This window comes from Dendronephthya gigantea, unplaced genomic scaffold, assembly GCF_004324835.1.
Source record: "Dendronephthya gigantea isolate DGI-Jeju-01 unplaced genomic scaffold, DenGig_1.0 000090F, whole genome shotgun sequence".
NCBI lineage: Eukaryota > Metazoa > Cnidaria > Anthozoa > Malacalcyonacea > Nephtheidae > Dendronephthya > Dendronephthya gigantea.
Genome location: NW_021163100.1, coordinates 224,643 through 283,466, shown reverse-complemented (window position 1 = coordinate 283,466; position 58,824 = coordinate 224,643). Strand labels below are relative to the sequence as shown.

At 35.2% G+C, this 58,824-nt stretch overlaps 6 protein-coding genes across 6 annotated transcripts; 3 read left to right on the top strand and 3 right to left on the bottom strand.

The window, feature by feature from the left end:
• Nucleotides 1-5,252: 5,252 nt before the first annotated feature.
• Nucleotides 5,253-6,221, bottom strand: LOC114533403 (5-hydroxytryptamine receptor 1B-like). The gene has a single exon (XM_028554916.1). It carries the CDS (start codon nt 6,219-6,221, stop codon nt 5,253-5,255), a length of 969 nt encoding a protein of 322 aa, XP_028410717.1.
• An 8,462-nt stretch (nt 6,222-14,683) lies between these two features.
• Nucleotides 14,684-15,562, bottom strand: LOC114533402 (histamine H2 receptor-like). Its single transcript, XM_028554915.1, has one exon. The coding sequence runs from the start codon at nt 15,560-15,562 to the stop codon at nt 14,684-14,686; it is 879 nt and encodes a 292-aa protein (XP_028410716.1).
• An 8,693-nt stretch (nt 15,563-24,255) lies between these two features.
• LOC114533401 (D(1)-like dopamine receptor) lies at nt 24,256-25,224 on the bottom strand. The gene has a single exon (XM_028554912.1). The coding sequence runs from the start codon at nt 25,222-25,224 to the stop codon at nt 24,256-24,258; it is 969 nt and encodes a 322-aa protein (XP_028410713.1).
• A 14,076-nt stretch (nt 25,225-39,300) lies between these two features.
• LOC114533400 lies at nt 39,301-41,193 on the top strand. The gene is made up of 3 exons (XM_028554911.1): nt 39,301-39,507; nt 40,303-40,555; nt 40,814-41,193. Exons 1-3 carry the CDS (start codon nt 39,301-39,303, stop codon nt 41,191-41,193), a joined length of 840 nt encoding a protein of 279 aa, XP_028410712.1.
• Nucleotides 41,194-44,330: 3,137 nt separating this feature from the next.
• LOC114533433 lies at nt 44,331-47,481 on the top strand. Its single transcript, XM_028554945.1, has 4 exons — nt 44,331-44,385; nt 44,803-45,029; nt 46,110-46,365; nt 47,082-47,481. The coding sequence occupies exons 1-4, from the start codon at nt 44,373-44,375 to the stop codon at nt 47,459-47,461; spliced, it is 876 nt and encodes a 291-aa protein (XP_028410746.1). The 5' UTR covers nt 44,331-44,372; the 3' UTR covers nt 47,462-47,481.
• Nucleotides 47,482-53,318: 5,837 nt separating this feature from the next.
• LOC114533457 (vegetative cell wall protein gp1-like) lies at nt 53,319-57,533 on the top strand. The gene is made up of 4 exons (XM_028554974.1): nt 53,319-53,461; nt 55,249-55,875; nt 56,089-56,316; nt 56,400-57,533. The coding sequence occupies exons 1-4, from the start codon at nt 53,380-53,382 to the stop codon at nt 56,555-56,557; spliced, it is 1,095 nt and encodes a 364-aa protein (XP_028410775.1). The 5' UTR covers nt 53,319-53,379; the 3' UTR covers nt 56,558-57,533.
• Nucleotides 57,534-58,824: the final 1,291 nt, after the last annotated feature.

The following is a 58,824-nucleotide window of genomic DNA, read 5'->3' as shown; positions in this document are numbered from 1 at the left end:
TTATCTAGTAAGCGTAATATATGTTGACTCAATCAAATTATTAATATTAATGTTTTTTTAAGTCATTTCCAAATTCTAGCATGTTAAATCAAACATATATCAACATATGTTTCGTTTCACACGATGAAACACCGTTGTGTCAACAGTAGCGTAGCCAGCCTGACGATTTGTCCCGCTATGCTAATATTCTGGTGATAATTGATTGTGAAAACAATAAATTTCTAAAGAAATGAATAATAATAATAATAAATCGAAATTTCCATTGCGGGACAAAATCGTCAGGCTGGCTACGCTAATGCGTGTCAATATTATGCTGCAGCGTTTCAGTAAATAATTTGCGACAAACAAGGATTACTCGAACAATCTATACTGTGCAAGCAAATCAAACTGAAAATTTATAAATGTTCAGCCGTGTAAAATATTACGGTCTGCCACTTTAATACATACGTAAAGTCCCGCACAGTTTTCCTTCACGGGCAAGTTTTCCTTCCCGATTTTTATTGCTCGTGCATGTGTACGCGAAAAAATTGACAAGTCATGTCAAACGCTTTTCAACAAAGAGAAATCCTCATGTGTACAGCCGTCAAGGAAAAGTTGACAAGGGGCAGTGGGGACAGCGGAATTAACAATCTTCGCGTCAATCGAGAGGGTTTTTCAAGCTCATCAATTTCTATTTGTTTTGATATTCTGTTGTATACTCGTTTTATCATGGCTCATGTTATCGTAAAACTTGTCAAATTTGTCAAATTTTTCGCGTACACACGAGCAAATAAAACTTGGCAACGAAAACTTGTTCGTCATACACACCAGCAAGTGGACTGGTCAAGAAAACTCGTGCATGAGGGAAAACTTGCCCATCCGTACGGGCTTAAAAGATACGCAAGAAATTAATTTAACAAAGAACTTACTGATATATTTCTTCTCTCGTCAAGTTTTCGTTTTCTGATAGAAGTTAATACAAGTATATTTAGAAGTACGATTTTCCAACAAATTATTTCACAGATCAATCCTAGAATAAGCAAGCTGCGGCTGTATAATTGTGTTGGTGAATGCAAATGAAAAATAACTGAGGATAAAGCGGAGCACGGCTATTTGTAGGGAAATAAAAACGACGCGTGTGTTATTGGCAGGCATTGTTTTTGCTTATTAAGTATACCTGTATATTCGGTGGCTTAGCCATACTGACGCTTCAGTCCCGCTATGCTAATATATTGGAGTTCATAAACCTTTAAAACAATCAATTTTTAAAGAAATTAATAGTTGTTATGATTTATGTGGCGAGATTAAATCGTCAGGCTGACTACCGCCACCGCATATGTCAATAGCGAATTCAAATTAATGAGGGTTAACTTATCTAAGATGGGAAACTCGTCTGATGTAATTCCGGCCAGTTTGTACACATATTTTATAAACGACTTTCTCTTTTGATGTGCAGGTTTTCCGTCCCTTATAATCAAGACAACCCGGGCAAGCAAGAATGTCGCATGGATGCATAATGTATAGAAACAGAAACTGGAAGTCATTGGCATCCAACAGATTTCAAGGCCTAACTTCTGTATTAATTACTTTAGATATTTTTTTTGTCAACTATGCAACCTTTAGAATTTTTTTCGATAGCATTAGATTTAAATAATTATTAACTCTGCGAAACCGGCTAAAATGCCTTAAAACTTAAATATAAAAAGAACCAAAAGCGTCACATTCTTTTTATTTCAACATTACTAAACACACCTCTGATTTACAACTTTTTTAAAAATTAAACATTAACAGAAATTTTGAGCATTTATTATTATATAATTATTCGATGAATTACTAATGGCCTGATCTAAACACGCGGGAATATTGCGAGAGGAAATTTACATTGCCGGATTGAGTCGTCAGGCTGTGTACGCCACCGCTGTCTAACTCCAAAAGACTCCCAAACCATTAAAATCGCCAATAACAATATGATAGCTAGGGTTTGAATGTCTAAAGTCCGTTTTTCACTTGGCGAAGCGATATTTGAAATCCAGTGCTGTGATTGGTTTGTAAAAAAAATTTCCACGAAAAGGTAGAATCGCTACTACGCACGAATATTCGCCTAGTGGAGCGAGATTAAACCGTCAGGCTGACTACCGCCACTGGAGGACGGGCTCAAGCACCCTAGGGGTAGGGATCCACAAGTGTATAAATGTTTGCGGCATAATCATTTTTTGCATGATGACAGTAAATTTTTTGTAACCACAAATAATTTTTATTGCCAATATTTACACTTTACACAGTCACGGGTTTCTTTATAAGTGTGCCTTAATTTCGGTACTTTAATACTTTTAACTGCAAAAATCAAACTGTGATCCGATATTCCAAGATGGATCACGCCAGAATTTATTATATTTTCAGATCTGTTTGTTAAAAAAAGGTCGATTAAAGTTGCCGATTCTGCGGTCACTCGTGTTGGTTCAGTGATTAATTGATCCAATTGGTATAAAGAACATGACAGTTGGAGTCTCCGCGTATGGGAGTCTAGAACTGCTTTAACAAGATCACAGTTCATATCTCCAACAATCATTAGTTCTTTATTTTCAAGATCGCATTTACACAGAAATAAATCGAGTTCATTAAAGGCGTCGTTATTGGAATTAGGCGGCCTATACCAAACACTTACTAAGAAAGCCACTCTATGTGGTCTACGTACTTCAATACATATCATTTCAAGCGTTTCTGGAAGGAGATCTTTCCTTTCAGAAAAGGATATATTTTCTCTAATGTAAAGGACTACGCCACCCCCAGATCTATTTCTATCATTGCGGATCATGTTATATCCAGCTATGTTAATTTCATTATCTGCTATTGAATCATCAATCTTTGATTCATTAATTGCAAGAATATCCAAGGAAGAATTAGTCAAAAGCACACGGAGCTCATCTATATGTTTTAGTAGGCTATTTATATTCAAACTTGCTATTTTAATACCTTTTAATTTGCTTATTGCATGCAATGGATGATCAAAAATACCTGATGCTGTGCCACACGTTAAATCAGTTAACGTTTCCCTCTGCGGATGTCCTTCTGTGGTTGTACGATTATTTTCAACAATTCTCCAAGTTTCTGAATCGTGGAACTCTGAAAATCCTGATAACGTTGTTTCTGGGATGAGGCTGGTCCACTGCTTCCCCTAAGAAAATTGATAAGATAAACGGCTAAGATGGCCGAGCTCGAGCCTTTCGCATTTAGATGAAGTTTGCCTCCATTTAGGCATGTGTCATCAATGGTTGAGTTGTCAATGAATGAGATATCCAGTTTCGTACAAATGAGCTCAAGTTCCTTGTTGACTTCGTCAATCTTTCTGGATAAAGCGAGGTCGTGTCGCACTGTTAGACCTGATAAACCAATTTTCGAATAGGGAAATTGCGATTTTACTTTTGTGGCAAGCTTTTCAATCTTTTGAGAGCATTCGGCAGCGGATTCCAAAGGGAGATTATTTGTCCCAGCATGCAAAATTACATGGGACGGGATTGCTTTTAATTTATCAAAGTTGATCTGCATTTCGATCTGATCTGCAGTTTTTCCTGGATAAGTAAACTTATGCACCTTCTTCTTTGAAAGCTTTCTTGGTTGGATATTTTTAATTATCGAGTCTCCTATAATTAAGATATCCGATCCAATTTCGTGTGTTTTAGGACTCTGTCCCTTCTTTTGGCGCACATTGGTAGATTCTTCTAGGTCATTTGTAGGATTTATTTCGTTACTCTTGGGATAATTGCCAGCCCTAATCTCTGTTTGCGTCTCGTTGTCCGATATATCGCTTGAAATCGATTATCTACATTGAGCGTGTGGGGAGTTGATGAGATTTCACTTGCTTGCTGCTTTCTGTTACAGTTTTTGTCCTTCTGTACAACTTGAAAGTTGTTAGACATTTCAGCTGAATTAGTATTCTTTTGATTTAAATTATTCAGGCAAGCTTGATAATCGTTTTGGTGAAGCGTCAGAGCGGTTACTAGATCGGTTTTCTCTTGCTCTAAATTAATAATTTTGGTGTTAAGGTCTTTTATTATACTGTTAGCTTTGTTGTTTCTCAGGTGAACCTTTTCGTTTTCACACGCGCTAATTTTGCATACTTGTGTATCTTCGTCTGCTCGATTTTTAAGTTGTAATATATCACTTTCGATACGCTTGAGTTGTAGCGCTAGGTCACAGCAATAACACTGAGAATTGTCGAATTTATGTCCACTTTTAGCATGAGGCGTTTCGATTGAAAGATTGTCCGCATTATTTAGGTTTTTGCGTTCATGCTCGTTGACATTGGTCGATGGATTTTGAACGATTTTGACCGGGTTTGAGTTTTCTTCGGCTTTGCTACACGATAGATGTTCGTCATGATAATCTTCGTCACGGATCTTGGCTTTATTTAACGAAGCGAATTTTACAAGTTTTTGTCGAAGGCTTTGATTCTCGTCGTCTTGGAATACCACAAGCTTTTGCTTCGTTTTACTATGCCACTTCAATACATAGTTTTTACTTGTGAATTTCTTTACTTCTCCGCCGGTAGATTTCCACTACCCTTCGAATCGATTCCCAAGTCGGATTGTATAAACAATTTCAGATTCTCATACGAACCATTCCAAACCAATTCGTCATTTATTTCGATAAGATTTGATTGTTTAGCAGGTGTTGATGTCACCATACTATGTTCATCAATTTCTTGATTAAAACTAAAATGATCTTCAATAATAACGGAGTTGTCAAATACACGTCCATACGCCATGATGTGTCGACTCACTCGCCATGATATTCGACTTATTCTTCCTATTATTTGTACTTATAGCTATACGTCAAGTTATCGTATATAATAAAGAGCTTATGTGCAATCGTATGCGTGCACCTCTTATGTGATATCCCTAACTTGTCAGTTCAAGCGAACAATATCTCGGCGACCGAGCTTTACACAATTAAAACAGCGAGAAAAAAACCCCGAAAATTGCGTGCCGGGAGTTACACTATAATATAATAATATATATTACACTAGAATAAAAATATGAGGAAGAGATTGATGGACGGAAACAAACAATGACAAATTGAAAAAAAACGACGTATCGTGCATCTCTATATAAATATATATAGCCTGCGGTATAGGGTATATAGATTTTACATGATGATTGATGGTAGTCTTGGTTATGAATTACTAAGGAGTATTAATTTTAGAACTTAAATCTACTAAAGAAATCCATATAAAGAAGCCTATTATTGTCAAGTAATTCACATAATTATTACAGTTAAATGCCATCAACACCTCGATATTTGATCTGTAGCAACTTAACAAAAGCACTTCTGAATCTGGCGGATCTTAAAGCATAGCAGAAAAAGTTAACGCTAGAATTCATCAGAGCAAACAAAATATGGATATCTCGGAACCAGTGGAGGGATGTACAACTGCAGCCTTGACAGAAATTTACCAAATACATCATCACAGTTGAGGGACCATAACAGCATAGAAGCGCTATTAGAACAATAAGGAACATTTGAGTGATTTTGGCCTCCAGCAGTTGTTTCTTTGTCTCGAAACCATCTTTACTGAGAGTTGACATGCCTTCATTTGGCGAAGTTTGTTTTGCGTCAGATGAAGTGGATGGAGTTACTGATATTCTTTTACTTCGGGATTTCAATTTTCTCTTCATTAAAGTGTATGTTATACAAATGATTATTACAGCAATGACGATAAAGGTGTTGCAAAATATGAATGCGTATGCAGTGAAACCAACAATAAGATAAATATTTGGTAAACCTAACGAAATCAACCAAATCATTGCGATTGTTAATAGAATTCGTTTATTGGTCACTTTATTTCGGTAGGTATTTGGCCTTCTCACAGCCAGATATCGTTCAAATGCCAAACTTGTAAGACTGAGGATCGAAGCAGTGCATGAGATGAAGTAAGTCATGTGACTTATGATTTTTTCTACCGGATCGTCTTTGTTAAGACCTTCTTTAATATGATAATACACGGAGAGAGGTTCAGTGATGATGCCAACAATAAAATCAGCCGCTGATAAATTAATGATTAACCAGTTAAATGGAGTTCGTAAGTTTTTGTTTGGATCAAGTACCACAGCAAAGAAAATAAGAATATTGCCCGGGATATTGGTAAGAATGAAAGCAGTTGCAATGCTGGCTGTCATAAATGATAACTCATTTGGTGGTGCAACATTCTGACATCTTTTCTCAAATGTACTTTCCATCACCATGGTAAAAATTCTACAAGAAGACAAGTTGAAAATTTCAGTGTGACTTTCCCATTATCCTGACGAAACAACAATTTTATAATATACTGTATAGATTCCCCTTTCTTAGTAGAGACATGTATATATACTATGTTTCTTACTACACGTGACGGCCAAGTAGGGATTTTACCATGTTGGAGATGTCCAAAAAACGTGACTCAAGAAAAAACACCTACAAGGCCCTCCGGAATAGGGTGACTATACCTATAAAACTATAGTAGAAATACATGCAGGCAGTAACCCCTCGTCTCGGTTAAGCGAAATGAGTTAGCTAAAAAACGTTATGCAACATATACGTAGTTTACTTATAGTTGTAAAACCTATTATGTCTCTTATGTTTATTATAAATTATTAGCTTACTGGAACGGGTTGATCTTTGGACTCTTTGGGCAGATACGGAAATTCTAGAGCTGAATTATCTAGCAGCAGCAAGACTAGACAATGGTTCTAGACAATGGAGTTATAGCTTGCATATTAATATAAGAAATTTATGGCTTTCTCTAAACATAGTTAAATTCATTCATGTATTGAATCTCAACAAAAAGCATTGTTCTTGAGTCTATCCAGGCAATGTACATTTTACAAAATTAAAACTCCATGTAAAAGGAAGGTTATGAAACATTGAGTTCATGTCATGTTATAGTTTCAGAGCACAAAAAATTTATTTTTTTCATTAAAAAATTCACATCCAAAAATGTATATAGTTCTGATTGGAAAATATAGCTCTCAATCTTCTCACAGAATTAAGCCACACAGTATTGCATAAATACTGTAATTTTAGATTAGATTGGAAATTGATTTGCATGTCCTTCATGAGTTATACAATCACATGTATGAAATATTAATGTCTGTTAGCATTTACCATTTGTGTGTGAAGTTGAATTTATACTCGTGTAAAAAGTATTGTATGTATATATATAGGTAAAAGTTGCATTTGTTTATTGTAAATCCTTTGAATTCGAGTTCAAGATTCGAATAAAAAACATGTAGTTTATGTAGTTTTTGCTAAATTTATGGCAAAACAAATAATTTTCAAAATAATTTTTTCGTGTGTTTCATCAATCATGCTTGTTTTTAAATCAGCTCAGATGTTTTCTGAAGGGAAAAATAACTGTCTAATTAAATCGGCAACGATGTTGGCAATCAGCTTGATATTTATAAAGAAACTGATCATTCCCGCTTGCATTTTTTACTTCTTTATCTATAACGCATAAATTATATTTTTTACAAAAAAAACAATCATCTACCGTTTATTTTTAAAGTTTGACGCACAAATGGGGATCAATAGAGCCAACTTTAAAATATTAACATTTGCGTCTTTCGAACACCTTTCCCCCATACATTATCGAAAGTCGAAATACTTTCCAGAGCAATTTGCGTGGCGCGTGAAATGGCGTAGACAGGGGGGGGGCAGCAACATCAAAGAAGAGAAGTGTATCCGTTTTTGTTCTCGAAAATGCAGTTCTACATCAGCCCGTAAAATGTGCCGGCCGTATCACGGAGAGCGCACGCGAAAGAGGCTAGCGAGCCTGTCTTCTGGATTGTCTATGGTTGAAACCGATGATCAGCAACGATTTTCCGATGATGACGTTTGTCGATCGAGTAAATTGCATCCCGCCTCTGTTTAACAAAATTTCGATAAAAATTTATTTTGATATTTCGATAAAAATTTCAAGCATTTCTAAGTTGTTTTCAAGTCTAAAAATGACAGATAAATTTATTAAATATATCCAAGGTTTTTTTTCATCTAGTTTTTTTGTCAAGAAACTAGGGTAATTTTTGTATTTCAAGAGATGGTATTAATGTATGCATTATATTTTTTGTCAGAGAGTTGCCAGCCTTACGATAATAAATAAAATTATTGTATACATAAGATAGTACTATACGGTGCCTGCATTGACCGGGCTGCCTATGGTATCATAGCAACGGCTAAAAGAAAATAATGGCGTTCAAAAATCACTCTAAGAAATGGATGAACTTCATCGCGTTGGGGAACACATTTACGCGCCTTTTTTAGCCTCTAAAATGCGATGTGCATAAAGCAAGAGTCTTTACGAAAAATCTTTGACGTGGAAATTTGCCGATGCCTTCCAACAAAAAGAAGAAATTGAAGCAGTAAAGTACCTAATATGTTCGAAGTATATACTTTCTTATACAATTTCAATCATGAAAATATTCTTTCTTGGAAACAAACTTGGACATCTCGAGTTCACCTCAAATTTTCGGTGGCTAAAGATCGATAAAATTGATATATGATGTTTTGGACGTGGACAAACATAAGTTCTCAATTGTCGGTTACATTAATACTGCAAAACTTTCGGTCCATTAACTTAGGCCTTCATGGCTTCATCAGTGCAACGTTATATCTTAAGCTTGAAAAAAAACTTACCTTTCTCAGTGATTATTCAAATTCAAAGATGACCTCTTTAGTGCAGAAGTATAGAGTAAGAAAAATTTCAAGCAAGTCTGTATAGCAGTCGGGAACCAAAGAATTACTTTTCAGACTTATTTTCAATTTAGGCAAACTAACAAGGCAAAGCCAAAGGGCAGCTGTCTTCACTCTACTGAAGTAAAATATTTGACTTGTGTCAATTTTATTAAAATTAACCAAAAGTTTTGTCAAGTGGTCATCGTGACGCGTATTGCTGACTGGCTGAAGTCATTTACCTGCATGAATATAAACGCGTCTTTAGTGGGCAAAGATGCAGATACAGAAAAAGTCTTTGCTTGCCCAATTCTTCCCCACCTTTATGCAATTATGCGTATTCGATCTCTCTCGATGACTGGGCCAGTTCGATTATTATTAAAGAAAGAAGAATTGCTGACGAATTGCAGCCGATAGTTGGCGGAGTATAATTATATTGACTCATTGATTAAAAACTTAAATTTGAGTTACCTACAGTATATTATAATCTATTATAATATAACATATATCGTACGCGCGTGCTGATTGGTCGAGAAGCGTGTTTCTATTTAACAATTAGACAACGAGTCCGAGTTGTCTATGAGCGAATAAACAACGACGGCGAAGCCTGAGTTGACTATTCGCTCATAGACAACGAAGGCGAGTTGTCTAATTGTTTTAGTATACACCCTGTACCTAGATATATTAATTTCGAGAAAATAATCGATACACCGCAAATACACCGAAAAATAATCCAATTTTATATGGTCGCGCGAGCGAAATTTTCCCAACCGTGCACCATCACGAATAGACAATGATTGAGTAACCAATCAGAATGTAGGATTTATAATAGACAATAGTTGGGTGTATACTAGAACTGTATAGAAATAGGGGAATTTTCCCGCCGAACTTGACAAGTGAAGTGATGTAACGAGCATTTGTAATTGAATCGAGTTATAACTTATAATAATTTATTTGTACAAAATCTTTTTATTGAGTTATATTATAAAAGAAATAGAAAACATTTTTTCCTGTGTTTCTATACAGTCAGAAACACTTGTGGGAGTTTGGGAGAACTCGAAGTAATGTGGAATTATTTCCACTGATTATTTCTCGTCCTCCCAAACTCTCATGCGTGTTTCTGTTAAATAAAAGTACACGATAATTTGATCGCGAAGCCCTTCTTTTTCAATTCATGCACCATTGCAATGTCACGGAGGCTGAGTTGGATAAAGCAACAAATTTTGAAGTTAATTTTAACACATTTCAAGTTTTAATATTAGGCAATAATAATTTTAACAAAATACATACGTAATATGTAAAATATATATATGTTATTTACCAGATTGGAAGTCCGTATAGGAAAATCTTTCCCAAGGTTTCAAAAACCTTTTTGAAACCGAGGGAAATATTTCCCTATATACGGATCGACCGACTAAACTGGTAAATCATGGATTTATTGTTTAATACCTGCCCCCCGTACGTGGTTTCAAATCTCGCTCGGTCCGTACAGCCTCATATACGGACCTCTCGCGTAGCCAATCAGATTGCAGGAAACGGAACATAGCCAGAAAATTCGGACAAAATTAACATTCTACTTCCGCCTAAATTTGCATATGGTGTCAAAATAAAGCTTTGTGAATTTATATTAAACTGTAATGTGCACACTACTAAACGCTATAAATACAGCGTTAGGTGGTCGATTATAATTTGCCTTAATTGTTCGTTGCAGAGAAAGTTAATCTTAATATTTTTAAATAGTATTTCAAAATGTTTTATCAGTATTCGTCTGCATTTTCAAAATAAAATTTTGGTCATTTATCACGTTGAATACCAGATAAAACGAAAACCGTAATAGCGTAGAAATAAAATAAAAATGCAGAGCCGACATAAACCTTTACCAGCAAAATATTACTTCAGGATCTTTAATATGACACGAATTACAAGAAACAACCAGGGCAAATTGCAATGATGCAATGATTTTCTAAAATTTTGCGAAATTTAAGAATGCGCAATATAATTTATAGTTCTGCAAACGAATAATATTTAAACAGATATGCAAATTTGCTACGGCAATCTGCATATTCCATGTCCGCAATTTCTGGCCATGAAATATGAATCATTCGGCCCGCAAGAAAAAAAAATACATGTACGTACAACGAAACTATATATTTCTCAACATCTATATTGGATTTGAGCCCCTAGCTAATAATTATATGATTTTTTGGGATGTGTTATATAATATCAAAGAACAAACCTATATATGGCCTTTCGATTTATTACTACCTCGTCGCGTAATTCCCTGTCCCCGTGTATATACTGATACTCGATTGTAAAATTAATGAAACAAGCTCAAAATAAGGATAAGTGATAGCTTTCCAGTCCAGCTGCTTATTGAATATATCTATATATATATTTAATTTATATATATTGTTTAATTCCATGTCATTTTAACAAAAATAACTAGCCGGCATTTTAAAAAATCGCGTGATTATCGCCTAATAATCTGAGATAGCTCCACCGATCACAGGCCAGAATGTTCAATAATCACGTTAGTAATAATACTGAATACAATTATCGATACCAAATATTATAATCATTTATAACATACGGTTATTGATCTTAGATTAACTTAAAACAAAATTTTGCAAGAGGACCTCATTGTCTATAATATTTATAGTTTCTATACTGGTATTAATTAAACGAACAAAGCACGGACATTGGCCAGGTACTTCCAAACATATATTTCACTTCCTTGCAGTCAGCTAGGCAGCATTTACCATGAACTTGTTTTTAACCTCTATTTTTTCGCAATCACCTTCAACATTAAAATCGTGTAGAAATGTATACATATAATTCGAGTTCGAGGTAACATCAATATCGTCTCAGCAGTATTTAGTTGTGGCATGAACTTTCTATGCTATGGCGTCACGTGGACGATTGATACGTAGCAATTTCACCAATGCACTTCTGAATCTGGTAGAACTTAAAGCCTATAGCTGAAAAGGTTGATGCTTGAATTAATCAGAATGAGTAGGACATGAAGATCTCGGAACAAATGAATGATTGTACAACTGCAGCCTTGGCAGAAATTTACTGAATATAACATCACAGTTGAGGGACCGTAACAATACAGGAGAGCAATAAGAATGACTATATAGGAACATATCAGTGATTTTGGTTTCTAGCAGTTGTTTTTTTGTCTCGATACAATGTGTACTGTCTGTAGACTGGCTTTCATTTTGTAAGATTGGATTTGCCTTGGCTGCATGGAGTGGAAAAAGTTATTTGAACTTTCAGAATGCGCCTGGATCTAATTTTTTTCTTCATTAAAGTGTAGGTTACACAAATGATTAGAACAGCAACTACGATAGAGGTGTTAGTAAACATGAATGCGTATGCCTCGAAACCAACATGAACATTTTGGAAGGCAAACTCAACGAAATCAACCAAATCATTGCTATTGTTAACAGAATTCGTTTCTTGGTCACTTTATTGCGACAGGTACTTGGTCTTCTCACCGCCAGATATCGTTAAAATGCCAAACTTGTAAGACTGAGGATCAAAGCGTGCATGATATAAAGTAAAAAATGTGGCTTATGTACTGTTCTTCACCAGGTATTTCTTTCTTCAGACCTTCTTTAATATGATAACTTACAAAGAAAGGTTCAGTGATTACGCCAACTGTGAAATCAGTTGCGGATAAATTAATAATCAACCAATTGAATGGAATTCGTAAGTTTTTTTCGGATCAAATACAACAGCAAAGAACATTAGAATATTGCCAGTGATATTGCTAAGAATGACAGCAAGTGATATGCTGGCTATAATTAAAAATAGTTGATTTGGCGGTCCAACAGTCTCACATCTTTTCTCAAATGTAGCTACTTTCAATCACCCAGGGCCGTAAATAGAACGATAATTGGATGGGTGTTTATTCATATATTCAGTTCTGCCCGACGGATTTCCATTGTGAGCTATTGCACTTACAAAAGAAATCCGTCGGGCATACACTGTATGAATATATGAATGAACTGAATATATGAATAAACACCCCCCAATTATCGTTCTAGTTACGGCCCTGCAATCACCATGATGAAAATGCTACAAGAAGACATGTGGAATTGTTTTACATGGAAGAAGAACTAACAATTAGAAAAATAAAAAAAAATCTATAATAGCAAAAAAAGATTATAGAAAAAAATCTCTTTAAGTCTCTAAAATAGCTACACCATGGATATACAATAAACCAAATTAAAACACAGTGAAACGGAAAACTTTAGGAAAGTTTCGTCGTAAGCTTGTCAGATTTACCGTCTTCGTTCATCATCTAAAACTTAACAGACGCTGAGAAACTAAGGAAGTTAAAATTTATTATAAAATTTCATATAATATAAGCGTCCATCCATAATATGTATAAATTTTAAACCATTTAGCTCTATGAATTTAAACCTCTATTTCGCAGGGTCGGGTTGTTCTAAAGGCGTTTTAAACAAATTATTTTTTTATTTGACAAGTGAGCTGAAATATTACAATGTATAAATAGCCTAATTTCTAATGGAAATGCATATTTAATGTTTAAGATGCAGGTGCAGTTATTCACAAGATATAGCATTTTTAAAATTGGCTTATCCACCGTTAAGGCTAAACACATTTTAAACAAACGGTCCCTGATAGTGATACTTATCGCTAAACGCCAAGGGGCGGATTATTTTTACTCCTGTAAATTGGTGTAACATTAAAGTTCTGCATTTATACGTTGCAGTTTTGTCACGAACATACATCACAGTACGTGCTTCTTGTGAAATATCAATTTTGTGCATCTTTTTAATGTTTACTAACTTTCAACTTTGGAATCGTTTGTCTCTTTAATGCTTTCTTTTTGGAATCTTTCTTTCTTTTTGAAAAAAATTAACTGATTCGGCTTTTGATTTAATTTCAGTCAAATTAAATTGTGAATTTAAATTTAATAAACAGCTGCTTTTGTCCGTTTTACTTACGCCAAATATAAAATTAAACTTCCCGCCATTCTGTTTTTGCTACTCATAATAATTATATTAGCTGATATACCATGAGTATCTCGACTAATCAGATTGCAGAATTGCTCATATACAGTGAGTAGCTATAATACAAAATTATATAAATATTGCGAAATAAAACGCATTTTTTTGAGAAAATTTTATACACACATTTTCAATTTTTTATTCACACTGACCGTGCATTATTGCATACAGAAACTCACCCGTACTCAAACTAATTTGTTTTCGAAATCACATTCTCAGTTAATTCATGCATCTGCATAGCGATTCCTTTTCGGTATTTCTACTCCAGTAAGAACCTTGATTTATTTTCTAGGTGTTACCTCAAATCTTTCCATGAATTAATCTCATTGATCAGTGATAACAACACAATTTCTATTTTACAATAAATGAGAGCGAGTGTGAGTAAGCTTTTTTTAATACAGACGTAAGTCGTAAAGCTGGCTTTGCTATATACTGTAGGTAATTTACCCCCAACAATATACCCCTGGTTATTCAAGTTTCTGACGGTTGCAAATTTGCTTTAACTAACTACACTGCTGTTTCTTTAACGTTTTACTTAGGGATTCCTATCCCCTTATAAGAATTATGTCCCAGGTCAAAAATCCGTTTGGGCTTGTCACCCTTTGGATAGACAGTCATCTTCCCACTAATCTCGTGAAATTGATGACTGATGGAGCGATAATTTAAAAACAACCATTGGGAGATACATTTTCACTTTCAATCAACAGCCAGAAAGAGAATTATTGTTAACTATTACCCCTTTTGTTAAAATATTAATAACTTCTGCTCTGCAGGACATGGGTAACTTAATGATTTTGTTCAGAAATTAAGAACTAAAAAGACTAATAATATTCGGACGAACAAAGCCAGATTTTTTGTTAAATTGACTGTTATAATGAATAATGCAAGATAGCTGAGCTAAATTGTCAGGCTGCTGCGCCATTGAGTGGAAAAACAGCTAATTCCTATGTTGCAATTAATTATATACCATCATCACGTCGATAATTCATCCGAAAGAATTTGACAAAAGCACTTCTGAATCTGGAAGATCTTAAAGCATAGCAGAAAAAGTTAACAGATGAATTCACCAGAGCAAACAAAATATGGATGTCACGGAACCAGTGAAGGGTTGTGCAACTACAATCTTCACAGAAATTTACTAAATATATCATAACTGTTGAAGGACCATAACAGCACAGGAGAGCGATAAGAACGATGAGAAACATTTCGGTGATTTTGGCTTCCAGCAGTTGCTTTTTTGTCACGATATAATTCACACTGACAGAAGACTGGTCTTCATTCGGTGACATTTGATAGTTTTCCTCTGTTGAATCACGGCATCTCAACTTTCTCTTCATTAAAACGTACGTTAAACAAATCATAATAACAGTAACGAAAATGGAGGTGTTTGCAAATATGAATGCGTATGCAGTGAAGCCAACATGAAAATAAATGCTGGGTAAACTTAACGAAATCAACCAAATTGTTACCATTGTTGTTAGGATTCGTCGATTAGTCACTTTATTTCGGTAGGTACTTGGTTTTCTCACAGCCAAATATCGTTCAACTGCCAAACTTGTGAGACTGAGGATCGAAGCAGTGCATGAAATAAAGTAAGCCATGTGAATTACAATCATTTCTTTAGAACCTTGGCTGTCAAGACCCTCTTTAATATGATAATACACCAAGAGAGGTTCAGTGATGATGCCAACAACAAAATCAGCCGCTGCTAGATTAATAATTAACCAGTTGAATGGAGTTCGTAGGTTTTTGTTCGGATCAAGTACAACAGCCAAGAAAATAAGAATATTGCCAGGGATATTGGTAAGCATGAAAACAGTTGAAATGCTGGCTGTCATAAATGATAACTCACTTGGTGGTTCAACATTCTGACATCTTTTCTCAAATGTACTTTCAATCACCATGATGAAAATTCTACAAGAAGAACATTTAAATGGTTTAATGCACGATTTTCTGTTTATACTAAATAAAGTTGTGGTATTGGTTTGAAATATAACATGATCATGCTATGCCCAATATACTAAAACAGATTTAAATTTATGTTCCCAGCAAAAATAATCTTTGGTAGGACTCGAAACAGCGGACGAAGGCACTAATTCCACCTAGAAATTTTCAACCGAGTATTGTGATGAAACCATGCGAAATCAAAGTTGTCCAAGTTTTTAGTTTCAAAATGTGGATGCGAAATGGAGTGGTAATTAACAAATTCCTGATTTCATACTAAATAAGAAGTAAAAAAATAAAATAAAGTGCTCAAAGAACGGTTTTCTGACCATATTATTTTATTTCTTACATTTCATTTTCTCTGAGAACCTATCAAAAACAACACGGATTTAGTTCAAGATTTGGCGCCGCAAGGAAGTGGTTCTAGTCTAGAAATTGTGAAATGTTTTACAAACAGGTCATGCAGGTTTGAATTTTAATGTAAAATGTTACTTCAGAACTTTTAGGGTGGAATGCAAAAAATATTTGATATTTGTAGTGCTTGTTCCTTTTTGTTCTTTCTTAATGTCTTTCTAAAACATTCTAAATCTCAACTTTAAACACTTGCTTGACACTTGCCAAAAAATGCCTGATTTATGCAGCAGAAAACGGGTATTTTTGTTTATATTTCATATATGAAATATTGGCTAGCGTGTCATGAGTGTGAATGATAAATTAAAAGTGCTTTATTCCTAAATCTGGTACTACAAGTCGAGCTTTTTTATCAAATATTTTATGGTATGAGATTCGATGTTCAACAAACTCTCAGTATTAGCTACTATAATCATTATCTACAGCGCGGTGTCCACCCAAAAAAGTACCCTCAACAACAAAAAGTGATTTCAACAATCGAGGGCACTTTTTTGGGGACATAAGTTACAATGCTTAGGTCTATAATAATTAGGTCTAGATAAATCTTGCACCAGGGGCGTATAACGTGAACGATAATTGCAGGTGTTTATATATAATTATTCAGGCAGTTCTGCCCGCGAAGGATTTTTTGTAAGCTATTGCACTAACAAAGAAATCCGCCGGGAAGAACTGAATATGAATAAATACCCTCCCAATTATCGTTCGAATTACGCCACTGCATTGCACTTCTTATGCCCCGAACGCATTCAAAACAACTTAGGCTTGTTGTGGACAAAACGTTTTTTTAATATGTTTTTCTAATATTATTTAAAAAATTACGCCAAATGATTATGAAAAATTTTGCCGTTAGATCACCTAAAACTTGAAACTCTTTTAACATGTTATCGCCATAGTTACAAGGACTCATAATGAATAAAAATAGAAAAAAAAGGGGAGGGGTTAATATAGAGTTGTGTGGGAAATAATAGGAGCAAAAATATATTACGAAGGGTGATGCCCAGACATTAATAGTTACCTAATACATGAGGTACTTCTGTTTTAAACCTAAAGAATTCACGTCTACATGTAGCCACAAAGCATTAACTCAACACACATAAACACACGCACAATGATATGCTTTTGGAAATTGCGTGCCTTATTAGTAGGGAGTTTGCGATCTACGACACGTCGTTGGACGTCGCTTTGGGAATTTAATTATGCTGCCAGGACTTTGAAATGATCATACAAACGTTTCAAATATGCTAAGAACCTCCGATATCTAGCTGATATTGCAGTTTCATATAAGCTATCGACACAACTATCACGTTTCAGCTGCTTTCTGCCTTTCATGTCATCGAGAAGAGTAAAAATGCCTCATTTAATATAAAGTGTCGTTTTCAAAGAATGACAATGCTGCTTGCCGCGTCTTGAATCGTAAACTTCCTTTAATATATGTGTGCTGCATTTTGTCTACGTTAACGAATGCATGTTAAATGTTTTGGCAAGTGCGTAAAACTATAGTAAATTAATATAAAATTGATGTACTTTTTCTATACTTACCGTTTATAATCTTAGGCAGCCTGTAGTATATGTGCGACTAAATATTATATTCAACATATGTCGCGTCTCAAACGTTTAAAAACCATTGTGTCAATACTATATAGGCTAACAATCCATATCGATCAGCGAAATATTAAACTAAAGTTTTATAAAAGAATTGACTGTATAAAATATTACTAAACCATCTGCCACTTGGATGTTTACCAGAAGAAATTAAACTAAATTAAATTTGACAAATAACTCACCGATAATTCTTAATTTTAACTCACTAATTTTCCAAATTAACGTATAGATCCAGAGGTTTTCAGTCGATAGAAATTTGTAGAAGTTAGCAAGTCGATTTGCCTAGAAAATTTAAAGATTAATTTTGGGAGTATACGTAGCAAGCTGCAGCTACTTTTCTTAACGTTTGCGAGTAAAAAAAACTGAAAGCTGCGGCTAAACACGTTAATATATGTTGACTGTACGGTTGTTTGTAGGTTATTGACAGGCAAAGTGTCGCTGATCCCAAGTGCCTAGCTATCTCCAGCACATGACAAAGCCACCTTGACGGATTGACCCCGCGTTGTACTAATATTTTGGTATACATTACAGGCCCACACATGCACACAGGACGCGAGTTTACGAATTTTGAGTTTTCAAAAAATTGACATGTTTCCATAGCTCTCAAAATTTCCTTCCAGAATTCAATTTATTTGCTTTAAGAAACTTTTTTAGCTCTCCGCGTCGCCAGGTCAATGAATATTTTAATTTTTTCTTAAAATAATTGGATTTAAATCATTATAATGCAGAAAAACGGACCACAACACAAAAATCTCACACATTCTTTTATAGTTCAACACCACTCAATATGTTACTTTTTCGCTTAAATTTTTTAAATTTGAATTGAATTGAATTGAATTTATTAATAATCTGGATAGCAGCCTACAAGAGCTGAAGTATACAGAATTATTTACAGTAAGAATACCCAATATACAAATACACAGTAAAAATATTAAATTTACAACTATACTATATAGGGAAATATTTAGAAAAGTACAAAACAGACAATCCATAGCTAATTCATAAAATTCTAAAAACTACTTTAATGAGTCATTATTCTCATACTTCTGCTGTGCGAAATTCCTGAGAGTATAAATTCCGGAGATTATGGTGGTAACTAGAAAACTTAACGCTGTCTAGGGCTATTTCTGTTCATAAAATTTGAAAAAATCTATGGGTTATAATAACATACACCACAATATTGCATGTAAACCATTTTTTTACTGAATGGGTTGATTGGAGTCTGCTTAACATGCCAATAAGAAAAAAGGATTTAAATATTTTTTTGCCATTTATGATGGTCGGACTGCTTAAGCGTCTCGACTCTCGTTTTGCCCCGCATTACCCTATTTTAGCCTAAAAAGACCTGATTTTTTTGTGAAATACATGACGGGAAAGGAATGACCTAAATGTGATTGGTTCATTCGTAGAAATAATGAGTTTTGTTTTCCCTCGAGTCTCAATGTTTCCCTCGACTTTGTCTCGAGAAACATTCAGAGTCTTGAGGAAGCAAGCTGACTATCTGCCTCGGGAGCATACATTAAGTGTATGATGATATATCTATATAGTGAATAGTCTGCTTGACCGATTGATCATAGTTTCTTTTGGAAGCTTTGTTTATTGTTCTCATGGTAAATATAAAGGCTTGCTAGCTGATGAAATAAGTCGTACGTGAGCGAATGCTGTAGGACATATTTCATATTTTCTAACGCCAGAGGGTGCTGTCACTCCATCTTAATTCAACTACACGGAATTGAACCGTATAGCAATTTAACAAATGCACTTCTGAATCTGGCAGATCTTAAAGCATAGCAGAAAAAATTAATGTTTGAATTCATCAAAATAAGCAAGACATGAAGATCTCGGAACCAATGGATGGAAGTACAACTGCAATCGTGACAGAAATTTACCAAATACATCATCACTGTAGAGAGCCCATAACAGCACAGGAGAGCTGTAATTACGATCTGGAACATTTGAGTGATTTTGGCTTCTAGCAGTTGCTTCTTTATTTCGATACAATTTTTACTGACTGAAGACTGGTCTTCACTTTCTGAGATTCGATTTACACGAGCTTCGTTAGGAGCAGTTGTTTCACAATTTTTACCTCGGTATCTTAATTTCCTCCTCATTAAAGTGTAGTTTATAACAATGATTACAACAGCAACGACAATAAAGGCGTTTACAAATATGAATGCGTATGCAGTAAAACCAACAATAAAATAAATATTTGGTAAACTTAACGAAATCAACCAAATCATTGCTATTGTTGTAGGAATTCGTTGATTAGTCACTTTATTTCGGTAAGTAGTTGGTCTTCTCACAGCGAGATATCGTTCAACTGCCAAACTTGTAAGACTGAGGATGGAGGCAGTGCATGAGATGAAGTAAGTCAAATGAATCAAGCTGATCATCTCTTCGGAGCCTTGCTTGCCAAGACCTTCTTTAATATGATAATACACGGAGAGAGGTTCAGTGATGATGGCAACTATGAAATCAGCCGCTGATAAATTAACAATTAACCAGTTAAACGGTGTTCGTAAGTTTTTGTTGGGATCAAGAACAACAGCCAAGAAAATAAGAATATTGCCAGGGATATTGGTAAGAATAAAAGCAGTTGAAATGCTGGCTGTCATAAATGATAACTCATTTGGTGGTGCAACAGTCAGACACCTTTTCTCACATGTACTTTCCATCACCATGGTGAAAATTCTACAAGAAAAGAACGAATAACGAGAATAATTATTGCAAAAATAATACGAGTGGTTACGATAGGGACCTAAAGGCCGGCGCACACTAGAGCTATGTGCTTAGCAAAAAGTCATTCGTGGACATTAGCGTAAGCCAGTTGCTCTCGTGTGCGGGCGACTTTTCCAGTGACTTTCGTCATTCGTGCCAAAAGTCGCCGGTAAAGTCGCCCGTACACGAGAGCAACTGCCTTACGCCGATGGCCACGAATGACTTTTTGCTAAGCACATAGCTCTAGTGTGCGCGGCCTTTAAACATGTAGGACGGCAACACGACGACGGCAGCTATCAATACAATGATTCATTGAAAATAAATGAATTATTAAATACCTGGGAGTTTTAGACGTGATCTACGTTCTGTTTACAACGCCAGTGAGCGCTACCTCGAATAGGCTCTACAGAATTGTCCCTAAACGTAAACACAATATTTTCAACGTCTTATACCTCATTAAATTGGTACAGTTGATAATAATTTATACAACAACGCTTTATCATAACATTTATTTAAAGGAGTATTCCAACCACGTCGTCGTCGTGTTCCCGTCCTACATGCTTAAGGAGTTAAGGCCCCTAAAGGCGATTAACGTCCGCTTCACTCGCGCGGGCGAAGCGGCTTTTGAAATTCTGTCCATGCGACCATGACCGGCCTGAAAAACAAAGCGCGCTTCGCCTGCGCGGGCGGAGCGGAGGTAATGGAGAATCGCCTTAATATCAACCGAACGGGCCGCTGAAAGTTCATTTGTTAACCACGATCGAGTATAATTTTAGAGTTCATTGCACGGCTTAATGCTTTTTATTACTTATTAATTATATGTAACTATTGTCATTGAAAAAAGACAAATATAGCGGTTTATTAATTTTCAACATAATTATTAAAATTTATCATAGTTTAATTTCAACAGTGCAAGTACAACTTGCAAAGGTGCGATCAATGCTCCAATCGCAATCCTGAAAACAACCGTATTTATTATATCATATGCAGTATTTTATTGAAAAGTGATAATAACAAATGTGTGATTATTCATGATAATAACGTTCATGTGCATGTGCGATCATCGTGTTTGATCCAACAATCAGGCATACGCGCTGGGGAATAAAGAACTTCCAACGAAAAGTTTCTTATTATAAATTATAATATCAATAGATATTATTCTCAAAAAGTGGATGCTATTCTCAGCCATCAAAATAAATTCCATATTTTCGCGCATCCATGTATTATAATTCTCTACATACGTAGCTAATAGCTTTTCTAGACCAATCAGCATGCGGTCAAATAGTAAGCGTAATGTTGACTTAATCCAAATTAAGTTCCCGAATTCTAGTTACTTAAATCAAACATATATCAACATATGTTTCATTTGAACCACCATTGTGTCAATATTATGCTGCAGCGTTTTAGTAAATAATTTGCGACACACAAGGATTACTCGACAATCCGTATTGTGCAAGCAAATCAAACTGAAAATTTATAAAGTTCAGCCGTGTAAAATATTACGGTCTGCCACTTTGATACTTAGGTAAAGTCCCGCACAGACGGGCAAGTTTTTCTTGCCAAGTTTTATTTGCTCCTGTGTATATACGAAAAAATTGACAGGTTTTCCTTGACAAGGAGCTTTGTTCAAAAGCTATAGCCTATAATCATGCAAGCTTTTCAACAAAGAGAAATCCTCATGTGTACAGCCGTCAAGGAAAAGTTGATAAGGGGTAGTGGGGAAAAGCGCAATTAACAATCTTCGCGCCAATAAAGCGAGTTTTTAAGTTTTTCAATTTCTATTTGTTTTGAGATTCGGTTGCACACTTGTTTTATCATGGCTCATGTTATCGTACACACGAGCAAATAAAACGTGGCAAGGAAAACTTGTCAACGAAAACTTGTTCGTCATATACACGAGCAAGTAAACTGGTCAAGAAAACTTGTGTAGGAAAACTTGAAAACTGTCTGTACCGGGCTTAAGAGATACGCAAGAAATTAATACGCAAGAAAATTTAACAAATAACTTACTGATATATTTCTTCTTAATACAAGTTTATTTAGAAGTACGATTTTCCCACAAATTATTTCACAGATCAATCCTAGAATTAGCAAGCTGCGGCTGCATAATTGTGTTGGTGAATGCAAATGAAAAATAACTGAGGATAAAGCGGAGCACGGCTATTTGCAGGGAAATAAAAACGACGCGTGTGTTATTGGCAGGCATTGTTTTTGCTTATTAAGTATACCTGTATATTCAGTGGCTTAGCCATACTGACGCTTCAGTCCCGCTATGCTAATATATTGGAGTTCATAAACCTTTAAAACAATCAATTTTTAAAGAAATTAATAGTTGTTATGATTTATGTAGCGAGATTAAATCGTCAGGCTGACTACCGCCAGCGCATATGTCAATAGCGAATTCAAATTAATGAGGGTTAACTTATCTAAGATGGGAAACTCGTCTGATGTTATTCCGGGCAGTTTGTACACATATTTTATAAACGACTTTCTCTTTTGATGTGCAGGTTTTCCGTCCCTTATAATCAAGACAACCCGGGCCAGCATGTCGTATGTATGCATTTGTTTAGAAACTGCGTGACTGCGTGTAAAACAATGATCAATGTCTAAAGAAATTCATAACAAAAATACCCTGGGAAGGAGACTGGAAATTTACATTGCCGGATTGAATCGTCAGGCTGTGTACGCCACAGCTGTCTCAAAAGACTCCAAAAAAAAGTCTAAAGCCCGTCTTCCACTTGGCGAAATAATACGCGCGACGCGAAACGATATTTGAAATCCAGTGATGTGATTAGTTTTTGTGAAAAAATTCTCCGCGAAAAGGTAGAATCGCTACTACGCACGAATAAATTCGCCTAGCGGAGAACGGGCTCAAGCACCCTTGTAGGGATCCACAAGTGTATAAATGTTTGCGGCATAAGCATTTTTATGCATGATGACAATAAATTTTTTTTGTAACCGCAAATGATTTTTATTACCAATATTTAAACTTCACAAAATTAATATAGATAACAATATTTAAATTTAGCATATTTTATTTTGTTGTATTTAGCATTTTATAAGTTGTGTTGAGCAAAAATTCGCGAACAAGTCCTTCAAATAAATTTCAATAGATTTCAATAGTTTTGGGGTTTTTTAGGACACCCTAGTATGTCACCGATGGTGATCGATAATGAATGAATTCCTGTGTTTTTTTCGAAAAAGTTTCTTAGGCTTAATAAAGCTCACTAGTCATTAACACATGACACATGACAAAACTAGGCTTTAGGAATAGGACTATTAGACAAATATTATTAGGGAGATATTTTGTCGTCAATATCAACATTTCTAAGGTATAACGGTTGCCCATGCAGTGCTTGTTGAAGTCAAACCGAGTTTCCCAACGACGAATCCGACGAATTTTTTATCGCTTAATTTTTTACTCCGGATTGGAATTCATGTGAGATCTCATCATTTCTACGACACAGCACATTTTTATCATGTAAATTATACGCATGCGAGACATAAAGCCGGTTTTCCACTAGCGATATTTTTCGCGCGAAGCGACATTTTACTTTTGTTTCAGAGCTCTCAACTGCAACCATCTGGAACAAATTGCTCAAATACAAAGGAATAAAGTCGCTTCGCGCGAAAAATATCGCTAGTGGAAAACCGGCTTAAGAGAATATCAATGACAATGACAATGTAACTGCGAATATGTAACATAGATTTTACATGATGATTGATGGTAGTCTTGGTTATGAATTACTAAGGAGTATTAATTTTAGAACTTATATCTACTAAAGAAATCCATATAAAGAAGCCTATTATTGTCGAGAAGATGAGAAATGACGAATAATTCATATAATTATTACAGTTAAATGCCATCAACACATCGATATTTAATCTGTAGCAACTTAACAAATGCACTTCTGAATCTGGCGGATCTTAAAGCATAACAGAAAAAGTTAACGCTAGAATTCATCAGAGCAAACAAAATATAGATATCTCGGAACCAGTGGAGGGATGTACAACTGCAGCCTTGACAGAAATTTACCAAATACATCATCACAGTTGAGGGACCATAACAGCATAGAAGCGCTATTAGAACAATAAGGAAAATTTGAGTGATTTTGGCCTCCAGCAGTTGTTTCTTTGTCTCGAAACCATCTTTACTGAGAGTTGACATGCTTTCACTTGGCGAAGTTTGTTTTGCGTCAGATGAAGTGGATGGAGTTACTGATATTCTTTTACTTCGGGATTTCAATTTTCTCTTCATTAAAGTGTATGTTATACAAATGATTATTACTGCAATGACGATAAAGGTGTTGGAAAATATGAATGCGTATGCAATGAAACCAACAATAAAATAAATATTTGGTAAACTTAACGAGATCAGCCAAATCATTGCTATTGTTAATAAAACTCGCTTATTGGTCACTTTATTTCGGTAGGTATTTGGTCTTCTCACAGCCAGATATCGTTCAACTGCCAAACTTGCAAGGCTGAGGATCGAAGCAGTGCATGAGATGAAGTAAACAATGTGACTTATGATCTGTTCTTCGGGATCTTCTTTGTTAAGTCCTTCTTTAATGTGATAATACACCATGAGAGGTTCAGCGATGATGCCAACAACAAAATCAGCCGCTGATAGATTAATAATTAACCAGTTAAATGGAGTCCGTAGGTTTTTGTTTGGATCAAGTACAACAGCCAAGAAGATAAGAATATTGCCAGGGATATTGGTAAGGATGAAAACAGTTGAAATGCTGGCTGTCATAAATGATAACTCATTAGGCGGTGCAACATTCTGACATCTTTTCTCAAATGTACTTTCAATCACCATGATGAAAATTCTACAAGAAGAAAAGTTGAAAATTTCAGTACGACCTTTCCATCATCCTGACGAAACAACATATTTATGTCATGTATAGATTCCCCTTTCTTAGTAGAGACGTGTATACTAGTAATACTACTACATATGTTTCTTAATACACGTGACGCCGAAGCTGGGATTTCTATCATGCGGTAACGTGGGATATGTCTACAAAACGTGACCCCAGCTGAAACGCCTACAAGACCCTAGTCCGGAATAGGGTGCTATTTGTAAAACTATAAACGTTAAGATTAGGAACACTATGCTCGAAATCTTCTTCGCTGGCATAATTATCCGCCATAAACTAAGTAAAACATTTAAGACATTTTCATGCCTAATTATCGATAGTATTCATTTCTTTAGAAATTGATCTCTCATACTTAATGCATACTAAAATGTTGGCGTGATGGATGACAGAATGACATGTCATGACAGAATAAAATAGTGCGCCAAAATATCGAACAAGTACGAACGTGTAAATATTATTCGAATTGAAAGAGAGTGAGTAAATTCTATAGTTTATTTTCAATACAATTAATTAAAGGTAAATACGATTTTTCACGGTGACAAAAACTCTACATAACACTCACGTTTATTAAAAGTAATTTATTTACTCCCTACTTAGTTTCCTATAATAATTATAGTCCTCCCGCTATAATAACGTAAACCAAACTAAGCAATTCTATCAAATATCAAGCTTTTCGTGAAATTTTTATTACAGAATAATTATAGTAACGCTATAATAACTTAAACCAAATTAAGCAATTCTACCAAATGTCAAGCTTTTCGTGAAATTTTTATTACAATACATAATTATAATAACGCTATAATAACGTAAACCAAACAAAGCAATTCTACCAAATGCCAAGCTTTTCGTGAAATTTTTATTACAGTCTATATAATCTTTTAGTCTAAGTTTAAGACTATAGACATGCATTTTTAGTAAAATTAATGATCATTAATTTTATAGAATGCAATCGTTACTAGCTACAACTGAAAATTCTACCCCGTCTGAGAAAATAACATTTTTAAAAAATTTCACATTCTTGTAAATTTGCATGGTGATATCACAATATAGCTAAGTAAATTCCTTTGTAGGTATACCACGTAAGTACTGATTTGTACTGCAAAGGTTTCGGTCCATTAACTCAGGCCTTCATAAGTGCGACGTAATTCATATAATGTTGTTTGAAAATTTACCAAAGCAATTACTGTGCGAAATATTACTGAATCATTGAATTGTAAGTTTGAAAAAAAACTTACTTACCTTTCTCAGTGATTATTCAAATTTAAAGATGAGTTTGTCAGTGCAGAAATATAGAATAAGAAATCAAGCAAGACGGGATCGAGCCTATGTAGCAGACGGGACGCTGATTTTCAATTTGGGCAAAGTAACGAGGATATGGGCAGCTGTCTTCGCTATACTGAAGTACAATATTTGACGTGTGTCAATTTTTTTTAAATTAAAGAAAAGTTGTGTCAGGTGGTCATCGTGACGCGTATTGCTGACTGGCTGAAGTCATTTAACCTGAATGAATATAAACGGAAAGTTGCAGATGTAGCAAGAGCTCTTTGCTTGCCCAATTCGTCCCTACCTTTCTATTGTTTCGAATATAAGTTTAATCCATGCTTCATTCGTTGGGTAAAGCAATAAGTTTTAAATATATTTTATTAATTTAACGTCATACGAAATATGTAAATTTTAAAATAAGATAATAAAGTACACATTTGAAATTTTAATATTTGGCAATAATAATTTTACCAAAATACATTACGTAAATCGTAATATGTAAAATATATAGATATACGTGCAACGAAACTATATATTTCTCAACATCTAAATTAAATTTGAACCCCACTATATGATTTTTTGAGGATATGCTATATTTTACTTCAAACAACAAAACCTATGACTTTTTGATTTATTACTTTACTACCTGGTGAGTAGCGTAGTATTTTGGTGTTCATTAACTGTGAAAACAATAAATTTTTAAAGACAATAATTATGATAACATGAAATTTACATAGAGGGACAAAATCGTCATGCTGGCTACGCCAATGTACCGCTACCTAATTCACTGTCCCCTTATATATACTGATACTCATTTGTAAAAGAAACAAGCTCAATTCAAAATAAAGATAAGTGATAAGTTTCCAGTCCAGCTGCTTGTTGAGTATATATATTATTCTATATATATAATTAATCATTTTACATATTTTGAGCAGAGAGTTTTAAATTAAGAAAATAGTGACGTTCGCGTTACATTTTTTCATTATCTGATTGATTTGAAGTATTCTTGGGTTTCATTTGACGTCATAATTCCAGGGGGGGTCATCTCGAAGTCGAGACACAGTATATTGGAGTGAGTTAATTGTTGCTTTGTGCTTCGTAGCAAATAATTATACGCAATTTCGTATCATTTGTTCACTAATGTTCAGCATAAGGGGTCGAAGCAATTAATGTTGACCCCAATTCAAATCACTATCAAAAAAATACGTGAAACCCACCAATACCTAAAACAAAATAATTTTCTGTTTAAATTAACATTTTAATTTTCCCACGTTGGTAATTTGCTCAAAATGATCAATGTAATTTATAATCATATTTAGGTTGCAGATTTATTGTCAAAATGCAAAAGTTGAACAGCGCGTGAGTGTAAACTCCACTTGCAAGTACGGTCAGTGCGTCCGTCTTTACGCATGCTCGGTGACTCGAAAGTATGACAGTAGAACTGTAGTCTATACTTTTCTAGGCGGCCGTCAACGCACAAGCCGTACGTGCGATTTCGCCGCGTACATACGTACAAGTGGAGGCCGGCCTTTTAATGACATAAACAGAATTAAAGCCGGTTTTCCACCAGCGATATTTTTTATTATTAATCAATGATGAATGAATTCTTTTGTTATTTCGAATATGGTTTCTTAGGCTTAATAAAGCTCACCAGTCATAACCACATGACACATGACAAAACTACGCTTTAGGAATAGGACTATTGAGAAATATTATTAGGAAGATATTTTGTCGTCAATATCAACATTTCTTATTTGATATTCAAAATGCGACGTATAATCCAGGGGCCGGTTGTTCGAAAGGCGTTTAGCTTAAACGGTGGATAAGTTAAAAATAGAAAACCAAATTATCTATTTATTGAAAAACTGAGCTAAAATATTTCGATGTAAAAGGTTTAATTGTCAATGGAAGTACATATTAAATGCATAAGATGCAGGTTCAGTCATTCACAAGACCTATGAGAGTATTTTTAAACTTTAGCTTATCTACCGTTTAAGCTAAACGCCTTTCGAACAACCGGCCCCTGGCCTATAAGGCTTATGTCATACATCGCATTTTGGTGCGTCTAATGCAATTAAAACAATAGATAATCAGTTGATAATGTGGTTTATCATCTCATTACCTGTTGTTTGAAGTTGGTCATTATGTTCCGCACATGAAAACATCGCCGTTTGAAACGGGCGTAAGTTTTGTGATCAGCTGTGGGGTCCGGGTTAGGCTGCCCAAAATATGCCAAATATTTCAACGTACGATTACGAAAAGGATCGACGAACATTTTATTTGAACTTCGGAATGCTGATCTTCGGAATTTAAATACACATAGTATGGTTCACCAATTTTTTTAATTTGGTATAATTTAAATGTACTAGTCCAGTATTAACTAATGCAACCATCGTTCTTATTATATCATATATAGCCTGCGGTACAACGTAAATTTTACATGATGATTGATGGTAGTCTTGGTTATGAATTGCTATGGAGTATTTAAAACTAAAGTCTACTAAAGCAATGCATCTAAAGGAGCCTATTATTGTCGAGAAGATGAGAAATGACAAATAATTCCTATAAATATTACATGCAGTTAAATGCCATCAACACCTCGATAATTGATTAGATTCTGTAGCAATTTAACAAACGCACTTCTGAATCTGGCAGATCTTAAAGCATAGCAGAAAAAGTTAACAGATGAATTTATCAGAGCAAACAAAGTATGGATGTCACGGAACCAGTGGAGAGATATACAACTGCAGTCTTGGCAGAAATTCACCAAATACATCATCAAAGTTGAGGGACCATAACAGCATAGAAGCGCTATTAGAACAATAAGAAACATTTGAGTGATTTTGGCCTCCAGCAGTTGTTTCTTTGTCTCGAAACCATCTTTACTGAGAGTTGACATGCCTTCATTTGGCGAAGTTTGATTTGCCTCAGATGAAGTGGCTGGAGTTACTGATATTCTTTTACTTCGGGATTTCAATTTTCTCTTCATTAAAGTGTATGTTATACAAATGATTATTACAGCAATGATGATAAAGGTGTTGGAAAATATGAATGCGTATGCAGTGAAACCAACAATAAGATAAATATTTGGTAAAGTTAACGAAATCAACCAGATCATTGCTATTGTTAATAGAATTCGTTTATTGGTCACTTTATTTCGGTAGGTACTTGGCCTTCTCACAGCCAGATATCGTTCAACTGCCAAACTTGTAAGACTGAGGATCGAAGCAGTGCATGAGACGAAATAAACAATATGACTTATGATCTGTTCTTCGGGATCTTCTTTGTTAAGTCCTTCTTTAATATGATAATACACCATGAAAGGTTCAGCGATGATGCCAACAACAAAATCAGCCGCTGATAGATTAATAATTAACCAGTTAAATGGAGTTCGTAAGTTTTTGTTTGGATCAAGTACAACAGCCAAGAAGATAAGAATATTGCCAGGGATATTGGTAAGAATGAAAGCAGTTGAAATGCTGGCTGTCATAAATGATAACTCATTGGGCGGTTCAACATTCTGACATCTTTTCTCAAATGTACTTTCAATCACCATGATGAAAATTCTACAAGAGGACAAGTTGAAAATTTCAGTACGACCTTTCTATCATCCTGACGAAACAACAATTTTATGCATGTACTGTATAGATTCCCCTTTCCTAGTAGAGACGTGTTTACTAGAAATTAAGTAATACTACTATACATATGTTTCTTAATACACGTGACTCGAAGCTGGGATTTCTATCATGCAGTTACGTGGGATATGTCCACAAAGCCCAGCTAAAACGCCTACAAGGCCCTAGTCCGGAATAGCTATAGGGTTCTTCTGTATATAAAATTATACATGTTAAGATTAGGAAAACTTTGTTCGAAATCTCTCTCACTGGCATAAGTATCCAACAAAAATTAAGTAAAACATTTAAGACATTTTGATGGCTAATTATAGATAGTAATTATTAATTTCTTTAGAAATTGATCTCTCATACTTAATGCATACTAAAATATTAGCATGACGGATGACAGAATGACATGTAATGACAGAATAAAATAGTGCGCCAAAATATCGAACAAGTAAACGAACGTGTAAAATATTATTCGAATTGAAAGAGAGTGAGTAAATTCGATAGTTTATTTTCAATACAATTAACAAACGGTGAATACGATTCTTCACGGTGACAAAAACTCTACATAACACTCACTTTTATTAAAGGAAATATATTTACTTGTTGTTGTTGTTGCTGTTGTTGTTGTTGTTGTTGTTTGTGTTGTTGTTGTTGTTGTTGTTGTTGTTGTTTCTGTTGTTGTTGTTGTTGTTGTTGTTGTTGTTGTTGTTGTTGTTGTTGTTGTTGTTGTTGTTGTTGTTGTTTGTTGTTGTTGTTGTTGTTGTTAGGGGGTGACGCTCTTTAAAAAAGCCTAAGGCTCCGTCAATTCGCATCAGATCGCAATTAAACTTCGCACAACTATCCTTAGCGATATTCCCCATCGATTGACGGAGTTATAATTTTGATTTTTTTATTTTAAAGAAATTTAGAAGCAACTCAAAATTGTAGCGTAGTAATCCGTATAGATTATATTCAATATTAGTATGCATAACTGAAGCAAGTTCAAATGGCTAAAGCTCCGTCATTTCGCACCAGATCGTGATAAAACTTCACACAACTATCTTAAAGGTTATTCTCTATCGACTTACGGAGTTAAATTGTTTGTGCTTATATTCTTGAGAAGATTTGCAAGCCATGTCAGATTGTGACGGGAGGCAAATTTTAATATTATCAATATTCATATACTATGAGTTCAAGCCAGAAGGTCGTGTATTTTCTTTGTTTTGTACACAATATATATTCATGACTATAGGACCATTGCGTTGAATGCGTTTCTCTCTAGGGCATTACTTATTTTTTATTTATTTGTTTAGGCTTTGTCCAGCATACATAAAAAAGGACTCTAATGACAGTGGCACGGTGCACGCAACGCTAGCTCCTCGCCAGCTACAGCGGCATAGATTAGGACATAGATGTGCAACTCGGCCAATTTTAAGTGTCTTTGCAGACGAGAAAATGTAGAAAAACGACAATTTTAACATAACCGTTCGCAAGATTGCCTAGGTTCATAGATATTTGAAATTTCATCCTGGAGAGAAAGATTGAATCTAAACTACACCAGTTCCTGGTCCAATAGTACGATCGTACTTGTAGAATAAACACATGGATTTTTAGTAAAATTAATGATCATTAATTTTATAGAATGCAATCATTACTAGCTGCAACTGAAAATTCTACACCGTCTACACTGAGAAAATAACATTTTTAAAAAATTTCATATTCTTGTAAATTTGCATGGTGATATCACAGTATAAGTAAATTCGTTTGTAGGTATATCATGTAAGTACTGATTTGTATTGCAAAGCTTTCGGTCCATTAACTCAGGCCTTCATAAGTGCGACGTAATATTGTTTGAAAATTTATCAAAGCAATTACTGTGCGAAATATTATTAAATCATTGAATTGTAAGTTTGAAAAAAAACTTACCTTTCTGTGTGATTATTCAACTTCAAAGTGAGCTCATCAGTGCAGAAATATATAGTCATATAGAATAAGAAATCAAGCAAGTCTATGTAGCAGACGGGACGCTGATTTTCAATTTGGGAAAAGTAACGAGGATATGGGCAGCTGTCTTCGCTATACTGAAGTACAATATTTGACGTGTGTCATTTTTTTTTAAATTAAAGAAACGTTGTGTCAGGTGGTCATCGTGACGCGTATTGCTGACTGGCTGAATTCGTTTAACCTGAATGAATATAAACGCAAAGTTGCAGGTATAGCAAGAGCTCTTTGATTGCCCAATTCGTCCCCACCTTTCTATAGTTTCGAATCCAAGTTTAATCCATGCTTCATTCGTTGGGTAAATAAATAAGTTTTAATATATTTTATTAATTTTATATCATACGAAATATGTAAATTTAAAAATAAGATTTTAAAGTACACATTTGAAATTTTAATATTTGACAATATTGATTTTAACAAAATATACTACGTAATAAATTATGTAAAATATATAGATATACGTGAGACAAAACTATATAATTATTTCTCAACATCTAAATTAAATTTGAACCCCTAATATATTATTTTTTGGGATATGGTATATAACATCAAACAACAAAACCTATGATCTTTTGATTTATTACTTTACTACCTCATCAGTAGCGTAGTATTTTGGTGTTCATTGACTGTGAAAACAATAAATTTCTAAACACATCAATAATTATAATGAAATGAAATTTACATAGCGGGACAAAATCGTCATGCTGGCTACGCCACTGTATCGCTACCTAATTCACTGTCCCCGTGTGTACTGATGCTCGATTGTAAATGAAACAAGCTCAAAATAAGGATAAGTGATAATTTTCCAGTCCAGCTGCTTGTTGGATCTTTAATGATTTTACATATTTTGAGCAGAGAAGATAGTGACGTTTGTTACATTTTTTACACAACACCCAAGCCGGTGACATTAACATAATTTACTCGTTTTCTATACGAGTGTATTCGCGTTCTACAGTGTAAGCCAGACCTCAAATTTTTGGGGGAGGACATTTGCCGGGCAAATAAATTTTTCTTGGGGCAAAACATATCGTCACAAAAATTTTATAAACGTAGGCACGCGCCTAATTTTAGCATGTCAAGCCTTAAATTGCGTTTAGAATTTTATTTATTTTTCCACCGGCAGTCGGCGATGTATTTTTGATGGCCTGTGACGAGGAAATAAATTTTTTTCAAAATAACTTATAAAGAGTTGAAAGCTCTGAAACAAAACTAAAATGTCGATTCGCGCGAAAATTGTGGCTAGTGGAAAACAGGCTTTAAAGCCTATTAGTATAACAGATTTTAACGATAAAAATATTTGAATACAATCCTCATTTTAGAAATCGTAAGGCTTAAAGCCATATTATATACCGAACAACGAGAAGTTTGGGAGCGATCGGAAATCATTCACACAGCCCGCGGACCAGCTTTCGTAAAACCGCCCCTGCGTTAGAAGTGAATCATAATAATACCCGTCTCATTTGGAAGCACATTCAAACTATGACTTATGTATTGATTTGCATTGCCTATATGCCATATCATCATATAATTCTTTACTAATTTAAGAAGAGCGACGTAAAAGCAATGAACATCTAGAGATTAACCGTATGAAAATATTGATCAGCAGATATGTATCACTTTGCGTGTAAGACGAATGATTGTGACGTAGTTTGAGATAATTTTGAAACTGGAAATAAAGTGCAATACTTTTTGCGCGTATTGTTGACGAAATAGGGGGAATACAAGGAATTAACTAACAAGGACAAATCTAGGGGAATGTAATAGTTTTTAAAATATGCTTTTTCAGAATCCTCATGCCTCATTACCAACTGCGGGGGTATATACATATTCATATATTTATTCTTTTGTAGCTGAATGGTTTCCTTAAAAGCGATTTTTATGGTATGAAAACATGGGTAAAATTGTCTGAATATGCATGTACAATCGCAAATTAAATGGACTAGTTACAGCCTTGTTATAGCGTGTAAAATAAATGATGTATAAGTGAGTGAATGCTGTAATATATAAAAATCATTTTGACTCCAAAAACTGTTGCGGCACTCCTTCATTATAAGGTTAATTATTCCATAGTTATTCCAATCTGTGATATACACCATGTAATTACCGTAAAATGAATGATCGATTAAGCGTCGCTAATAGATTCTTTCTTGAGTGCACGCCCGGGCCATCATTAGAGAAATGTAATTTTTTAATTTGTATTAGACTAATTACATGGTGTATAACAAAAACATTTTTGACCTTTTATATAATTAATAACATCATGCAGAACTTTAAAGAACGTTCATCTCCACTCAACTACTTGCAATTGATACGTAGCAATTTAACGAACGCGCTTCTAAATCTTGTAGATCTTAAAGCATAGCAGAAAAAATTAATGCTTGAATTCATCAGAATAAGCAAGACATGAAGATCTCGGAACCAGTGAAGGGTTGTACAACTGCAACCATGACAGAAATTTACCAAATACATCATCACCGTAGAGAGACCATAACAACACAGAACAGCTATAAGAACGATCAGAAACATTTGAGTGACTTTGGCTTCCAAGAGTTGACTCGTCGTGATACAATTCAAATTGCGAGTTGGCAATTTTTCATTTTGTGCGATATCATTTTCTTTGGCTGAAGAGGAAGGAATTGTTTGCATTTTTAGACTCCAAGATCGCAATTTTCTCTGCATCAAAGTGTAGGTTGTACAGATGATTATAACGGCAACTGCAGTGGAGGTGTTTGCAAACATAAATGCATATGCCGTAAAACCAACATAAAGATAAACGTTAGGTAAACTTAGCGAAATTAACCAGATCACTACTATTGTTAATAGAATTCTTTTATTGTTCACTTTAGTGCGATAAATATTCGGTCTTCTTACAGCCAGATATCGTTCCACTGCTAAACTTGTAAGACTAAGGATCGACGCAGAGCATGAAATGAAGTAAACCAAGTGAATGACGATCAGTTCGTCTGAAACGTCTTTTTCAAGTCCTTCCTTAATGGCGTAATAAGCCAAGTAAGGCTCAGTAATGATGCCTACGATTAAATCAGCTACTGATAAATTAACGATCAACCAGTTGAATGGAGTTCGTAAATTTTTGTTCGGATCAAATACAACAGCAAAAATATTAAGAAGATTTCCAGGGATGTTGGTAAGAATAAAGACGAATGCTATGCTGGCTGTCACAAATGATAATTCTTTCGGAGGAGAAATATTCTGACATCTTTTCTCAAATGTACTTTGAATAACCATAATGACAATTCTACATAAAAGAAAATATTTTAACGATCGTAGCAATTGAATTTAAACAATTTTCCTTATTTACGACAAAAGGGTCGACCGCATAAAAAAACCCGTTAAATATTAAACTAAATCATATTAAACTAAAGACATAGTTTGAGTATTGCTATCTTAAACGTCTATTTGAATTTGCAAAGAAATATTCTTTCCTATTGACTTCAGGCATTTATGATTCATTTGCTTTTTAGTGTTCCTTACAATTGCAGCCGACCAATAATAAAATGTAAATGCACCAATTTGTTTTCTCCACTGTATATGTTAAGCCTCTTGAATTCAAATACATGTAGATATTCCCCGCGCATGCAGTGAAAACATCAGAAACGATGATGTACTATTTCATTTCTCTTAATAGTATATATAAATAAGAATAACAAAACGAAAGATAGTGAAATACTCAGCCATTACATAATAACGCTGAAAAATACATAAATTACAAGTCGAGTGGACGGAACGATTCCTTTGCTCATAAACTGATGTTATTAAACGGCAAACCGCGCTCGAGCAGGAACTTAATTTAGACTCAACATGATTTAAATTAAAAAATCCAACTTACCTGCAGTTTGCAGTCTTTTTCCGCTCAAAAGTATAAGCTCATTTACGGAGATTTCACAGATTGGATTTATAAACAAGTTTTAGCGGAAGATTCTGCCGGAATTTCAAATGTTAGACCGGCTTTGCATTATATTGCAGCTGCATGTTTATGACTGTACAATACTCCGCTTATCCTGATACGTGCAAGACGACATATCTTAATCTACATAGCGATCAATCAAGTGGGTCTCGTGCGGTTCACATTATTAATATTTTGGAAAAGGCATATATCAATCAATCAAATTCATTCAATAAGGAGCAACAACTGATATAATTATTATACAAGAAGTATTTTCATAAAATCGGCAATAGGAAAGAGAAATATAAGAAAAGAATATATTAATCATATGTTTTTGTAGTTATTAAATCTTTAGACTCAATATATTATATCATAATGCCATATATAGCGCTAGCTTGATATTTGATAATATCTTCCTGATTCGACCTAGATAACGTAACTCTTATTTAAATACGAACTTTGAAAAAAAATATTTAAAAAACATCCATGAAAATGGCATATTTAAAGTGAGTTGACAAGTTCAGGTCTCTTTTTGCATGTATTTGCCTCACTTAATGAAGTTTATATTATATTATACCGCGGGTGTCCAAAAAACGTGCTCCAATTTGATTCAAAATAGCTTCTTATCGACTAAAGTTATCGAAATTAAACGACTCTCATTAGATCTAGAGGAAAGACTACCTTGGACTTTGGTCCAAGCTATGGTCTTTTTTAAAAAAACTCATATAACTTTTCAAATTCGGTACATTATTTCGGGATGTCTCAAAAATGATGCAAAATTATGCAATCTGATTGGCTAAGCGAGCGGTCCGTATGAAGTCGTACGGACCACGCGAGATTTAAAAACACGCACGTACGGGGTGGCAGGAAATTAAAAAAAACTATTATTCAACTGTTTAGTTCGAAAACCTGCTTTTGGGAAATATCTCCCTATATACGGATCTAAATAACATAAAGATATTCCTGTCCCAATATAGGTATGGGCATCTTAGTTTTTTTGTTCATGTTATATTCAAAATAATTTCTTACCCATTATATCGTAATAATTATAATTTGTAATTACAGAAAAAATTGTCTTTTGGAAGTTTGAAGCCGATTCTCGTGATGACAAAGCAAAAATATTATTTTTTTCCAAGTTGAGTGGCTCCCAGCTAGACACCTGCTCCAAAAATCTAATATATTTTTGTAATTATTAGTCTGTATAGGATTTGGCTTTCTACTTCCTATATACGTTTCATTAAAACATGATTAAATTTTGATTATGTCTAAAGAGAACGAGAAATAAACATTTCAGATTACTAGGAATAAACCAACCGAATCGTTGCTTATGTCTTCGTTGTAAGACAAAATAGCTGCATTTAATTATTATTTCTCATATTTGTCATACTTTTCCACTAGGGAGGTATTCGGTATAATTATTAATATTATGATGGTTTTATTGGGTTTTTGTTCCTATATTATTAAAGTAAACTTAATAAATCTCTCCCAATGACAAGTGAACATTTGTAGTAAAATATATGGATTGGAAACTTCCATTTTATTATGTACAATATACCTCTAGAGTCTAGGTAGATTTTGCATTAAAGGTGTACCAATTCCAACTATTAAGTACTAAACTATCAAAAATTGTCACTATACAAAAACTAGAAGAGCAAAAAGATCAATCCGATAATATGACAAATCTATTTAGCTATATCTAAGCCCGCTTAAACAATTCAACTTATTCAATGCTTGCATATTGTATACGGCTAAAATTGGTGCCAGTGGTTAGACTACAAATACAAACGCCAGCTGCAAGGATGAAACAGGTAGCCTACGTCAAGTGGTGAATGTGGTGTATAAACGGGGATTTATATATAGTCATAGCTAGAATATTTTTCCTAAAGCTCGCCACTTACTAACTCAAGCTTTACTAATTTTGAATCCGGCGACCGAACAAGCCACTACCGTGGTAGCTAAACATAAAAATGATTATATTATTTCATTTGTGCATGCATGCAAATTTATCATAAAATTATTAATGTAATAACCACACTCAATAAATTGCGTACAAGTTTGATGAATCAATATGCCAAAAGCTACGAATTCCAATTCCAATTCCCATTCCTTATCCCTAAATAATTACAAGACACATTCGATATTTTATTCACTCCGGCTATCTTCAAAGGAGAAGCTGCATCAAAAATTTCACGATGAATTCCAATGAAATGAAACAAAACCTGCTTTTTTTCTTAATCGTCATGTCAAGGCAATGTACGTCAGAGTCAGATGGGCTAAAGTACTTCAAGAAAATATACGATTATGGTAAGATTTTTTGATAAAAAGGATTAAAGTTAGCACACAAAAATTGTAAGAAACGCTGATCCTAAATACTTATTTGATCGACTCATCGATTCGATTCCACATCAGGCAAAATGATAGGAATCATCATGCCTTTTTCTGTTTTCAAACTTAAAACATCATAATCAAGCATATGCATACATTCCCTGTTCATAATATCGGGAGCTGTTCCCCTCTTAACTTACATAAGAGGTGCATGGTTGTATCCTCTCGAATATATTGAGCGAAAATTAGTTTTATAAGTGATCACTATATTTTTGCGGTTTGATGCAAAAACAATTTTCCTTGGTTTGTATATGAGATTTATTTACTTAATTTAGTCGAAGTTTTTTATAGCTATACATTCCAAATGTTTCAAAGTTATCTCATGAGCGGAGAGGGGTGTGAAGTGTTCTATTTTTGCAAAACGGCGTGCATTCGGCAGATACATATAGATGTAAAATAGCTATATGTGGTGCAAACACGCACTGCGTAAGAAGTAATAGACAAAAATACCTCTCGACGTTTGGACAGAAGGGCCTCCGTCAGGAGAGTTCGCAACCTCGTTCGCATGCAGGTTCTTCTTAAATCTTGAACACAGAAGACCCAGGGAACGAGATTGGAGAGTTCGTCGTACGACAATGAAAGCCTACACAAATGAAACGTCGAGAAAGTGTCTCATTTAGGCAATTGTTATACCAGATTTGAACTTTGAAACGAAGTTCATGACGACAATTTTTTGAATAAAATAAGAAACGGGGTACTCCCTTTTGACTATTAATATACATGAAAGTAGGTTTCACTTAAATCGTATTCAAATTATTGCCATTCTAAAACCCGAATCGTAAATCATTAGTTTAATCATAGACCGACTTTACTTTTTTTTTAAAATTAATCTTAAATCAGGCGAATCTTTGTTACCTCAAGATATGATATCCAATTACACTGTCCATTCCGAAGACGAGTGCTCCTTTGAATGTATTCAGAACCCCGGGTGCCTTGGCTACAACTACAGGCCAAAATCAAAGCAATATGAGGTGAATTGTCAAATAAGCAATAAGACAAAAGACGGCGGCAGAGAGCGTGTTGGGATCAGCACATGGATATTTTACCAGAGCCTAGAAGTTACATATTATGTGAGTTAAATGCCAACTCATTTTTCTTTGTGTTGTGACTGGCCAAACCAAGCCATGCAGCATCTTGGGTCTAGAAATGGAGATAAAGAGATGAGGAAGATAGGATATGCATGTATTTCAAATATTAGACATTAGACAGAAAATTCGGACAAAGTTAACCTGCTCCTTCTTCCAACGAAATTTGCAAACGATGTCAAACTACAGCCTCGTGAGTTTATAGAAAACTATAAAAACTATATAATACAAAGCACTAATTAAAAACGCTGCAATACAAATATTAGTAAGTCGGTTATAATTTGCAGAGCAATTAAGTTATTCCAAATATTTTGGGGTAGTTTTAAAAATTTTTTATCAGTACTCTTCCTGTATTTTCAAGCCAAAGTTTAGCCGTTTATCACGTTCAATACCACATAAAACGCTTGTAGAAATAAACTAAAAATGCAGAGTTAAAACATATGCAAATTATTTACGGCAATCTGCATATGAATTCCATGTCCGCGATTTCTGGCCATGCACCTACTGCATGGGCCTGAATTAATAGTAAAACTAATCGAATGAACATTTTCCAAACAACGCCACCAACCACTCGTTCAGTAGCAATAAAAGTGCGGCTTGACGTATCTGCCATCTTGCTTCGTCAGGTGTGCTTATGAACTACGTACATTTGAGGAAAAATTGGTGCGAAATTTATGACGCTTCTTGTCGATGATGAACAATAATTACGTGGATCGATTTAAAACCCATGGACGTGACTATCATTATTGTAAGGCTTACTTACTTTCTTTTTTTACCCAGGTCAACTCCTATCTATCAAATTCCAACTGTACTCTTATTGCTCGCTTCTCCAACACAGTTTTCAAATCTTGGTTAAAGAATCCCTTCTTTTGGTATGACAGAATTACGTATGGAGATGTTGATAATCCAATGAGCATTTCAACCATGATTTCGACCGCTTTCTGGCAAAAGAGCGGACATGATATCAAGTTAACTAGAAGTGACGACTCTAGTCACACAGCCTTATTACGGACTACTTCGAATTGCCTTCAAAGTACGATGATACATTTTTTACAAACTATTTAAAAAACAATTCCTAGCCGCACACATGCAGTTTTTCCAAAAACAATAATTGAAGTCATTTTCAGAATCTCCGTGAAACTTAAGCACTATCTGAAATTAACCCTACATCACCAATATTTTGTGATATTTATTCAATAAGTTTTCCAAGGGTTAATTGGCATAGAATAAACGATGCTCGCTTTCAAACTAAAAAATATACAATATTCGAATGGTTACGAACTCTTTTCAGGTCAGACATTCGGATCCAAGATTACAAGTTATAGAAATTTTCGTAATCACAGCGTTTGGGCAAGTGACAAGTGTCTTGGGAGATGTCCAGTTATTTACGGAGGTCAGTACAAAACAACAGCTGGTTTTGAACAGCACAGCTGCAGTAGTGATATACAGAACAGCGGCTACATTGGATTTTGGTGTGATTGGGGTAAAGAAGATGGTGCTGTTATGATGATTAGTGGAGGAGGAAGAAATTGCAGCAGGGCAGACCATGGTATTGCAATAACTGAGGAAAATGCAGGAAAGTTGGGTTCATTATTAATTACTCATGAATTCGGAGGGGATGCATCAAACTTTCAGCCTAAAACTTACTCACTAAACTTATGGGTTCGCTAAAAAATATATCTTGTTCTACAAAGTGTTGTAACTTATATAATTTTTTACCATCAGTGTAGATGGACTTGTATATTCTTAGCAGGGGCGCCGGAGGCTGAAGCAGAGTTTTTAGAAAAGAGTACATTCATTTTATCTTGGCAACCACACGAATAGGAAACTTAAATTTACAATTACATGCGAACTTGCAAATCCACGAGACTGGAGAACCCCTTTTTAATAATATTACTGGTTAGTTTTAATGCGAAGGATAAGCATCATTAAATGGTGAATGTATGATACTATTATATATACATGGCAGGAAAGGGCGGGGTTGTTCCCTCTGCTCCGTGGTTCCGGAGCCCCTGATTTTTAGATTTTAGGTTGCAATTAAGCTCTAAAAGTAATCATTTGACGTAAAAATGCTGTATATATACCCACTCTGCGTCCAAAATCAGTATATTTGTGGGAAAAGGGGTTCGATCCTTTTAGATACGAGTCCCATACGTTCACAAACGCAAAATAACACCAGACCACCAAGAAATAAACATATAATTATTAAAAACTACTCCTCACAATATATTTCGCACTCCACACTTCGCTGTGGTAACCCAACACTGCCCATATGTTCTCAAAACTAAAAAGTACACTCCCATGCAATAAATGTCAATCAAACTTGTTCATTTTTAATCTAATTAGGTAGGTTAATTATACTGACTAATAAACAGTTTCCGACATATTATTCAAATCAGCTTTTCCATCATAACTTGAAAAGAATTAATTTAATTAATGTAAATACTGTAAAACATTCTTATGAAAATTCTCTAAAAACATCATCAAAGTCAACAAGCCAAAGGAATGCATTCTCTTTTGAAGAAAACAAGTTTAAAAGCTTGCTTCGAAACAATATTATCTGCTTTATCAAATTTATAAAATTGAGAACAATTCAAGCGAGGCAAGTAGCTACTGTTATGGTAAATTTCTTGTTAATAATAATACGTCTTAACTTTTGTCGTACAACGACATCATCAGAAGCTAAAGCCTGGTTTCCATATGTCGCCGATGCGGATTTGGATTCTGTAACAGTCGGTAGCGTCTTTGATGATCGGTAACATCATTTGCAGTTTCGGAAGTCATCGTGTACTTCGCGACACTTTCCGAATCCTATCGAGAAGAGTCGATTCACGTTTTCATAATTTGCGAGGTCATTTATCGAGATGAATCATCGAATGCCTTTTATCTAAAAAAATAATGTAATAAATGGCGGACAAACAACATCAGGCGACCGAACAGTACAACTACGAAAATAACAACGAGAGGGGCAAAGGCCGATGAAATCGATAAAGTTCACCGGCTACCACGCATTCCACAAGAGTGTTGCGGTAAGTAATGTTACTAATGTATTAGAACGTAAATTATTTAATATACAAATATAATGTTTTAGTTTAGCATGTTTAACTACGCCAAATCTAAACTGTTTTGAACTTTTAAACTGACCGTGTATTTGGTAGTGCTCACCGTGTTTTTTATATGAAATGATACCATCACACAGATCATGTGACAGTTCACTTCAAAATGGCAACATGAAGTTTCGCACAGATTCCAAAATAAACCAGTGTATATAGTTATACCAAATTCAAACGCCTACACTTTTATATTCAGTGGTTTTTCAAAGATTATAACAAGTTTGATTGTGTCGATGGTTGATGGAAAAAAATTTTAGCCCTATTATGACATGATTTTTCCGTCACTAGTAGTGACTATTCTCAATGGCAGTGCTAATTTCCAATCTGCTACGTTCGACTTTCAATATATCGTCGGAAAGTATATTATTGTCGGTGATCATTGATGAGTGAAATATTTTGTCTTTCCGAAATCATTTTCCCTTGAATGACCAAACTTTTTCGCAACATTTCGTTGCAAACAGTGTTTTCAATTCTCCATGCTTATCGAAGCGAAGACTAAATTATTTTGTTTGTGAAGTAACGTCTGATGTCTTTTAGGAATTGCAAACATGCACTTTTTCATTTCAATTCATACGAATTTGCCAAAATGTATAATATGCTAATAATAGTTTACATTGGAGTGATAGTAAATGAATTCACCAGCCTTCCTAGTTCACACACAAACTAAGCTAGTCAAACGAACTCGCAGATGTGTAAGCTTATTTTCACAGCTGTACAAAAATTGACAAAGCCACTTTGTATACGGGCGATATCATTTAATATGTGAAAAATATAAATCATCATTTCATTAAAGGATATATATTTTGTTTAATTTCTACTTAGCGCAATTTAAATTGCGCTGGTTTTCCGACTACTTCGACCATGCCTATATAAGCCTCCAGAATCAAAACAGGTCAAGAACATAAAGGCCTCGCCCATGCATGCGCAGTTAAGCAATAAAAACTCTAACCATGGAATATCTTGTTTGATCATGCAGGACTAAAGCTGCGTTTACACTTCAGGCCTAGACCTGACCTGGATCAGGTCTGGGACAAGTCCAAGTAATACGTGATACGTTCACACTGTCTTCCTTGTTGATGATATCGGATTGCCAAAGTAATTGACAAAATACTTGAAAAAGACCCAAAACACGCCGAAAAGTACATGCATGGTAATACTATATGTATCCTATACAAAACATCCTATTAAGTTCAAAACTTGTCAGGACTAGGTAAAGCCTGTTCACATACCAAAATCCTGCCCCAGGCCAGGTCCAGGCCACCTTCTGGATCGGATAAACTAAGTTCACATCTAGGCCTAGACCTGACCCACGTCAGGTCAAAGCACGTAGTGTAAACGCGGCTTAAGTTACATCGCTTATGATAGAAACGCAGTGGGGTAGCCAGCCCGACAATTTAGTCATGACTAAATTGTCAGGCTGGCTACGCCACTGTAGAAACGTAGTCGTATTATTACCGTTTAGATATACGGAATATTATATATTCCAATGAGTTAATGCTGTCTTTTTACTGGTTATTGTCGTTATAATATGCTATCTTAGTGCAAACACACCTGCACTTTTGTGAGTTGCTTTCGCCGTCTTAAGATTAAAATTAATGTCACATCTTATCATACATGCTAAATAATATGGATCTTTCAGCAATAAGAATTTTGCCTTTTCTCTTCATTATTTCAAGCCAATGCCTGTCTTGTAAATCAGAAACATCTTTACTGGATAGTCAAAGGTATTTCAAGAAAATGCGAGATTCTGGTGAGTGCTCGATCAAAATTAGCTGATGATTTTATTTCTTCGGCACAAGAATGTTTTATCTCCTATTTTTCGAATATTTGTTATCACTTGCAACAAGAATTATGTTTCTACAAAATATGGATAATTAATCATTTTGATAAAGATTACGATGTATGGATCACAGGCAATAAGCAAGCTCAATGAAGAATATAACTTGCGAAGATAGCAAAGATATAAATTGAACTCCACAAGCAAGCGTTTCCCTGTATAAAACCGCCAATTAAAGGGATGGCCAAGAAAAAATTAGCTAAAGTCGAGCATATAGACACTTTTCATTAAGATTAAGAATGTGCATCAAATAACTATATATTCAATTTCCCATTTATCGAGATAGCAATTTCTAAATGCTATTTTTCCCTACGAAACACTTCAATTAAGGTGGTTCCTTGACCCCAGAAGATATCATATCCACTCATTCTGTTGACTCCGAAGCTGAATGTTCTTTAAAATGTCTTGAAAGCCAAGTATGTGTTGGTTATAACTACAAGCCTGGATCAGAAAAATATGAAATGAATTGTCAGATCAGCGACAACAAAATACACACAGAAATGGAATTTGTTGGAAATAGGGAATGGATGTTTTACCAAGACATGGATACATTACCTGTGAGTATAAATTGGTTTGGTTTTACTGAATGCTCTTATTTGGGCCGTGCGAAGGTCAGTGGCGTAACTGCAACGATAATTCGAGGGGGGGGGGAATATTGATATATTCAGTTCTGCCCTACGGATTTCTTTTGTAATTGCAATAGCTTACAATAGAAATCCGTCTGGCAGAACTGAATAATTATATGAATATTCAACCCTCCCCCAATTATCGTTCTAGTTACGCCTTTGGCGAAGGTAGGAGGGTATGTCAGAAGTAGGTCGCCACTTAACTCCTCCACATGCGTCTCATAATACTGCGAGCGGGCGGGATAATTAGGGGGCGAACGGAGCGGGCAGCATTAGAAATGCGGGTAATGCGAAGGGAAACGTCTGCTGATTAATGATTTCAAGATGGCGGAAGCCAATCTAAAAACTGACAACAAAAACCTTAATAGTCATTTGAAGCTTTTTTAGCGCAGTTAAACAGCGTAGTTATTGTGCTTTTTTTTGTTTTGATCATCATATTATGCTTTCAGATTTATTCATATGTACATGTATTGCTATTATTCAAGTTACTATAAATTTGAATATAATTTTCTTTCAATCTATACATATTCATAGTTTACAGTAATACATATTGAACGTTACCAGTTCCATTTCACGAAACGATACATTGATATATCGACACCCCTATCACTTGAATGACTTGATTCAATCAAACCTTCCCGTTTTTAAATAATCGTTCCTTCTTGTTTGTCAGCCATCATCAGTATACGAGGAAGGGCTACCATAGGCTTCAAGGTTTCATATTTCGCTTCAAACGGATCATATTTCAACAACAACTATCAAAATATACCCAGCTAAGACGGAATACTCGAAAATACTATCCGAGTACTAATGTCTATCCGAGTAACCGTGCCTACCTGCTGTAAAGTGAGGTCTTCTACGAAAGGGCAAATGAAAAGCTATGGAATGGTAGTATTGAGCATGCTACTTAGCTATGGCCAGTACTCCCGTGTTTGTTTGCTCGTCGCTATACCCCATCGAGCAACAGTTCTCATTTTTAGTTGAGTTATTAGTTTATTATATACCGTCTAGCAACAATGTCACCGATTGAACGATGGTTGGACACTTATTGCACGCTTTTCAAACCGAGATCATAAACACTGGGTGCGCCAGAGTGATTACTGGTATGACAAAGTCACACCATATGGCTACGTGAACGATCCAATGAACAATCAAGACATGATAGCTAGAGGTTTCTGGATAACAAAAGGAAAAGAAATAAAAATTACACGAAGTGATGATTGCAGCAATACAGCTTTGCTACAAACTACCTCTAATTGTCTTCAAGGTAAAATTCTACGTATTGCTAGGGTTAATTGGATGACATTGGGGGGTAGAAATCATCATATTTAAGTGTCATCATGTTTTTGAAATTAATTCACTGCGTTAAGCCCGCAGTTGACTTTTTAAGCCTTAAAAATTGTAATTAGATGGAACAAATGACTCCTATATTTTTCCTGGATCACGAGTTCGTTAACAAATTCTCCATTAAGGTGTAGCGATATAAGTTATATTATATAATACCCCATTAAATTTAGAGCGTTTAATTGGTTGGTGACAATCACGTGATATTGAATAGAAAGTCCCATTTTCCAAGAGTGCAATGGAAAGCGTTCCATTGCACTCTCCAGAGTGCAATTGTACTATACATTTTGTTCCATTGCACTCTTAATGCTTTCAGTAAATACCATCCATCAAAATGCTTCTCGCACATATGGTTGTTGATCCATACAGTATGTTTTTTAATAAATTATATTTTTGAAACGAGACAGTCTATTTTGGTATTATATAAAACAAATAATGAATGTTTTCATTCGTGCAATGGTAAAAATATTTTCACTTGGTGAAAGATAGAATGTTCCATTCAACTCGGCTAAATATTTTTACCATTGCACTCATAAACATTCATTATTTGTATATTGTAGCTTCTAAAAAACAACGGGCGCGTAGGAAGAAAGATGACCATAAAATGGCAAAAACTATTAACTGAAAATTCTGTATTAGGTCAGACATTTAGATCCAAGATTACAAGTTATGGAAACTTTCGTAATCACAAAGTTTGGGCAAGTAACAAGTGTCTTGGGAGATGTCCAGTTATTTACGGAGGTCAGTACAAAACAACAGCTGGTTTTGAACAGCACAATTGCAGTAGTAATATACAAAACAGCAGTTACATTGGATTTTGGTGTGATTGGGATCACGGTGATGGTGCTGTAATGATGATTGGTGGAGGAGGAAGAAATTGCAGCAGAGCAGACCATGGTATTGCAATAACAGAGTCAGATGACGCAAAGTTTGAATCTCGATTTGTTGCATATGATTTCGGATCTGATGCAATAAGGATTCCTCCTTCAATCTATGCACTTAACTTATGGGTTCGTTAACTTATATATAATTACTTTGTTTTATCACCGTTGTGCTGTTTGTTACGAAAAAGTAAGCATGCATTAAAGTACGAAAAAAAACTACTCGGAAAGCCAACATGTTGTAAATCAATTAAGTTTACAGGCTTGTCGGAAACAAAATTAGATCGACAGAGCTGCAATCTTGGGCTACGCCTATTCAGAAAGAGAGACGTAGTCACAGTTTGCCGCAAATCTCCACTTGTCCGCACCTATAGGCCAATACACATATTTACGATTTTCTTCTTTTGATAGATGTGAACGAGTGAATTATGATATTGGTTACTGATGTTCCAGTAAGAGCTCTTATACGTCTGAGGTGCATGGGTTGTTCGAAAGATGAATAACTTTTCCAACATATAAGTTCTATCCATCGGATAAATCTGCTATCCAGTGGATAGTTATCCATTGGATAAAAACGGGCTGCACGAGGCATGGATAGTGGAGTGGATAGCTATCCAATAGATAAGTTAAGACTTGCCAAGAGAAAACAGGATTATACTGAAATTTCATATACCACAACTTCAGCTGTTGCTAAGCATTAATTTTATAACATTGAATTCATAATCATTATGAATCCTCGTTTAGTTAAGGCCATGTTACACGGTGCAATTTTTCTTGCAACTTGCAATGCAATTCTACTTTCGAACAACCGGCCCAAGAGCATTTGTAACTATTCGTTGACATGTAAGTACTCGTTCACATCTATCAAAAGAAAAAAATTGCAAATGTAAACGGGCCTTATTGAATTCAGCTGACCTTTTTGCCTTATTTGCAATACTTTGCTCCTCTTACAAAAGTTAAAATGTTTTCTATTGCTGTTGGATAATTTGATTTGGTACCATATTCCTAACCTTCACAGTGTGAAAATCTTAGCACAGTGTAAAAATCTTGGGATGTGAAATTCCGAAGGGCCTGGTTATAATATTTTTTCTTGCGGAACTAGTATAAAACGTGAAATCTAATGACATAATTAGTACAGAGAGGATAGAGAAATCATCCCCGAGCCGGCGCGGAGCGCCGTGCGAGGGTACTAATTCCGCTCGGAGATTAGGAATTACACCCGGGACCCGGGAGAACATAGCGGAATCCAAAGTTGCCAAAATGTCATGGACGTTCAATGGTCATGGTAGTTGTGCGCATGCGCGAAATTTTAACGAAGAAAGAACGGTCGTCTACGACTTGCTGATTAACTAATGTTACGAAATGCGCATATATAATGTAATTTAGCATTGTTAAGAAATAGAAGGTCAATATAGATGAGGAAATTACTTGGGGAACATGTCACATAAAATGAAGTGTAAAGTAAATATTAATATGACCCTTCGGAATCGCAAAATTACTTTTCCTGTCATAAGGTGACAGCCCATGGGATTTCCTCCGAAACAATAGTGTGTCGTACAAAGTACAAGTGTCACGACTCAAGAACATAAGTTCTAGGCGGATACTAGTTTATGTCAATCATGTCTTTGTTATATTTTGCTCGGTTAAGCACTTGAAGCCTTACGTCACTAAAAGCTTAATTCGATGAAATTATTAGTAAAATAGTTTATAAGTTGAGATACGGTTCACAGAGTAATAAGTTGATAATTGTACTTTAAGTTGATGATAAATATTTTAAGTTGTGAACAAGTTTTAACAGTGATCGATTAAGTAAAAGACCAACTTGACTAGTGCGTCACCGGCCTTAAGTAAACAAAGTATGAGAGCTGGACCGAGCTTTTAACGCCTACCCACACTTACAACCTACAACGCTGATTGGATTGTGTGAATCACATCACCTTGCACAGGGCGTCTTCAAGATCCCCTCAAATTTTATTATAAAAGGAGGCGCACAGCAACAGAACAGTCAGTGGACTAGCGGAGTAAAGATTAACTTATGAAACGTTAGGAAGCTCAACGACAGAACTGACGAAGAAGACAAGAACATTTAACGACGATCAAGATCGAAGATAGAAAAAGAAGAGAACAGTAACGAACTTTAGTTGAATTATTGTAACGATCCACTACCTCGCGTAGAAATAAAAAACTTATAACACTAAGACAAAAAGAAAGCATGCATGATAGCGTCAGCATTTTAACCGTCATTTTTCAAACTATTTTTTAAAAATATGAAATGAAATCATGGAGTCAAATATTAAAACAATAATAAAAGATTTAAAGATCATCACAGCACAGAAACAGTTGGTGAAATAGGAACGACTCGTAGTTTATAATGAAGCCCGCTATCAAGCCCGCGAAAATTTGTGAAAATTTCAATAGCCAATGAGAAGCTGGCATTGTATTTGAAACCTATGACGAATTTCAAGTCGATCGCATCCCGCATAGAGACACGATAAACTACGGCGAAACACCGTAAATATTTTCATATTTATGAGTATCTGAAGGAGTATTTGGGGGAAAAAAGTCACCTAGAGTTGAGTAGAGTTATCCGTGTTTATATTCGTATAGTTTTTACGGCTTTTGTAAACGAGGTTTTGATATTTTCGGACGTCTTAAGATGTGTTGGTTTGAAATAGTGAGCTAGACTTTCCTACCTTAAGTATATATATATATATATATATATATATATATATATATATATATATATATATATATATATATATATATATATATATATATATATATATATATATATATATAGTAATTGACAATTGTTTATGCATTACGTCATAGCAATGCGACTCGCGTGCGCTTGCGAGAGTTTTGAATAGAATATAAAAATACAAATTGTATTCCTGGGATGCCTATCATTAGCGTAGAAAGTTAGGTCTGGGTAGCGCACGAAATATTTTGCTTCGTTTAAAATGGCGAGGGGTTGCTGCATGCATGTATTTCTAGTATCAATTATAATGTTTTGTTCTGGTGCAATTGTTTCATACCTGATATAATTCATTTTTATTTAAAATGATATAATTCATTTTTATATTCCACCTAAACAACTACGTTTCTAAATTTCCATGCTCCCCCTTTGAAATAGTGTTGGTATAAACACTGGCACTGCGACACCGTGCTTGCAATGACGTTTGTGAATGAAGAACTAGTCGGGAATCCAACTTTAAGATAAATATTCGTCTGTATTAATTAACACTCCTGAACGACAAAATGCAGGAGTCTCAGCGAACCCAGCTCCATAAAAATGGACCCCTCCCCCGGAATTGAACTCCACTAGCGGATTCTTCTAGATATTTTACAATAATATCGTATTGGTTTTTATAGCAAAATATTTAGAAAGAAAATAAGAAATTTATGTAATGTGATTTTATAAAATTTTATAGACTATATATATACTAAGGCAAAGTGTACCCCCGTGGGGATACGCCTTGCCGACGGTGATTAAAACTCTTATATGATGAGCTTAGCTTGGCGTCCTATCTTAAAGACCGACAGGTAATGGACGGCACGCAATATGGGAAAAGTAGTCAATGACCAGCAGCAATTTGAAAACTAACAAAGACCAAATACCCAAACCACAAACGGTCAGTTTAAGCGTGACATCGCAGAAAACAGAGCTCATTTAAAGTTGAATCCACCTCCTCCCGAAGCCTCCACTACCAATTTTGTACATTGCATTATTTACAGTAGCTGATATATATAGAGAGAGGACCGTTATATCTCAATTAACGATTTTAGTAGGCATACTTACAGGTGCTGGCGGTAATTTGCCTCCAAGTATTTCCAAACATAAATATTTGGAATTTTAATGGTGTATTCATGAATATCGTTATATTTGACAGAAATAAACGGGCTAGGAAAACCATTACTCCTATTCACAACACTCATATAATGACATAAAAAACGGAAATAAGAGTTAAGAAATGCGAACATTTGAATTTATTTTATACACAAGCGCCAGATATGAGGTATGCTGCAATTTCATTGGTTGGCTACTAGACAGATATTAGCTCATATCTGTCTAGTAGAGAAAGCAAACAAAAAGGCGGAAAGATTCGGGGAGTTGAGTGAAATAGAAATCCAAGCTTTAGTTGATAATAGCACACCAAAATGCACCGAAAGGGCGACAAAGTTTGTGTATATAGTAAAACACTCACTCACTCTCGTCGTATATGGCCGATAGCCAAATCGGCGCTACGCGCCTCGTCGGCTATCAGCTCATATACGACTCGAGTTCGCAGAATAACTGTTAAATGTATGAAAACCGGGCATGCCTGGAAGAGATAGAGACGCCCAAATACCGGCTTCTTACTCAGTTCCACGGTCAGAGGTATCATAAACCGGAGGCCAGCACACTCAATTCCCGCCCTTGATTCGCGTCCGTGGTTCTCAGGCTTCCCCACCTTATTCAAGCTGTTCAGCTTCCCTGAGATGACGCTTACCAATGCTAATTGCCACACCGTATTTCAGCTGAGCGAGAGGCCAGGGTTGTGCAATAGATTACTATCCAAAATTATCCCAAAACGGCGTAAAATTTTATGTGTCATAATTGATTGCGGAAAGGTTTGCAAAAATCATGGTTGGCAATAGATCTATGCGGATATAAATCACATCACATAAATAATGTTATATCATGGTGTTTGTTTGGAATTACCTTAGACATCATCTAATTATTTAAAGAAAACAGTTAGGAGAATTATGACTTACCCCCGGCGACTCGTCGAGCCAAATCTTCAAACATCATGTACTCGTTATTTTAGCCATATAAACACTTTATCCCAGCCTCGCAGTGGCGGATCTATAGGCGTGTACAAAATAAGTTACACAGCTTCATTTTAAATTCAAAACACCTTAATAACGCTATTGTTTATAGATTTGAAAAGAATATTTTTACATTAAAATCTACCAATGTAATTCCGATTTTAAGCAGTAGTATCGCATTCTATTTGCTTGAAATTTTTCCATATAAACGCTTGGTGAATTTTCCTTGGGGGGTGGATGGATGTAGGGATGTCTGTCTCTGGAACCCAAGATCATATAAACAGCACCTTAATTAATCTTACCTTAAAAGCTGGTGGAGATAATTCCAACTTTGGGTAACACAAAATCCCATATCCCATCATGAAATCCCGGCCTTTGGAGAAATAATATTTATGAATATAATTTATATCTATCTTCCCTTTGTAAAAATAGTGCAATCCCAGTTACCTTCAGACCCTCTTTATCGCATTAGAATTGGAAATAAACCATTCTAATTCTGTTACTATTTTGAACATTGTTATGTCAATGCCATGCAGTTCTGACATTGCCATGCAAATGTGGCTTTCAACCGTGTCGTTTTTGTTCCGTTATCGGTTACTATCACGTTTTGCTCCATTTTTTTCTGTTGTGTATGCTTAAGTTTGCACTTTTGCACAAAATTTGTGAAAGTAGGACTTTAAATTCACAAAGCTTCTGCGCTTTTTCTGTAGAATATAAAATGCGTTTACATGCACAGGACTGGACGAGACGGTGTGTTAAGTGTTGGTCTTCGCACTGTGAAAAAGGCTCACATTTCAAAAATGGGAAATGGACACTGAAATTCGAGCGTCGATTCCTGATTGCCTCATTGCCTTTGATCGTCCAGTCAGTTTCGGTCGATATGAACGTGGCTATACCATCACAGATCTGACCGTGCAATGTTGCACACATTGGGAGTAGGATTAGCGTTATCTGATTCGCAACCAATCTATTATTATCAGGATGTTAAAAGGTGCAAATCGATTAGAACTTGGCAGCTAGTAAGGAGATCAGTGTTGACCCAAAGGACAAGCAAATATCTCTGCAAGCGGTAAAAAGACTTACGACAAAGGATTATAGCGACAAAGCTGAGCAGGTTCTCTAGTGTTTTGGTATGACTGAATACTCCCCAAAATCAACAAAACTTAGTTTTTAATAACATGGTTTACTGAATACAGTACAATGATTTTTAGTTTAAATTACAAAGTCAGAGGGGCTGAAGCACCATGTTACGCCTATGCTCTGTTCTTTCGATATTTTCCATCATCTTATCAAATTGTGGAGAAGTACACACAAAAAAAGAAGCAGGTATAACCAAAAGTTAAAATTAACATCATTTGTTTTAATAAAGTTTAAACAGCGTTTCAGTTTTAACAGGTCAACATTGACAACAAAGACACACACAACTTGCTATATATATAACTCATACAATACTTCCTCGAGAGTTTTGATCACTTGAACAGTAGGAACATTGCTAAATCCGAACGAAAGAGCAATTTAAATCATCACTTCCTTTGAACAAGGCCATACTTAGATGCAGTCAATAAATGGATTTATTTTGTATAGACGACTCAGCGTACAAAATGCTGGAATATAACTTGAATTAGTAGTAACATTTCTCGTACATAGTCAGAGAAAAATTAAGGCTTAAATTAAGAATTATATTAAGTTGATGTGGCGGATTTTTAAAAGTTTTTTATTTTTCGAAAGCAAATGAATTTTAACCTATCACAATATTCTTCTACATTACTTAATTAACGATAATACATTTTGACTGTTCTGGCGTCTAGTATAGGTTCCAAATTTTGCTTATATACAGAATTTAATTCATATGCCTCTGAAAACTGAAAATTCGCGTCGCGTTGCCGCATCGCGTATGGTCTGTTTCGACTTTTATACGTCTGTCTATGTCTTTCCTGATTTTCTCGGTGACATAGAATTCCCTTAGCAATACTTGCGTCTTTTGTGGGCGGTCTAAGTCCTAAATTCCAAAAATATTTCTGCGCCAACCGTTCAGATTCAGTGAGAAAAACGCAAACACCTTATGTGTATTTCCTAAACGCTCCTACCTTTTGGCTGCTTGTGCCACTGTCATTACCAGAAATTCAGGACATTAATCATCATAATGCCAGAATTTCGCAATCAAAGATGGCTGCCTTGTCATAATAGAATTATATAGGGCACGAGAAAAAATTTGAAATTAAAGCAACTTCGGTCTTACTTATTGCAGTTGCGGAGCTTGATTTAAGACGGGCAGAAACTCAGTACTTTTATGAAAAATTTTTCATGTTTTTATACTACCTTTAACAGGTTCCCCAGTAATGTTATCTCAGCAACTAACCATTATAATGCAAGTGTAAATAATGCTTAGTAATTTCATTTATAACCATTATATTGCAAGTGTATAGAATGGTTAGTAATGTCATTTCAGCAATTAACCATTATATTGCAAGTGTATAATTATAATTTATAGTGCAAGTGTAAATATTGGTTAGTAATTTCATTTATAACCATTATATTGCAAGTGTATATAATGGTTAGTAATGTCATTTCAGCAATCAACCATTATATTGCAAGTGTATAATTATAATTTATAATGCAAGTGTAAATAATGGTTAGTAATTTCATTTATAACCATTATATTGCAAGTGTATATATAATGGTTAGTAATGTCATTTCAGCAATTAACCATTATATTGAAAGTGTGTAATTATGATTTATAATGGTTAGTTGCTCAAATTACATTACTGGGGAACCTGTTAAAGTAATATATATAAAAATATGAAAATATTTTAGTATGAAAATAAATTCATAAAAGTACTGAGCTTCTCACTTCTGCCAATCTTAAATTGAACACCGCATGCAACTGCAATATGTAAGCAAAAAGTTGCTTTAATTTCAAATTTTGTCTCTTGCCTTATATAATTCTATTATAACAATGCAGCCATCTTTGATTGCGAAATCCTGGCATTATGAACTTTTCTGGTAATGAATGTCCTGAAATTCTGGTTTTGGCCTGTTTCTAAACAGGAGAGCAATCGTGAAAATCTAATTTATTAAACAACACCTTTTAAAGTTTGAACTTTTTCTTTCAGACAAACTTACTTTGTTAATGAAAACAAAATGCAAGCAATGTACTCATATTTTCATATGTCCTATGATATGCGGTAAAAATAGCACTAAGCCAACCATTAAACCCCCACCCACCAAGCTACCTCCAACCTCTACACCGATCTTTCCACCAACGCCACGTCCGCCGACACTACCACCCCTTCCTCCAGTAACCCCTGCTCCACCGATCATACCGCCATCTCCATCCCCTCCAACCAAACCTTCCCCACTGCCGCCAGCAACCCCTGCTCCACCGATCATACCGCCATCTCCACCCCCTCCAACCAAACCTTCCCCACTGCCGCCAGCAACCCCTGCACCACCGATCATACCATCTCCACCCCCTCCAACCAAACCTTCCCCACCACAGCCAGCAACCCCTGCACCACCCATCATACCATCTCCAGCCCCTCCAACCAAACCTTCCCCACTACCGCCAGCAACCCCTGCACCACCGATCATACCATCCTCACCGCCACCCACAACCCCTACTAGTCCTTCTGGTGGTCAAGAAAAAATCCGACCACCCTCACCAGTGACCCAAGCCCCACCAGTTATTGTTCCCACATCTGCCCCAGTCCCACCACCATCGCCATCCATTCCTGGAGAATGTAAGTTGACTAGTAAAATTAGTAATGTGGCAAACTGCCAAATATTATTTAATTCAATAATTATATAAAAAAGGCCTTCTACAAGAGAGTTGTCAGGCTGCTTTTTGATTTTATTTATTGATATATTGATTCGAACATTAATGAAAAGCGGTTTCATAGCCCCATCAATGTTCTATAGCATCATTCAAAAAAATTTTCTCCCAATATCTTTAGTATCATGTCTAGTACGTCTTGAGAAGAAAGGATGTTTTAAAGACGATCAAATTCCTCCACGTCCTCTTCCAAACTACATCTTAACTGATCGCGACAATACTTTATCGATTTACAGTGGCAAAGGAATTGACTGGGGAAATTGGGTGAACTATCTTCCTGATTTCGTGTGCCGTTGTGCCCAACTTACTAAGTCTAAAAATTTTAAATACTTCGGAATACAATATTATGGTAGGTTTTGTGTAGGTTTCTTTTTTCAAATTCATGCAATATAACCATTTCTCGTCTGAACGGAATACTATTTCCAATTCCAGGTGAATGTTGGTCAGGTCCTTCAGGAGACGAAAATTCTTTCAAAGAAGATGGAGTTTCAACAGAATGCGTCAACACGAACTGGAAGACATGTTCTGATCAATCAAAATTAGCTTGTGCTGGAAAGGAGAAAAATAACTATGTTTACGCAATTGTTTAATGTATTTTGTAGTAGTTTGAAATGATCTGTAACCTAGTCTGGGAGGAATATAAATAGGAAATAGCCTAAAGTGTTATTGCATGCATTCACCGCTAGATCATAATGTTATTGTTAGATCATAATGTTACTGTTAGATCATAATGTTACTGTTAGATCATAATGTTACTGTTAGATCATAATGTTACTGTTAGATCATAATGTTACTGTTAGGTCATAATGTTACTGTTAGATCATAATGTTACTGTTAGATCATAATGTTACTGTTAGATTATAATGTTACTGTTAGATCATAATGTTACTGTCAGCGTTAACCTATAGTTAACATGGCTCCAGTTTCGGCTGACCGTTGATAAATAGAAACGAAAATGTCAGCAAAAAGGAAATGAAATTTATTATAAAAATTATTAAAATTTCTCCTGCTGCATGGGCATATATATGCTTCACTAAAGTTTTACATTACCCCATGCTGAACTTCGACATAATTTAATTTGTTCGAAATGCCTTTTTCAAACAAATCTATCCCCTTTCATGAAAAAGTTCCAATTCCATCTCAAAACATTTACATATCCGGGGGCATAAAATATTCCTTACCGCTACATGGCTGGTTTGGGGTTGGTTTATTACTGTTTCCTTGGCACAGTTTATAGACAAACAGTCGGACTGCAGTGTGGAGAGTACTACTTAGCTATATACGGTGCCGTTTATAAGTAACACGTATCAGGCCGAACGAAAATTTTACAAAATATACTGATAACAGTGAGTCAAATCCAACGGGGGTGGAAGTCAATTTGATACCTCCTCACCTCGTCCTTTCATATCTATAAACTGTGCCAGGGAAACAGGAATAAACCAGCCGTAAACTAGATAAAATGAAAATATTTGTTCCGTTGCACGAATAAAAACATTCAATACAGCAAATACACAAAAATAGAGCTAATGCGTTTACCGTAAACGTCGAATTCGTACTATTAATGTAAATCACTGATAAATATAAATTCACATAAGTACTTTTACTTATTAACATGTTCTAAATAGAACCGTTTAAAATATGGCTTTTCAAGATCCTCCATTTTGATTGGTTGACGAGCGGTCCGTAAAAAATCATAGTCGGTGGTCTCTATATTGCCTATCTGGACCAGTATTCTGGATGTCTGATGCAGTTCAGCCTAATAATAAACAGATTATTGACCTCGCTTGTTCGATCTGTATACTGTGAAATATCAGACCGAGGATTTTACAGAGGATTTACAGACTTTTTACTAGGGCTACCTGTGGTAGTCGAGTCTAGGTTTCGCGATTATTATTATTTTCTTTTTCGTGTCGCAGGCTTGTCCGCGCGGACAATCGCGTATTTACAGTGCATCAATATAAGTTTCAGTGCAGTGCATTTACCAGCTACATAGCCCTAGCCTTAGTAGAGGTCAGTGGCATGCAATATTTAAGAAATAGAAAACATTTTCCGTGTTTCTATACAGTTGTAGAAACACGCGTGGGAGTTTGGGAGAACGAGAAATAATCAGTGGGAAAACGAGCCCGTAGGGCGAGTTTTTCTACGTTATTTAGAGTTCTCCCAAACTCCCACACGTATTTCTACAACTGTATAGAAACACGGAAAATGTTTTCTATTTCTTTTATAATATAACTCAATAAAAAGATTTTGTACAAATATCATGATTCAATTCAATTACAAATTCTCATTACATCGCTTCGCTTGTAAATTTCGGCGGGAAAATTCCCGTGTTTCTATACAGTTGTAGAAACACGCTTCTCGACCAATCAGCACGCGCGTACTATAAATGTTATATTATAAATACATTTATTATATGGCACGCGGTCTCGTGACTAAAATGGCGTGCGCTGATTGGTTCTTTGCTGGTCTGGAATCCCCCAGTATTAGACTGTTGCCGTAGTAACGGTCCAACTCTCATATTTTTAAATAAAAACAAGCTTGCACTTTTATTTTTCAAACGAAAAATATCGACGCAGAATGGACGAAGAAGAGCATTATTTGTGCACATGTGAATATTATATTTATTCATATTTGATTTTTGTTTATATTACTGTATCATTCTTATTTAACGAGTAATAAAAAAACAAAGTTTTGGAATCAACTTCAGTGCTTGCTTGGCGACTTGCTGGCGAAAGAGCCGGCAAGAATGCTGCAGCGCATTGTATATATAAATAGATAAACTGAATACTGTATGCCATATAATAAATCCCTTATTAACCGAATACGTTCGGTCCGTACTGGAAAAATATCAGACCTT

What these genes read in the sequence shown, in the direction of transcription:
- LOC114533403 (XM_028554916.1), bottom strand. Translation starts at nt 6,221, where the DNA reads ATGGTGATGGAAAGTACATTTGAGAAAAGATGTCAGAATGTTGCACCA.
- LOC114533402 (XM_028554915.1), bottom strand. Translation starts at nt 15,562, where the DNA reads ATGACAGCCAGCATTTCAACTGTTTTCATGCTTACCAATATCCCTGGC.
- LOC114533401 (XM_028554912.1), bottom strand. Translation starts at nt 25,224, where the DNA reads ATGGTGATTGAAAGTACATTTGAGAAAAGATGTCAGAATGTTGCACCG.
- LOC114533400 (XM_028554911.1), top strand. Translation starts at nt 39,301, where the DNA reads ATGATATCCAATTACACTGTCCATTCCGAAGACGAGTGCTCCTTTGAA. An exon ending in GCCTAGAAGTTACATATTAT is followed by an intron (nt 39,508 to 40,302) that starts GTGAGTTAAATG and finishes TTTTTTACCCAG; the next exon opens with GTCAACTCCTATCTATCAAA. An exon ending in TACTTCGAATTGCCTTCAAA is followed by an intron (nt 40,556 to 40,813) that starts GTACGATGATAC and finishes AACTCTTTTCAG; the next exon opens with GTCAGACATTCGGATCCAAG.
- LOC114533433 (XM_028554945.1), top strand. An exon ending in AAGACATGGATACATTACCT is followed by an intron (nt 45,030 to 46,109) that starts GTGAGTATAAAT and finishes TATACCGTCTAG; the next exon opens with CAACAATGTCACCGATTGAA. An exon ending in TACCTCTAATTGTCTTCAAG is followed by an intron (nt 46,366 to 47,081) that starts GTAAAATTCTAC and finishes ATTCTGTATTAG; the next exon opens with GTCAGACATTTAGATCCAAG.
- LOC114533457 (XM_028554974.1), top strand. Translation starts at nt 53,380, where the DNA reads ATGTTACGCCTATGCTCTGTTCTTTCGATATTTTCCATCATCTTATCA. An exon ending in ACACACAAAAAAAGAAGCAG is followed by an intron (nt 53,462 to 55,248) that starts GTATAACCAAAA and finishes TTTTTCTTTCAG; the next exon opens with ACAAACTTACTTTGTTAATG. An exon ending in GCCATCCATTCCTGGAGAAT is followed by an intron (nt 55,876 to 56,088) that starts GTAAGTTGACTA and finishes CAATATCTTTAG; the next exon opens with TATCATGTCTAGTACGTCTT.